This window comes from Misgurnus anguillicaudatus, chromosome 24, assembly GCF_027580225.2.
Source record: "Misgurnus anguillicaudatus chromosome 24, ASM2758022v2, whole genome shotgun sequence".
Taxonomy (NCBI): domain Eukaryota; kingdom Metazoa; phylum Chordata; class Actinopteri; order Cypriniformes; family Cobitidae; genus Misgurnus; species Misgurnus anguillicaudatus.
In genome coordinates, this window is record NC_073360.2 from 2,025,591 (window position 1) to 2,097,679 (window position 72,089).

The following is a 72,089-nucleotide window of genomic DNA, read 5'->3' on the forward strand; positions in this document are numbered from 1 at the left end:
GTGAGTAGTACAGTTTTGAAAATTAACGTTAAGTGTTGTTTTAATGACATGTTTGTGCATGGTCATTGACTTCCATTCTGAAGCAGCCAAGAGACGCTTCTAAATGAGTCGAAAAGTCAAGACACACGACCCATTGTCAAAATTTCTGTGTCCATCACTGTAGTTCATCCAAAACAAACCAGAAATGAGACTCAAAGTGTTAAATACCGGAATTATCCTTTAATAGTTGTATGGAAACAGACAAACAATCTTCCATGTTTACTGAAAATCATGAAAGTTTCAAGATAATGAGGTTCATTGTCAGAAATAAGCATGAACCAATTATCACTGTACTGTATAGATGCAGGCCCTTGTAATTGCTTGTCCAATTCTGCCAACTTGTTTCTGATGATTGAGTGCAGATTGTGAAATGATGTGACCTATGTTGTGATTGTACTGTAGTGTTTTCATCAATACATTACAAACTTTGTTCAATGATTCCAATGTGTCTGTCGTATTCTCTCTACTACTGCAGAACTTTTACAGATATGTATTTGCTCTACATGTACCATAATGAAATCTGTATCACCAATTTTGTTCTACAATACTTAATGATTGTACAAACAATGACTTAGTGAAACTATCAGTTGCTTGTGTGTGGGTGATCTATAGTTATGTTTCCATGGTATTTCACAGTAAATTTGTGTTTTGAAACAATGATTGTTTTGAAACAAGATGTCTTTAAAGATGTGAATGCACAATGCAATGTTTTGAACACTAGACAGCCTGTGTTACAAGTGATAACCGTTTTGAGTTGTGTATCTAAAGTTGTAAAAAAATGACATCAATGTTCTGAAAATAATAGCAAAGTGATTGTAAAAAACTGTAATATGGAATTGTATGATTTTATTTTAATCATTTTACCTACACTGCACTATGCTGATTTATCAAATTTTCTTCTAAAACACTTCATCCAGAAATCACTAAAATATCATGTGTAAGCATTATTAGATCTCCATGTGTTTATGTCAGATTCATGTTCATTACTGTAATAATCCTCAAAATGATATTCAGCTCTTTTTAAACAGACATAATGTAGGTTTGTTATATAATTCAGATATCTGGAAATTAAATCAAATAAGAAACAGAACCTTAAAAGTTTTGAAAACTTTCTTTATAATTTAAAAGAAGTAAAAAGTCATTTTCAGTCAACCTTGCCTTTTTACAGTGCACGCAAAAAACATTAGTGCTTAAAGCATAACTAAACCCCTGTTCAGAGCCCGACTCCACCCACTGGCAATATTTGAAAAATGCGAGAAAAGTGGGCAGATCCCAACGGAGATAGAGGGGACGAACTAAGCTTGTATCAAGTGTGTGGTGAGATCGTAACAAGGGCGTGGTGAGCTTGAACCTTCTTACGTCACGAGTTATTCTTTGGACCCAACATCCAATAGGAAAATTCAACTGCAGTAGCCACCGTTCAACCTGAAGAGGGCAGCACTTAGACGTTTTTACACCATATATTGTAGTACTGAAACACTTTATATCCAAATGTCAAAAAACTTACTAAAATCAATGAACAGCACTAATAAAGCATCATTCTTACAGATCATTAACTAAAAAAAGTTGGTTTAGGGTTTAGTTACTCTTTAAATACCTTAAATATCTGAAATATTTCAAACTATTTGAAAAATGCATTTTTCTTCAATTGAAGTTGATGAATGAATGAATGTTACATCTGATAACATTTATCTGCTATAACATTAATAAATAAGCTTTCCATTGTATGGTTTGTTAGGATAGGTAAATATATTTGGCCGAGATAGAATTTACATAAAATGTATTTTAGTATTAGCCTGGTAATACCATCCTCTGCTATTTTGCTTCGCTTCATAGACAGAGTCTGGCTGGGCATAATTGACAATCGTTTTCCTTCTCGTGGGAGGGGCTTGTCTGAAGTTTAAAATCATTGGTCTAAACGTAAGCCAATCACACATAACATTTGGATATGATGTGCTTTATGCGCCGGATCAGCCGCATCGAATCTCTGCTGTAAAATACACGTATGATGTGAAAACAAACCCATCGAGCGAAATACCAGAGTTAACATGGCTATGAACGACTTTTGCAGATTATGTAAAGTAAATCGGGCCAGAGCTAGTTGAACACTATCCTTACGGTGGCTTTCCACTCACGTCTAACGGGAGGAAAGCCCCTCTCTCCTCTCAAACTCTTCCACCAGACAACCAACCATAACCATATGTAAATTAAATCTTCCTACCTTATTTTCTGGTTAATCAGGAATGTCACCAAAGAATGCTTGCCCACGCGTCCTCCACCATTAACTGTGAACAATATAATTCCCTTCCATGATTTCTCGATCGTTGTGCACGTCAAGCTGTGCTGCACACAGTTTCTCGCTGACGATCGGTAAAGTTGATAAATTAAACTTTTCCAAAAACTTGTCGGGAGCAGGGCACCAACATAATCTCCATTCAAATGTTTAACAAACACTTTTCTTGTTCGGGTTTAAGTTGGCAAGTGCCGGTTCTCCACAACAGAGCTTTCTGTGTCTCCATGTCCACAACAGACTACAACCGTGATTCGGCATTTAGCGTCTACGTCACGGCTCTCAGCCCGCCCTCTGTTCGTTGATTGGACGGTCGTTTTGAGACCGGTGGAAAACGGTTTGAATGGGAGGTATCTCAGACTGAGTACAGAAGCGTAATGAAATTTAGCGGAAGTACGAAGTCTGACGTAGTCAGGCTATTTTAGTATTGGCACAGTATGTAATTATAAGCCTACTCATGATATTACTTCTATGGCTCGATTGTATACATGATTCTAATACATTCCCAGGTCCTTTGAAATCCAGTAAGATTGTAAACACAGATCACAGTTTTGTAACTGCACGGATGATTTTCAACAGACCTTTTAAGAGTAACAATAATACCAGGGTTTCTCTCTTAACAGAAAGCTTGCCCTAATATATACAGCTTTAGGACACATTACTGTATGTAATCAGTACTTCTCATGTTGGATGACGATGACATGAATTAGTGACGTCAAACAGTGGTGACCCACTGGATTGTCTTTATTTTCTTACTCTACACCTTAATTTATCTGATTCTGAGAGGTATAAATTACAGCGTCAAGAGCAAGCCAAACTTTATTTCCTATACTTTGCTCAACAGGATATGAATGAATCTAAACAGAGTTGAAAAGAATCCAGATGCACACTGGAAATGTATCCAAAACATAAAAAAGGTATCTGTACATATTCAACAGATACTTTACTAGTTTTTGCTTGTTTGTTTCAGAATGATTCACTTCAGTGTCCTTTATCGTACCCCAGAGACTGCTACAAATATATAATGTAAAATAGGTTTTTACTAAAATATAAAAAAAGTTACACTTAAATTTAATTGTTTTCCATCACAGCACCAGCCAGTCCCTAATTATCACCTTTCAATGTATTATAATGTATAAGATAATTAATTAATATATGAAGGTTATGACCCTGGTAATTTGGCCCTGTAGTGGGAAGATTATTTGAATGTTCCTTCATATTATGATGAAAATTCCTTGACATAGTAATAAAGAAATAAGCAGTTTACCCAGTTTTGTGGTGACTATGAGATGAGGTGTCAGAAATGGCACAGCTAAGAGTTTTGAATTATGCAGAGGTCTCTATGTCAGTCTCTATTTTTACCCATGGAGGTCTAGTGATGTTTATCATGCTGTCAGCTCTGTTCAAAAGGTCATTATGTCCTAAATCTGTGGGGTGAGAGACATCTGTCTATACTTCCAACATGTGTCAAATAAAACTATGATAATGTAATTAACATTGCAGCCACTGGCAATAACTAACAAACGTTATTAACTAATTAGTTAATGTACTAACGTATGGGTTACCTCAGAGTTGATTAATTGATAACTTCTGAATCTTGTATATTTACTAAAGAATTACCAGTCGCTGTAAAAAATAAATAGTTGGTATATATGTGTGTGTGTGTGTGTGTGTGTGTGTGTGTGTGTGTGTGTGTGTGTGTGTGTGTGTGTGTGTGTGTGTGTGTGTGTGTGTGTGTGTGCGTGCGTGCGTGCGTGTGTGTAGAGAGCACTTAATGTTTACCATTTAATGTAGTGATCTTCGCACAGGCAATTAGATAGTATGCCATACACAGGCACTAGAGGGGATGCAAGTTTCACCTCAAGGGTGTGTGTGCATGTGTGTCAGATGACCACTCTTTATTACCTCGGGGCACCAGCTAAAGAATTTCACCTTAACAATAAAAAAGGATCATTTATGGATCATTTAACAAAAAAAGGAAGTTGAATGGAGTTTGTCATCTAATTTATCTAAAGGATTTTGTGAGATTCTGGCTAACTTGTAGAGCCAATAACTTATTATCAACACAAGGAAGACATAGTTAAAATGAAATGGAATGTATTAACAAAAGATAAACAAGAATAACTAAAAACAATACTTAATGGTACTAAAATACTAAAGAATATTAAGCAGTTCCCAGAAGATTTGTGGCCACTCTCCAACCGTATTTCTACCCCAATGTGCCACAAATCACAGTGAGAGATGCTGACTGCTAAAGTAACTGCAAAAGGCACGATGCCCAATTAATTTAAAAGCTCCCCTTAAAGTGATACTCCAGCAAATAAGGATAATTACCCCATGAATTACTCACCATCAAGCCATCCTCAATGTACTGTACATTATTATCTTTTTTAGACGAACACAATCAAAGTTGTTTAAAAATGTCCCTGCTCCTTCAAGCTTTATAATGGTAGTAAACAGAGACCAGGAAACAACTTCTCTTCCAGGCCAGAGAAGTCTCCATATGGGAGAATTAGTGCTCTAACCCCTAGACTACAGAAGATGTGTTGAAGCCAGCTGCCAAAATCTGGTCCTGTGTATTGCTGCCTATGTTCAAACTGTTGGCTGGCAGTTTCAGTTTTAGTTTATTTATTTCACACACATCATCATTCTAAAGACAAAATTCAGTAATTATAGAAGGCTTGTGTGCGAAAAGGGGAAACCCCAAAGAAGCTATTGAAAGCTTTTAGAAGGGGACCCTATAGCACCATACAACATATAACATACAGTAACATATAAATACATCAAAACACAATCACTACAACAACAGACGATCCCAGCACAAATATAACACTTTTAAATGATCAAGAAGTATACGTTAAAAGCAGTTTTTCCTTAAGATTTTCCTTGAAAACGGAGACGAAGAGACTTGAAATCTGCGGGCCTCTACGGACTACACTCAGGCTCGTACATTTCAATCGTCTTATCGTCCAGTAATTAAATGTTTATCCCTTGTGTGATAAATACGCTGGAGTTGGCTGATTGGAACAAGTTCATACAATCTATAATTTAACTTATGTACAACCTGGAAAATCATACAGGCATTCTGAAAAAATTTGTATTCGGCAAGTCTTAATAGATCAAGGCGATGAAGCCAGTGTAGAATTTTCAAATTCATTTATATATATTAAAAAAGAAGAGGGCCCAAAATAGATCCCTGAGGGACTCCACAATTAATAGGTTTACTAATTGAGATTTGTTAATTAACACTTACATACTGGTGTCTACCAAATAAATAATTTCTAAATCAGCTAAGGGCTAATCCTCTAACTCCATAATGGTGTAATTTTTCCAATAGGATGTCAAAATCAATAGTATCAAACGCCTTAAATAAAAAATGCCAATACCGCTATCGCCTTTATCAATAGCATCATTGATCTTTTCAATCAGATCGAGTACCGCCATGCATGTGGTTCTTTTTTTCCAAAAGCCATATTGAGAGGAACCAATAATATTTAATTTATCAAGGTAGCCATATAGCCTATTGTACACTACTCTCTCTAAAACCTTTGAAATTGTGGGCAAGATTGATATCGGACGATAATTGCACATATCATTTTTATCACCAGACTTGAATACTGGTATAATTCTGGCAATTTTTATCCTTTTACAATTTCAGTAAACAAAGAGAGATTAATACAATAAGGCAATGGCTCAATGATATCAAATGCTATGGCTTTCAGAATTTTACCACAAATTTCATCCTCACCAGCAGTATAAAAACTTCGTAAATTTGTAATCATTTTATAGACTTCATCACAATTAGTTGGTTTCATAAAAAAACAATTTACATACGAGGCCCGTAAATAATGATCAAATGTGATACCCTGGGGTGGGACTACTTTGTTAGAGAGTTTTCCCCCAATAGAGTTAAAATAATTATTAAAGTTATTTGCTAAGTTAATGTCATGCGTATGTTTATTACACAAATCTGAGGGTAAGCCCACAGCATTTGGAAGCACAATGTTGTTTTTGCTCTTGTTAAGGACTTCATTTAGCACTTTTAAGGACCTCTTAGAGTCACCCTGTGAGGTTTATATGAGGTTTGTGTAGTAGTTATTTTTACTTTTCCTTATTATATTAGTAAGTTTATTCTTGTAACTAATATATTTATATATATATCCTTGTTCATAGCACTAGGCAGTGGCGGAGTGGAAATCGGGTGGGCCGGTAGTGTTTTGAGGCCGCAAGGGCTGAAAATAGCCAGACTTTCAGTCTTTTGTCATGCATATAATTTAATATGCCGCTTATCAGCCAATCAAAAAAAAAGAAAGATACTACACAATAGCCAATCAGAAAATAGCACTGTTGTATCTGGGTAAGATTTAACGCAACAACAAATAAAAAAAGCTTATTCTCGTTCACCCACAGAGAAGACAAAACACCAGAAATCAACAGGTGATAATGATGCTCATTAAAGATAATTTAAAATATTTTCAGTAGAACATATCTGAACATTGGTACATCACTGATAGGGATAATTTACACATGTGTTCGACTTGCTATGCTATAACATAGGAACCAACAAGCGGATGACATCAACGTGCCGCGAGAGCGGTTCGAAAGCAAACTCTTCCGATGATCTCTCGACTCACCCTTGCGGTACTTTGATGTCATCAGCCTGTCGTTCCTGCAGCGCAGCTTGAAGTTGAACAGTGGGGTTCCCATTCCCAAACCTTTCCCTGCAGGAGGTCTCATGATGACCGCTGCTGTTGTAATCTTTATTTTCGCAAATAAATTCCTTTTTTGTTTTAAAATTCAAACAGACTCGTTTCTCCCCCACACTCGCGCTATGCATATTGCATACATTATTCCAGAAGTAATATGATTTGTGCTCTGTGAATAAATATACATGTTCTCTTTCACTGGGAAATTGTAGCACAGTCGAAGTCAATTGTGTTGAATTGGTTAACTACGTGTGCTTTATCACATCATTCACATCAAGTCTTTATTGTGTGTTTATTAAGTGTTTATTGGCGTTTGGCATGACAAGATTTGTGAAGGGATGTCACAGAATGTTTTGTTTTGATATTATCTTGTTTTAGTTTATCTGTAGCTGGAGTTGCACTTAAGAATTACAACATTTGAAAAGCATTTTAAACAACCATGATTTCTATTTTTGTTTTTCATTTGTATTGCTTCGGTATTGTTGTCAGTAAGTGTACATCCGTCCAATCAGTATAATTTTGTACAGGTTGATAGAGTATGTACACATGTGGTTTCATAGATTCGTTATTTGAGAATGGCCTTCTTGTATGAAGAATTTTTGTCATACCCTAGGTTTTCGTGAAACGCTGCCACTGACTGTTTTAATGTTACAACAAATGCACAACTTGTTTGACACAAACAATGACAACTTGACTGCTGTTAGAGAATGTTTCCCAGATAATCAGCAACAGTTTTTGTTACAGAGTGTCTGTAACTTAGCCAACATACAGCCTGTTCACTGACAACTCACTCAGAACAGGTAGTCTAGGCCTCGTTATATTTTCGTTATCACACGATGACAGACATTTTGTCACATTAAACATCCCTCTCTCCAGCTAATAGGCTTAATCATTTTATAAGCAACTGCTTGGCAACCAAATTAAGCTTAAGCTTACCTGAAACTAGGGAACTGTTGTTAACTTAAAGATCTTTTAAAAAATAATAATTATTACAGTTAGTATTTCCTATTGTTGTGCAGTCATTTCTTTCTTTCTTTTTTTACCACGGAGGGCTGGTGGTCTACGAAATTTCCCGGTAGATATTTTGGTCCCATACCTTGCATTTATCTTCTTTCTTTTGTACTATAAACTTGAGGACTGTCATCTTTGTAGACATCAATATTGAAGTCCTCAAGTTTATAGTACAAAATAGTAAATCAGAGTGATTGTCATCTAAGATAATGTCATCACAAACATTACAGTCAGAGTCAAACCCACAAATACATGAAAACTATCAGATCTAAAGAAGATTTGTTCGCTTCTTTCAAAACCCAAAGACACTGTTGGCATCTGCTGTATTATTTGCTGATTTTATGTCCAGGAATCTTTATTAAATTTGATCTCAAATGTCGAGCAAAAACCTTAAGCCCACATCAGCTATGAAGACGCAACCAAAATCTGGTCCTGTGTATTGCTGCCTATGCTCAAACTGTTGGCTGGCTGGTACCAGGGCCGTGCACAGACCTTTTGAGGGGCATGTGCTGAAACTGAAAAAGGGCACCCCCCTCCAAATAAATAGCACATAATAATCGTCTTAAAAAGTTTATATTTATTTACTATTAATGACTTAAAAATTCCCTATTAATGAATGAAAAATGACATTTTATGATAGCTTGGCATTATAAGGAGATCTGGCCTTCTAAGTTGGCTTTAACAATTTGCCACCTGGGTGTTTGCCTGTATTAGGCCTATTTGCTGTAATGTGTTTGTGAACTGCTCTTGTGTACTCCCTCTTATTTAATTGTGCAATATATTAATTTTCACTTTTTTTTCCTCTGCTTTGCATACATAAAGTTAAATAAAAATATGTTTGAGGAAAAAAAGCTATTCTTTTTGGGTTTATGAGCTAATTTTTATTATTTGGTTAACATGTTTATGTATGTCATTGAGAAGAGGGGAAATGTGAGATTTAAGATCAAAATAATATAGTAAAATACTATTCTATTAGCCATACCATTAGCATATCCAGTGTTGAGGCTAGTTACTTAAAAAAGTAATATATTACGTATTACATATTACTCTCAAAAATAGTAATGCCTTACTTTACTTTATTACTCCCTGGAGAAAGTAACTATTTATATTACTAGTTATATTACTAGTTACATTTTTTTTCTGGACAAGAATGTTTATTTGGGCAAGCCACGGCCAAGAAAATATCCAGACACAAAACCCCCAAATCAATAAAAAGTTAAAATTTTATTAGATTAAAGGCACAGCCTTCGTCAATTATTGTAAAATTGATATACAAAATTGATGGAATAAACAACCTGCATGCAACCCCTGTTTACATACAAACAAACAATAATCTCACATTCAGCAAGGTCTCCACGGCAAGAAAACCCACCGTAAATACACCACCTTTTAATACAACATAAAAATTACTGCTGGGTTCCTAACCCGCTACCGGACACGGGGCACAGCGTTCGGAGAAACATTAAAGAGTGTGCAATTCACCGTCAAGTTATTTTCCTTCCGTTGAACATAATTAAAAAATTACCCGTCGAAACTAGCAAACCTTCCTCTGAAAAAGAGCTTGCCGTTGTTGACGCTTCCATTTTCCCGATCTGTCTTTGAGTGTGCCGCTCTGTGCTGCTGGCTGCCGGGTGTCGACCAATCGGTGATGGTAAATGATACCTCGTGCCAAACTTAGACCAATCACTGTTCCATTCACGCCCTCCTCCCCTTCCCTTTTGCTCTCTGTGTTGTGTGCCTTGTGTGATGAAGGTGCTACTGGCGAATGTAACGCAAGTAACTAGCTCGGGAAAACTGTAATAATATTACCATTTTCAGACGGGTAATGCCTTACACTACTAGTTAACACAGTTGCCAACTCTCGCGAGACAAATAAGCAACTGCAGCTTCAAAAACAAGCCCAAAACAAGCCCAATATTATAATACTATATAGTTTCAGCATTATACTTTATTATTTATTATGTATTACCAATAAATGAGCCAGCAACGTGTTAAACTGAAACCTCTCCAAAAGGATAAACAAGTTATTTAGCAAAATTTCTAAACAGGAGGAAAAGATAATAGCATTAATGGGAGCTGTAACATATTTAGCTTAATAAAATACATTTGAACCATATGTATCTACTTTTAGTATTAGTAGACAACTTGTTTTATACATTACATATGCATTCATACATCACAAAAACATTGTAAAAATTACATATTTACCTTACAAAAGATGTCCATCCACTGTCCATCATCTCCTCAGCTGTCTCCTTCTGACTATAATAACAGGCTAACGTTAGTTTAATTACAGTTTTGAAGAGTTATTAGCTCTCGCGAGCGCGCTGCCTGCGCAGTGAAGGTGACTTTTCTCCAATGAGTGGGAGAAGGGGCGAATTCGGTGGGATATTTTTACGAATTACTCCACAGCACTTACTGTATATTAGCTGTGAGCAGACAGTGTTAATCAATGTATTGGATAGTGAGAAAACGCCAACCATAAATGTAAAGAAAACAGATTTTCCTAACAAGCAAACTTATTTCTTTAAATAAGCCCAAAAAAAAAACGCAACCCGTGATTTTTTAACGCAACTTGCAAAAATAAGAAGCCCAAAGTCACGTATTATAAGCGGACTTGGCAACTATGCTAGTTACTGAAAAAAGTAATATTATTACAGTAACGCGTTACACCCAACACTGAGCATATCTAACATGTATCTGCCTACCTGGCAAAAACTGTGCCGAGGACCAGGAACGTTGGTCTCTTGAAGGTGCACTTAGGTTGGTTGTTCTCTCTCGTGAACTACACTTTCCTTAAAATAAGCCAGCAATGAAAATTTATAAAAAATTTAGTCTAGTCATTCAGGGCTAACTTTTTGGTGATTTGGAGCACTGTAGCCCCTGACAGAAAATGTTAGAAGCGCAAGCAGAAAATTTTGAGCACACCTTAAATCAGCCTGCAATTATTCACACTTTCCCAAAATAACTGCATTACTGAAAAATACTAAACAGACTTAACTTTGTGCAGTTGATTTCAGAATAAAAAGTTATGAACTAAAGAATCATACAGCCCTCTTGGCTATTTCTAGGCATAAGATACATACATATCCAGATAGCATATAATTGTAATGAGATGAGTGGCAGGGCAATATACATACTTGTATCCTTTACAAGTTTCTTGTCTTCTATGATATCCACAGTTTTCCTTAACTGTGCGTTTGTAATCTGTAATGTTTTTGGTGTTAATGTATAGGCTAGAAGTTTTCTCTATCTGTCATCTCTGCGATGTTTAATTTTAAACCCGCGCGGGTGCATCTTCTCGCGGTTCACCCGGGCTGCGTAGACCCATTGGTAAACGATTGAGACGCGTCATGCAAATAAGCGGTAAAACCTGCAGTATTGGCACCTGCGATCCTGCAGTATTGTTGTCACAGGTGCCTAACAGCAGTGAAAACTCATTTTGGTCACAGTTTGGAGCCCTTGGTGCCTTCCTGATTGCCCTCTCGCCCAATCTCGTCTAAACCGGCCCTGCTCAAATTTATAAAACATGCGCCGTTATAGACATACTAGTGTTTCTTTCGTAATGAGACGGCATTGTACTCAAACAACAAGATATTTATTTACTGTTGCAAGACGTTCAACTGCTATACTGTGGAACTTCAGCTCATCGCAATCAGGGGGCGGAGTTAAGAGCTTTGACTGACAGTTTGAGCGGAACCAAGGAGATTTTGTTTTTTAATAACTTTTATTTGATAAATATGTTTGTAAAACAGACAGACATACGTAAAGGGTTACCAATAGCATTGATTTAAGAAAATAAAAAAAATCTAATCAAACTCTCTAGAAAAAAAGGACACTTCGGAGTGTAAGGACAAAAAGGGCATGTGTTCTGCACAGGTTGAGCCCTATCTGTGCACGTGCCTGGCTGGTTCCTTTGGGAAGGGAAAATAGAATTGCAGGCTGTAAGATGCCCATAAACTCTATCAGAGCTAAAGAAGTGACTACTGGTCAATGGAAATTTTAACTTAAACCTTGTGGAATTTGAACCTGGGTCTCCCATATGGGAGAATCAGTGCTCTAACAACTACACTACAGAGCATGAGTCAAAGCTGGGCCAGCAAAATCTGGTCCTGTGTATTGCTGCCTATGCTCAGACTGTTGGCTGGCTGGTAAAGTCAGAGTCAAACCCACAAATACATGAAAACTATCAGATCTAAAGAAGATTTGTTTGCTTCTTTCAAAACCCAAAGACACTGTTGGCATCTGATGTATTTTTTGCTAATTGTATGTCTTGGACTCTTTCTGAAATTGAAACTTACATGGGTATATTTTGCTTGAAAGCACTAAATGTTATGTCCAGTACTCTATCTTAAATTTGATCTCAAATGTCCAGCAGAAACCTTAAGCCCACATCAACTATGAAGACTGCTTTAGGAGACTTAGGAACAGTAATAAAATGTGTAAGGAACCACCCACTGGTCCAACGAAGGTATCCAATGATCTGGCGAAGGGATTTTGTGTTGTCGCTTTCCGCAGTGCTTCTGAAAGAAATTATCTTCATTTATTAGAATTTAGTTTAATTTACTAGAATTTGGGTTTAAGTCTTCGACTCTGTTAATAATTATAATCTGACTCCAATTGTAATTAATTAATATTTACTGATCATAATTTAACAATAATTATTTTGTTATTGTAATAATATAAATATAGAATGTGGATACATTACTATAAACTTAAATTGAGGATATCCAGTCTAATTTAAGTTTATACTTATTCAGCCTTAAGAAGCGGTTTCTCCAATTTAGTTATAAGTTGAGGTTTCTCCATTCAAGTCTAAGTTGAGGAAGATCCAGTCTAACTTAAACCAAGGCATTCTCCAGTCTAACTTTAACTAAGGTTTCTCCATTTCAGTTATAAAAAGTTGAGGTTTCTCCATTCAAGTCTAAGTTGAGGAGATCCAATCTAACTTAAACCAAGGCATTCTCCAGTCTAACTTTAACTGAGACAACTTAAGTGTAAGCATACACATTTACTTTCAGTGATACAGATAATGTTTGTATTAAGAATTACTGACAACTCAGAATTATTTCAAGCGTAACAATTTATTTTGCCAGGTAGGTTATACTTAAATCAACCAATCAAAGTCATCAAGTAGAATTAAAACAAACACATCATTAAATCAAATAATAAAAATGATCAGCATAATATAAAACACAAGTCACAGAATCAAAGTCATACCTGGCAATATAGACACACAGTAGTGTGGGAAGTTCTGATTGCAGAATCGTCCTTGAGTCCTTTACCAATGTTCCTTATATACACCAATGAAATGAGAGTTATGGTCAATCTGGTATTCTAGTTTAGTTTCTCGTGCCCCTAAAGATCACCAAATGGGATCGCCCTCCATCTGTACTTAAGATTACCTATAAAAGACACGCCTCTTATAGGAGCAGAGAATATGTCTTAAAGTTAAATCTCCAATATACTCTTATCTTAGACTTAAAGAAATTAGACCTCTTTTTACCCATCGCACCCTGACCTTTACAAAGATATCAAACATGCTATACAGGCGCGGAGCTATGGGCAGGCCTGGGCGGACAGCTGGCCCGCCCAATCAGAAATGTAAAAAATACTACTCTGTATAGTTAGACATGTAAACTACTTTATGTGGTGTATTTTATCTATTGCATGTTATGTTAAAAACAGTAAAATTATAAGTAAGCCTGATAACTAAAAACTATTATAAAGCAGTTGAATGTTGCATTACATTATGGTTAATGAGAAAAATATTCCCGAGCAGCTTTCAGCCATGATCACTTTGAGAACTTTTTTTGCAAGCAAGTGGAAAAGGTATTTTGAATAACAACACGTTATAAATATGTGCTGCGCGCTTTCCTCTCAATAACATAAACACACAACAAATATGACAGCGGGGTAAAAAATAGAAAGAAAACATCTGATCACAGTGATGTTGTTTGATAGCCTATACCGAGAGCCATACCAGCTCTCTAACTTAGCACTATAAGTCACGCCACGTTTTTTGCTACACTTTATACAATATAGCCTATTGATTTTAAGCAACAAATAGTCTATCATAACAACCTATAAGCCTACTGTGTCATTGAGACATTAATTTAAGAAATGCATTAAAAGCAGAAAGACGTGTAGGCTGCGGAATTATAGTGGGTTCACTTCAATCCACACCACAGACGTTCTTGGTTTGCTTCTTATTTATTAAATCGAGGCAATTGTTTGATTAAACATTGATTAATATTAAGATACAATTTATACAAAACGAAATTCACTTTAAAGTCTTTCAACAAAACAAACCTATGCAGGACTCGCAAAATTGCTACCCCGAAGTCCCGGGGCTATGGCGAATTCCTGTCGGGCTAAAAAAATGTATGCGCCCTGCCCGTCGGGCGGAGGAAAAAATATTGTAATGTGTTTGCATTCTCTCAGATTTAGTTAGGTAATTATATTGTATGTAATTCGGCGTCATCTTGTTAGTCATTAATATCCTCACTAACAAGTGAAACTGTCAGGAAATGAAGTGAACTCATAATTAAACCCATTATTCCTTTCATTCACGTCTGATATGCGCGCTCCTCGGCTCCGCTCTTCACGAGTATGCTTGCTCTTGTGCTCATCAAAAAGTATATTAAATGTTTATTTATTTGTCATTTCTTTTAACCTCAGAGTCTAACATTATTCTAGCAATTCCCTTTTTCTTTCTTTATTTAGTAAGTTAACTTAAATATGTGAGAACGAAAATATATTTTTAGTGATTTGCATGAAGAGAATATGATGTTAGAAGCTTCATTTTAAGCATTTAGTAGCCGTATTTATTTAAACACTTTAATAGGCTATTTAAAAAAGTATAAGGTTTTTTTGGGGTTCATTTATATTTCTTGTCACTGTGTGCAGGTTCTTTTTTGTAGGCTTTTTACCAAAAAGGCTTAATTAATGTCACGTTGCATTACAATTTAAAATATCAATAATGTCAAAAATGTGACGTGCAGTTCGGGTCTGTGTGTATGCTGTTTAAATTAGTGTTCTGAAGTCTTGACGAATTTTATAGACTTGTTATAGTTTCTTATTCAAAAGTGACACCCATAGATTCAGGCCCACCCGGACTTAATCCATGCCCACCCATATGTCACGTTCTGCATCCGCCACTGATGCTATAACAGTATTTCCATCATCACAACATATGATATACCGAATCTTACATGTGTTTAGTATATTTTCAGCCACAAGACCTTTAAGAGAGAGGGGAGAGGGGGAGATTTACAGTTCAGTTCCTGGGTATCAGTGACCCCTGTGGAGAGGGACAACAGCATCTCTCGGGAACAGGCAGAGAATGTGGTTTTATTGTTTTATGGTTCAGCTCCAAAAATATATATATTATATTATATAATATTGCAGGCTATGAGATCCCCACAAACTCTATCAGAGCTAAACAAGTTACTACTGGTCAATGGAGAATTCCCCTTAAACCTTGTGGGATTTGAAACTGGGTCTCCCATATGGGAGAATCAGTGCTCTAATCACTAGACTACAGAGGAAGTGTTGAAGCTGAACCAGCAAAACCTGGTCCTGTGTATTGCTTCCTATGCTCAGACTGTTGGCTGGCTGGTAAAGTCAGAGTTAAACCCACAAATACATGAAAACTATCAGATCTAAAGAAGATTTGTTTGTTTCTTTCAAAACCCAAAGACACTGTTGGCATCTGATGTATTTTTTGCTAATTGTATGTCCAGAAGTCTTTCTTAAATTGAAACTTACATGAATACATTTTGCTAGAAAGCACTAAATATTATGTCCAGTACTCTATGTTAATTTTGATCTCAAATGTCCAGCAGAAACCTTAAGCCACATCAACTATGAAGACTGCTTTAGGAGACTTAGGAACAGTAATAAAATGAACAACCTACTGGCTTTGGGAAGGGAAAATAGAACTGCAGGCTAAAAGATGCCCACAAACTCTATCAGAGCTAAAGAAGTGCCTACTGGTCAATGGAGATTTCCACTTAAACCTTTGAGGATTTGAACCTGGGTCTCCCATATGGGAGAATCAGTGCTCTAACCACTAGACGACAGAGGATGAGTCGAAGCTGGGCCAGCAAAATCTTGTCCTGTGTATTGCTGCCTATGCTCAGACTGTTGGCTGGCTGGTAAAGTCAGAGTCAAACCCACAAATACATGAAATCTATCAGATCTAAAGAAGATTTGTTTGCTTCTTTCAAATCCCAAAGACACTGTTGGCATCTGCTGTATTTTTTGCTAATTGTATGTCCAGGACTCTTTCTTAAATTGAAACTTACATGGATACATTTTGCTTGAAAGCACTAAATGTTATGTCCAGTACTCTATGTTAAATTTGATCTCAAATGTCCAGCAGAAACATTAAGCCCACATCAACTATGAAGACTGCTTTAGGAGACTTAAGAACAGTATTGAATTGAACAACCTACTGGCTTTGGGAAGGGAAAAACGAATTGCAGGCTGTAAGATGCCCACAAACTCTATCAGACTTAAAGAAGTGACTACTGGTCAACGGAGATTTTCATTTAGGCCTTGTGGAATTTGAACCTGGGTTTCCCATATGGGAGAATCAGTGCTCTAACCACTAGACTAGAGAGGATGAGTTGAAGCTGGGCCAGCAAAACCTGGTCCTGTGTATTGCTGCCTATGCTAAGACTGTTGGCTGGCTGGCAGGTACAGTCAGAGTCAAACCCACAAATACATGAAAACTATCAGATCTAAAGAAGATTTGTTTGCTTCTATCAAAACCCAAAGACACTGTTGGCATCTGATGTATTTTTTGCTAATTGTATGTCTTGGTCTCTTTCTTAAATTGAAACTTACATGGATATATTTTGCTTGAAAGCACTAAATGCTATGTCCAGTACTCTATGTTAAATTTGATCTCAAATGTCCAGCAGAAACCTTAAGCCCACATCAACTATGAAGACTGCTTTAGGAGACTTAGGAACAGTAATAAAATGAACAACCTACTGACTTTGGGAAGGGAAAAACGAATTGCAGGCTGTAAGATGCATATAAACTCTATCAGAGCTAAAGAACTGACTATTGGTCAATGGAGATTTCAACTTAAACCTCGTGGAATTTGAACCTGGGTCTCCCATATGGGAGAATCAGTGCTCTAACCACTAGACTACAGAGGATGATTTGAAGCTGGGCCAGCAAAACCTGGTCCTGTGTATTGCTGCCTATGCTAAGACTGTTGGCTGGCTGGTACAGTCAGAGTCAAACCCACAAATACATGAAAACTATCAGATCTAAAGAAGATTTGTTTGCTTCTATCAAAACCCAAAGACACTGTTGGCATCTGATGTATGTTTTGCTAATTGTATGTCTTGGTCTCTTTCTTAAATTGAAACTTACATGGATATATTTTGCTTGAAAGCACTAAATGCTATGTCCAGTACTCTATGTTAAATTTGATCTCAAATGTCCAGCAGAAACCTTAAGCCCACATCAACTATGAAGACTGCTTTAGGAGACTTAGGAACAGTAATAAAATGAACAACCTACTGGCTTCGGGAAGGGAAAAACGAATTGCAGGCTGTAAGATGCCCACAAACTCTATCAGAGCTAAAGAAGTGCCTACTGGTCAATGGAGATTTCCACTTAAACCTTTGAGGATTTGAACCTGGGTCTCCCATATGGGAGAATGAGTGCTCTAACCACTAGACTACAGAGGATGAGTCTAAACTGGGCCAGCAAAATCTGGTCCTGTGTATTGCTGCCTATGCTCAGACTGTTGGCTGGCTGGTAAAGTCAGAGTCAAACCCACAAATACATGAAATCTATCAGATCTAAAGAAGATTTGCTTGCTTCTTTCAAAACCCAAAGACACTGTTGGCATCTGCTGTATTTTTTGCTAATTGTATGTCCAGGACTCTTTCTTAAATTGAAACTTACATGGATACATTTTGCTTGAAAGCACTAAATGTTATGTCCAGTACTCTATGTTAAATTTGATCTCAAGTGTCCAGCAGAAACGTTAAGCCCACATCAACTATGAAGACTGCTTTAGGAGACTTAGGAACAGTATTAAATTGAACAACCTACTGGCTTTGGGAAGGGAAAAACGAATTGCAGGCTGTAAGATGCCCACAAACTCTATCAGACTTAAAGAAGTGACTACTGGTCAACGGAGATTTTCATTTAGGCCTTGTGGAATTTGAACCTGGGTTTCCCATAGGGGAGAATCAGTGCTCTAACTACTAGACTACAGAGGATGAGCTAAAGCTGGGCCAGCAAAATCTGGTCCTGTGTATTGCTGCCTATGCTCAGACTGTTGGCTGGCTGGTAAAGTCAGAGTAAAACCCACAAATACATGAAAACTATCAGATCTAAAGAAGATTTGTTTGCTTCTTTCAAAACCCAAAAGACACTGTTGGCATCTGATGTATTTTTTGCTAATTGTATGTCTTGGACTCTTTCTTAAATTAAAACTTACAGGGATACATTTTGCTTGAAAGCACTAAATGCTATGTCCAGTACTCTATGTTAAATTTGATCTCAAATGTCCATCAGAAACCTTAAGCCCACATCAACTATGAAGACTGCTTTAGGAGACATAGGAACAGTAATAAAATGAACAACCTACTGGCTTTGGGAAGCGAAAATAGAATTTGCAGGCTATAAGATGCCCACAAACTCTATCAGAGCTAAAGAAGTGACTACTGGTCAATGGAGATTTCCACTTAAACCTTGTGGGATTTGAACCTGGGTCGCCCATATGGGAGAATCAGTGCTCTAACCACTAGACTACAAGGATGAGTTGAAGCTGGCCCAGCAAAACCTGGTCCTGTGTATTGCTGCCTATGCTCAGACTGTTGGCTGGCTGGTACAGTCAGAGTCAATCCCACAAATACATGAAAACTATCAGATCTAAAGATTTGTTTGCTTCTTTCAAATCCCAAAGACACTGTTGGCATCTGCTGTATTTTTTGCTAATTTTATGTCCAGGACTCTTTCTTAAATGGAAACTTACATGAATACATTTAGCTTGAAAGCATTAATGTTATGTCCAGTACTCTATCTTTAATTTGATCTCAAATGACCAGCAGAAACCTTAAGCCCACATCAACTATGAAGACTGCTTTAGGATACTTAGGAACAGTAATAAAATGAACAGCCTATTGGCTTTGGGAAGGGAAAATAGAATTTGCAGGCTATAAGATGCCCACAAACTCTATCAGAGCTAAAGAAGTGACTACTGGTCAATGGAGATTTCCACTTAAACCTTGTGGGATTTGAACCTGGGTCTCCCATATGGGAGAATCAGTGCTCTAACCACTAGACTACAAGGATGAGTTGAAGCTGGGCCAGCAAAACCTGGTCCTGTGTATTGCTGCCTATGCTCAGACTGTTGGCTGGCTGGTACAGTCAGAGTCAATCCCACAAATACATGAAAACTATCAGATCTAAAGATTTGTTTGCTTCTTTCAAAACCCAAAGACACTGTTGGCAACTGCTGTATTCTTTGCTAATTGTATGTCCAGGACTCTTTCTTAAATGGAAACTTAAATGAATACATTTAGCTTGAAAGCACTAAATGTTATGTCCAGTACTCTATCTTAAATTTGATCTCAAATGTCCAGCAGAAACCTTAAGCCCACATCAACTATGAAGACTGCTTTAGGAGACTTAGGAACAGTAATAAAATGAACAGCCTATTGGCTTTGGGAAGGGAAAATAGAATTTGCAGGCTCTAAGATGCCCACAAACTCTATCAGAGCTAAAGAAGTGATTACTGGTCATTGGAGATTTCCACTTAAACCTTGTGGGATTTGAACCTGGGTCTCCCATATGGGAGAATCAGTGCTCTAACCACTAGACTACAAGGATGAGTTGAAGCTGTGCCAGCAAAACCTGGTCCTGTGTATTGATGCCTATGCTCAGACTGTTGGCTGGCTGGTACAGTCAGAGTCAATCCCACAAATACATGAAAACTATCAGATCTAAAGAAGACTTGTTTGCTTCTTTCAAAACCCAAAGACACTGTTGGCATCTGCTGTATTTTTTGCTAATTGTATGTCCAGGACTCTTTCTTAAATTGAAACTTACATGAATACATTTTGCTTGAAAACACTAAATGTTATGTCCAGTACTCTATCTTTAATTTGATCTCAAATGTCCAGCAGAAACCTTAAGCCCACATCAACTATGAAGACTGCTTTAGGAGACTTAGGAACAGTAATAAAATGAACAGCCTACTGGCTTTGGGAAGGGAAAACTGAATTTGCAGGCTATAAGATGCCCACAAACTCTATCAGGGCTAAAGAAGTGACTACTGGTCAATGGAGATTTCCACTTAAACCTTGTGGGATTTGAACCTGGGTCTCCCATATGGGAGAATCAGTGCTCTAACCACTAGACTACAAGGATGAGTTGAAGCTGGGCCAGCAAAACCTTGTCTTGTGTTTTGCTGCCTATGCTCAGACTGTTGGCTGGCTTGTACAGTCAGAGTCAATCCCACAAATACATGAAAACTATCAGATCTAAAGAAGACTTGTTTGCTTCTTTCAAAACCCAAAGACACTGTTGGCATCTGCTGTATTTTTTGCTAATTTTATGTCCAGGACTCTTTCTTAAATGGAAACTTACATGAATACATTTAGCTTGAAAGCATTAATGTTATGTCCAGTACTCTATCTTAAATTTGATCTCAAATGTCCAGCAGAAACCTTAAGCCCACATCAACTATGAAGACTGCTTTAGGAGACTTAGGAACAGTAGTAAAATTAACAACCTACAGGCTTTGGGAAGGGAAAATAGAATTTGCAGGCTCTAAGATGCCCACAAAGTCTATCAGAGCTAAAGAAGTGACTACTGGTCAATGGAGATTTCCACTTAAACCTTGTGGGATTTGAACCTGGGTCTCCCATATGGGAGAATCAGTGCTCTAACCACTAGACTACAAGGATGAGTTGAAGCTGGGCCAGCAAAACCTGGTCCTGTGTATTGCTGCCTATGCTCAGACTGTTGGCTGGCTGGTACAGTCAGAGTCAATCCCACAAATACATGAAAACTATCAGATCTAAAGAAGACTTGTTTGCTTCTTTCAAAACCCAAAGACACTGTTGGCATCTGCTGTATTTTTTGCTAATTGTATGTCCAGGACTCTTTCTTAAATGGAAACTTAAATGAATACATTTAGCTTGAAAGCACTAAATGTTATGTCCAGTACTCTATCTTAAATTTGATCTCAAATGTCCAGCAGAAACCTTAAGCCCACATCAACTATGAAGACTGCTTTAGGAGACTTAGGAACAGTAATAAAATGAACAGCCTATTGGCTTTGGGAAGGGAAAATAGAATTTGCAGGCTATAAGATGCCCACAAACTCTATCAGAGCTAAAGAAGTGACTACTGGTCATTGGAGATTTCCACTTAAACCTTGGGGGATTTGAACCTGGGTCTCCCATATGGGAGAATCAGTGCTCTAACCACTAGACTACAAGGATGAGTTGAAGCTGGGCCAGCAAAACCTGGTCCTGTGTATTGCTGCCTATGCTCAGACTGTTGGCTGGCTGGTACAGTCAGAGTCAATCCCACAAATACATGAAAACTATCAGATCTAAAGATTTGTTTGCTTCTTTCAAAACCCAAAGACACTGTTGGCAACTGCTGTATTTTTTGCTAATTGTATGTCCAGGACTCTTTCTTAAATGAAAACTTAAATGAATACATTTAGCTTGAAAGCACTAAATGTTATGTCCAGTACTCTATCTTAAATTTGATCTCAAATGTCCAGCAGAAACCTTAAGCCCACATCAACTATGAAGACTGCTTTAGGAGACTTAGGAACAGTAATAAAATGAACAGCCTATTGGCTTTGGGAAGGGAAGACTGAATTTGCAGGCTATAAGATGCCCACAAACTCTATCAGAGCTAAAGAAGTGACTACTGGTCAATGGAGATTTCCACTTAAACCTTGTGGGATTTAAAACTGGGTCTCCCATATGGGAGAATCAGTGCTCTAACCACTAGACTACAAGGATGAGTTGAAGCTGGGCCAGCAAAACCTGGTCCTGTGTATTGCTGCCTATGCTCAGACTGTTGGCTGGCTGGTACAGTCAGAGTCAATCCCACAAATACATGAAAACTATCAGATCTAAAGATTTGTTTGCTTCTTTCAAAACCCAAAGACACTGTTGGCAACTGCTATATTTTTTGCTAATTGTATGTCCAGGACTCTTTCTTAAATGGAAACTTACATGAATACATTTAGCTTGAAAGCATTAATGTTATGTCCAGTACTCTATCTTAAATTTGATCTCAAATGTCCAGCAGAAACCTTAAGCCCACATCAACTATGAAGACTGCTTTAGGAGACTTAGGAACAGTAGTAAAATGAACAACCTACTGGCTTTGGGAAGGGAAAATAGAATTTGCAGGCTCTAAGATGCCCACAAAGTCTATCAGAGCTAAAGAAGTGACTACTGGTCAATGGAGATTTCCACTTAAACCTTGTGGGATTTGAACCTGGGTCTCCCATATGGGAGAATCAGTGCTCTAACCACTAGACTACAAGGATGAGTTGAAGCTGGGCCAGCAAAACTTGTTCCTGTGTATTGCTGCCTATGCTCAGACTGTTGGCTGGCTGGTACAGTCAGAGTCAATCCCACAAATACATGAAAACTATCAGATCTAAAGAAGACTTGTTTGCTTCTTTCAAAACCCAAAGACACTGTTGGCATCTGCTGTATTTTTTGCTAATTGTATGTCCTGGACTCTTTCTTAAATTGAAACTTACATGAATACATTTTGCTTGAAAACACTAAATGTTATGTCCAGTACTCTATCTTAAATTTTATCTCAAACGTCCAGCAGAAACCTTAAGCCCACATCAACTATGAAGACTGCTTTAGGAGACTTAGGAACAGTAGTAAAATGAACAACCTACTGGCTTTGGGAAGGGAAAATACAATTTGCAGGCTCTAAGATGCCCACAAACTCTATCAGAGCTAAAGAAGTGACAACTGGTCAATGGAGATTTCCACTTAAACCTTGTGGGATTTGAACCTGGGTCTCCCATATGGGAGAATCAGTGCTCTAACCACTAGACTACAAGGATGAGTTGAATCTGGGCCAGCAAAACCTGGTCCTGTGTATTGCTGCCTATGCTCAGACTGTTGGCTGGCTGGTACAGTCAGAGTCAATCCCACAAATACATGAAACTATCAGATCTAAAGAAGATTTGTTTGTTTCTTTCAAAACCCAAAAACACTGTTGGCATCTGATGTATTTTTTGTTAATTGTATGTCCAGGACATTTTCTTCAATTGAAACGTACATGAACATTTAACTTGAAAGCACTAAATGTTATGTCCAGTACTCTATCTTAAATTTTATCTCAAACGTCCAGCAGAAAACTTAAGCCCACATCAACTATGAAGACTGCTTTAGGAGACTTAGGAACAGTAGTAAAATGAACAACCTACTGGCTTTGGGAAGCGAAAATAGAATTTGCAGGCTATAAGATGCCCACAAACTCTATCAGAGCTAAAGAAGTGACTACTGGTCAATGGAGATTTCCACTTAAACCTTGTGGGATTTGAACCTGGGTCTCCCATATGGGAGAATCAGTGCTCTAACCACTAGACTACAAGGATGAGTTGAAGCTGGGCCAGCAAAACCTGGTCCTGTGTATTGCTGCCTATGCTCAGACTGTTGGCTGGCTGGTACAGTCAGAGTCAATCCCACAAATACATGAAAACTATCAGATCTAAAGATTTGTATGCTTCTTTCAAATCCCAAAGACACTGTTGGCATCTGCTGTATTTTTTGCTAATTTTATGTCCAGGACTCTTTCTTAAATGGAAACTTACATGAATACATTTAGCTTGAAAGCATTAATGTTATGTCCAGTACTCTATCTTTAATTTGATCTCAAATGACCAGCAGAAACCTTAAGCCCACATCAACTATGAAGACTGCTTTAGGATACTTAGGAACAGTAATAAAATGAACAGCCTATTGGCTTTGGGAAGGGAAAATAGAATTTGCAGGCTATAAGATGCCCACAAACTCTATCAGAGCTAAAGAAGTGATTACTGGTCATTGGAGATTTCCACTTAAACCTTGTGGGATTTGAACCTGGGTCTCCCATATGGGAGAATCAGTGCTCTAACCACTAGACTACAAGGATGAGTTGAAGCTGTGCCAGCAAAACCTGGTCCTGTGTATTGATGCCTATGCTCAGACTGTTGGCTGGCTGGTACAGTCAGAGTCAATCCCACAAATACATGAAAACTATCAGATCTAAAGAAGACTTGTTTGCTTCTTTCAAAACCCAAAGACACTGTTGGCATCTGCTGTATTTTTTGCTAATTGTATGTCCAGGACTCTTTCTTAAATTGAAACTTACATGAATACATTTTGCTTGAAAACACTAAATGTTATGTCCAGTACTCTATCTTTAATTTGATCTCAAATGTCCAGCAGAAACCTTAAGCCCACATCAACTATGAAGACTGCTTTAGGAGACTTAGGAACAGTAATAAAATGAACAGCCTACTGGCTTTGGGAAGGGAAAACTGAATTTGCAGGCTATAAGATGCCCACAAACTCTATCAGGGCTAAAGAAGTGACTACTGGTCAATGGAGATTTCCACTTAAACCTTGTGGGATTTGAACCTGGGTCTCCCATATGGGAGAATCAGTGCTCTAACCACTAGACTACAAGGATGAGTTGAAGCTGGGCCAGCAAAACCTTGTCTTGTGTTTTGCTGCCTATGCTCAGACTGTTGGCTGGCTTGTACAGTCAGAGTCAATCCCACAAATACATGAAAACTATCAGATCTAAAGAAGACTTGTTTGCTTCTTTCAAAACCCAAAGACACTGTTGGCATCTGCTGTATTTTTTGCTAATTTTATGTCCAGGACTCTTTCTTAAATGGAAACTTACATGAATACATTTAGCTTGAAAGCATTAATGTTATGTCCAGTACTCTATCTTAAATTTGATCTCAAATGTCCAGCAGAAACCTTAAGCCCACATCAACTATGAAGACTGCTTTAGGAGACTTAGGAACAGTAGTAAAATTAACAACCTACTGGCTTTGGGAAGGGAAAATAGAATTTGCAGGCTCTAAGATGCCCACAAAGTCTATCAGAGCTAAAGAAGTGACTACTGGTCATTGGAGATTTCCACTTAAACCTTGGGGGATTTGAACCTGGGTCTCCCATATGGGAGAATCAGTGCTCTAACCACTAGACTACAAGGATGAGTTGAAGCTGGGCCAGCAAAACCTGGTCCTGTGTATTGCTGCCTATGCTCAGACTGTTGGCTGGCTGGTACAGTCAGAGTCAATCCCACAAATACATGAAAACTATCAGATCTAAAGATTTGTTTGCTTCTTTCAAAACCCAAAGACACTGTTGGCAACTGCTGTATTTTTTGCTAATTGTATGTCCAGGACTCTTTCTTAAATGAAAACTTAAATGAATACATTTAGCTTGAAAGCACTAAATGTTATGTCCAGTACTCTATCTTAAATTTGATCTCAAATGTCCAGCAGAAACCTTAAGCCCACATCAACTATGAAGACTGCTTTAGGAGACTTAGGAACAGTAATAAAATGAACAGCCTATTGGCTTTGGGAAGGGAAGACCGAATTTGCAGGCTATAAGATGCCCACAAACTCTATCAGAGCTAAAGAAGTGACTACTGGTCAATGGAGATTTCCACTTAAACCTTGTGGGATTTGAACCTGGGTCTCCCATATGGGAGAATCAGTGCTCTAACCACTAGACTACAAGGATGAGTTGAAGCTGGGCCAGCAAAACCTGGTCCTGTGTATTGCTGCCTATGCTCAGACTGTTGGCTGGCTGGTACAGTCAGAGTCAATCCCACAAATACATGAAAACTATCAGATCTAAAGATTTGTTTGCTTCTTTCAAAACCCAAAGACACTGTTGGCAACTGCTATATTTTTTGCTAATTGTATGTCCAGGACTCTTTCTTAAATGGAAACTTACATGAATACATTTAGCTTGAAAGCATTAATGTTATGTCCAGTACTCTATCTTAAATTTGATCTCAAATGTCCAGCAGAAACCTTAAGCCCACATCAACTATGAAGACTGCTTTAGGAGACTTAGGAACAGTAGTAAAATGAACAACCTACTGGCTTTGGGAAGGGAAAATAGAATTTGCAGGCTCTAAGATGCCCACAAAGTCTATCAGAGCTAAAGAAGTGACTACTGGTCAATGGAGATTTCCACTTAAACCTTGTGGGATTTGAACCTGGGTCTCCCATATGGGAGAATCAGTGCTCTAACCACTAGACTACAAGGATGAGTTGAAGCTGGGCCAGCAAAACTTGTTCCTGTGTATTGCTGCCTATGCTCAGACTGTTGGCTGGCTGGTACAGTCAGAGTCAATCCCACAAATACATGAAAACTATCAGATCTAAAGAAGACTTGTTTGCTTCTTTCAAAACCCAAAGACACTGTTGGCATCTGCTGTATTTTTTGCTAATTGTATGTCCTGGACTCTTTCTTAAATTGAAACTTACATGAATACATTTTGCTTGAAAACACTAAATGTTATGTCCAGTACTCTATCTTAAATTTTATCTCAAACGTCCAGCAGAAACCTTAAGCCCACATCAACTATGAAGACTGCTTTAGGAGACTTAGGAACAGTAGTAAAATGAACAACCTACTGGCTTTGGGAAGGGAAAATACAATTTGCAGGCTCTAAGATGCCCACAAAGTCTATCAGAGCTAAAGAAGAGACTACTTGTCAATGGAGATTTCCACTTAAACCTTGTGGAATTTGAACCTGGGTCTCCCATATGGGAGAATCAGTGCTCTAACCACTAGACTACAAGGATGAGTTGAATCTGGGCCAGCAAAACCTGGTCCTGTGTATTGCTGCCTATGCTCAGACTGTTGGCTGGCTGGTACAGTCAGAGTCAATCCCACAAATACATGAAACTATCAGATCTAAAGAAGATTTGTTTGTTTCTTTCAAAACCCAAAAACACTGTTGGCATCTGATGTATTTTTTGTTAATTGTATGTCCAGGACATTTTCTTCAATTGAAACGTACATGAACATTTAACTTGAAAGCACTAAATGTTATGTCCAGTACTCTATCTTAAATTTTATCTCAAACGTCCAGCAGAAAACTTAAGCCCACATCAACTATGAAGACTGCTTTAGGAGACTTAGGAACAGTAGTAAAATGAACAACCTACTGGCTTTGGGAAGGGAAAATAGAATTTGCAGGCTCTAAGATGCCCACAAAGTCTATCAGAGCTAAAGAAGTGACTACTGGTCAATGGAGATTTCCACTTAAACCTTGTGGGATTTGAACCTGGGTCTCCCATATGGGAGAATCAGTGCTCTAACCACTAGACTACAAGGATGAGTTGAAGCTGGGCCAGCAAAACTTGTTCCTGTGTATTGCTGCCTATGCTAAGACTGTTGGCTGGCTGGTACAGTCAGAGTCAAACCCACAAATACATGAAAACTATCAGATCTAAAGAAGATTTGTTTGCTTCTATCAAAACCCAAAGACACTGTTGGCATCTGATGTATGTTTTGCTAATTGTATGTCTTGGTCTCTTTCTTAAATTGAAACTTACATGGATATATTTTGCTTGAAAGCACTAAATGCTATGTCCAGTACTCTATGTTAAATTTGATCTCAAATGTCCAGCAGAAACCTTAAGCCCACATCAACTATGAAGACTGCTTTAGGAGACTTAGGAACAGTAATAAAATGAACAACCTACTGGCTTCGGGAAGGGAAAAACGAATTGCAGGCTGTAAGATGCCCACAAACTCTATCAGAGCTAAAGAAGTGCCTACTGGTCAATGGAGATTTCCACTTAAACCTTTGAGGATTTGAACCTGGGTCTCCCATATGGGAGAATCAGTGCTCTAACCACTAGACTACAGAGGATGAGTCTAAACTGGGCCAGCAAAATCTGGTCCTGTGTATTGCTGCCTATGCTCAGACTGTTGGCTGGCTGGTAAAGTCAGAGTCAAACCCACAAATACATGAAATCTATCAGATCTAAAGAAGATTTGCTTGCTTCTTTCAAAACCCAAAGACACTGTTGGCATCTGCTGTATTTTTTGCTAATTGTATGTCCAGGACTCTTTCTTAAATTGAAACTTACATGGATACATTTTGCTTGAAAGCACTAAATGTTATGTCCAGTACTCTATGTTAAATTTGATCTCAAGTGTCCAGCAGAAACGTTAAGCCCACATCAACTATGAAGACTGCTTTAGGAGACTTAGGAACAGTATTAAATTGAACAACCTACTGGCTTTGGGAAGGGAAAAACGAATTGCAGGCTGTGAGATGCCCACAAACTCTATCAGACTTAAAGAAGTGACTACTGGTCAAAGGAGATTTTCATTTAGGCCTTGTGGAATTTGAACCTGGGTTTCCCATAGGGGAGAATCAGTGCTCTAACTACTAGACTACAGAGGATGAGCTAAAGCTGGGCCAGCAAAATCTGGTCCTGTGTATTGCTGCCTATGCTCAGACTGTTGGCTGGCTGGTAAAGTCAGAGTAAAACCCACAAATACATGAAAACTATCAGATCTAAAGAAGATTTGTTTGCTTCTTTCAAAACCCAAAAGACACTGTTGGCATCTGATGTATTTTTTGCTAATTGTATGTCTTGGACTCTTTCTTAAATTAAAACTTACAGGGATACATTTTGCTTGAAAGCACTAAATGCTATGTCCAGTACTCTATGTTAAATTTGATCTCAAATGTCCATCAGAAACCTTAAGCCCACATCAACTATGAAGACTGCTTTAGGAGACATAGGAACAGTAATAAAATGAACAACCTACTGGCTTTGGGAAGCGAAAATAGAATTTGCAGGCTATAAGATGCCCACAAACTCTATCAGAGCTAAAGAAGTGACTACTGGTCAATGGAGATTTCCACTTAAACCTTGTGGGATTTGAACCTGGGTCGCCCATATGGGAGAATCAGTGCTCTAACCACTAGACTACAAGGATGAGTTGAAGCTGGCCCAGCAAAACCTGGTCCTGTGTATTGCTGCCTATGCTCAGACTGTTGGCTGGCTGGTACAGTCAGAGTCAATCCCACAAATACATGAAAACTATCAGATCTAAAGATTTGTTTGCTTCTTTCAAATCCCAAAGACACTGTTGGCATCTGCTGTATTTTTTGCTAATTTTATGTCCAGGACTCTTTCTTAAATGGAAACTTACATGAATACATTTAGCTTGAAAGCATTAATGTTATGTCCAGTACTCTATCTTTAATTTGATCTCAAATGACCAGCAGAAACCTTAAGCCCACATCAACTATGAAGACTGCTTTAGGATACTTAGGAACAGTAATAAAATGAACAGCCTATTGGCTTTGGGAAGGGAAAATAGAATTTGCAGGCTATAAGATGCCCACAAACTCTATCAGAGCTAAAGAAGTGACTACTGGTCAATGGAGATTTCCACTTAAACCTTGTGGGATTTGAACCTGGGTCTCCCATATGGGAGAATCAGTGCTCTAACCACTAGACTACAAGGATGAGTTGAAGCTGGGCCAGCAAAACCTGGTCCTGTGTATTGCTGCCTATGCTCAGACTGTTGGCTGGCTGGTACAGTCAGAGTCAATCCCACAAATACATGAAAACTATCAGATCTAAAGATTTGTTTGCTTCTTTCAAAACCCAAAGACACTGTTGGCAACTGCTGTATTCTTTGCTAATTGTATGTCCAGGACTCTTTCTTAAATGGAAACTTAAATGAATACATTTAGCTTGAAAGCACTAAATGTTATGTCCAGTACTCTATCTTAAATTTGATCTCAAATGTCCAGCAGAAACCTTAAGCCCACATCAACTATGAAGACTGCTTTAGGAGACTTAGGAACAGTAATAAAATGAACAGCCTATTGGCTTTGGGAAGGGAAAATAGAATTTGCAGGCTCTAAGATGCCCACAAACTCTATCAGAGCTAAAGAAGTGATTACTGGTCATTGGAGATTTCCACTTAAACCTTGTGGGATTTGAACCTGGGTCTCCCATATGGGAGAATCAGTGCTCTAACCACTAGACTACAAGGATGAGTTGAAGCTGTGCCAGCAAAACCTGGTCCTGTGTATTGATGCCTATGCTCAGACTGTTGGCTGGCTGGTACAGTCAGAGTCAATCCCACAAATACATGAAAACTATCAGATCTAAAGAAGACTTGTTTGCTTCTTTCAAAACCCAAAGACACTGTTGGCATCTGCTGTATTTTTTGCTAATTGTATGTCCAGGACTCTTTCTTAAATTGAAACTTACATGAATACATTTTGCTTGAAAACACTAAATGTTATGTCCAGTACTCTATCTTTAATTTGATCTCAAATGTCCAGCAGAAACCTTAAGCCCACATCAACTATGAAGACTGCTTTAGGAGACTTAGGAACAGTAATAAAATGAACAGCCTACTGGCTTTGGGAAGGGAAAACTGAATTTGCAGGCTATAAGATGCCCACAAACTCTATCAGGGCTAAAGAAGTGACTACTGGTCAATGGAGATTTCCACTTAAACCTTGTGGGATTTGAACCTGGGTCTCCCATATGGGAGAATCAGTGCTCTAACCACTAGACTACAAGGATGAGTTGAAGCTGGGCCAGCAAAACCTTGTCTTGTGTTTTGCTGCCTATGCTCAGACTGTTGGCTGGCTTGTACAGTCAGAGTCAATCCCACAAATACATGAAAACTATCAGATCTAAAGAAGACTTGTTTGCTTCTTTCAAAACCCAAAGACACTGTTGGCATCTGCTGTATTTTTTGCTAATTTTATGTCCAGGACTCTTTCTTAAATGGAAACTTACATGAATACATTTAGCTTGAAAGCATTAATGTTATGTCCAGTACTCTATCTTAAATTTGATCTCAGATGTCCAGCAGAAACCTTAAGCCCACATCAACTATGAAGACTGCTTTAGGAGACTTAGGAACAGTAGTAAAATTAACAACCTACTGGCTTTGGGAAGGGAAAATAGAATTTGCAGGCTCTAAGATGCCCACAAAGTCTATCAGAGCTAAAGAAGTGACTACTGGTCAATGGAGATTTCCACTTAAACCTTGTGGGATTTGAACCTGGGTCTCCCATATGGGAGAATCAGTGCTCTAACCACTAGACTACAAGGATGAGTTGAAGCTGGGCCAGCAAAACCTGGTCCTGTGTATTGCTGCCTATGCTCAGACTGTTGGCTGGCTGGTACAGTCAGAGTCAATCCCACAAATACATGAAAACTATCAGATCTAAAGAAGACTTGTTTGCTTCTTTCAAAACCCAAAGACACTGTTGGCATCTGCTGTATTTTTTGCTAATTGTATGTCCAGGACTCTTTCTTAAATGGAAACTTAAATGAATACATTTAGCTTGAAAGCACTAAATGTTATGTCCAGTACTCTATCTTAAATTTGATCTCAAATGTCCAGCAGAAACCTTAAGCCCACATCAACTATGAAGACTGCTTTAGGAGACTTAGGAACAGTAATAAAATGAACAGCCTATTGGCTTTGGGAAGGGAAAATAGAATTTGCAGGCTATAAGATGCCCACAAACTCTATCAGAGCTAAAGAAGTGACTACTGGTCATTGGAGATTTCCACTTAAACCTTGGGGGATTTGAACCTGGGTCTCCCATATGGGAGAATCAGTGCTCTAACCACTAGACTACAAGGATGAGTTGAAGCTGGGCCAGCAAAACCTGGTCCTGTGTATTGCTGCCTATGCTCAGACTGTTGGCTGGCTGGTACAGTCAGAGTCAATCCCACAAATACATGAAAACTATCAGATCTAAAGATTTGTTTGCTTCTTTCAAAACCCAAAGACACTGTTGGCAACTGCTGTATTTTTTGCTAATTGTATGTCCAGGACTCTTTCTTAAATGAAAACTTAAATGAATACATTTAGCTTGAAAGCACTAAATGTTATGTCCAGTACTCTATCTTAAATTTGATCTCAAATGTCCAGCAGAAACCTTAAGCCCACATCAACTATGAAGACTGCTTTAGGAGACTTAGGAACAGTAATAAAATGAACAGCCTATTGGCTTTGGGAAGGGAAGACTGAATTTGCAGGCTATAAGATGCCCACAAACTCTATCAGAGCTAAAGAAGTGACTACTGGTCAATGGAGATTTCCACTTAAACCTTGTGGGATTTGAACCTGGGTCTCCCATATGGGAGAATCAGTGCTCTAACCACTAGACTACAAGGATGAGTTGAAGCTGGGCCAGCAAAACCTGGTCCTGTGTATTGCTGCCTATGCTCAGACTGTTGGCTGGCTGGTACAGTCAGAGTCAATCCCACAAATACATGAAAACTATCAGATCTAAAGATTTGTTTGCTTCTTTCAAAACTCAAAGACACTGTTGGCAACTGCTGTATTTTTTGCTAATTGTATGTCCAGGACTCTTTCTTAAATGGAAACTTAAATGAATACATTTAGCTTGAAAGCATTAATGTTATGTCCAGTACTCTATCTTTAATTTGATCTCAAATGACCAGCAGAAACCTTAAGCCCACATCAACTATGAAGACTGCTTTAGGATACTTAGGAACAGTAATAAAATGAACAGCCTATTGGCTTTGGGAAGGGAAAATAGAATTTGCAGGCTATAAGATGCCCACAAACTCTATCAGAGCTAAAGAAGTGACTACTGGTCAATGGAGATTTCCACTTAAACCTTCTGGGATTTAAACCTGGGTCTCCCATATGGGAGAATCAGTGCTCTAACCACTAGACTACAAGGATGAGATGAAGCTGGGCCAGCAAAACCTGGTCCTGTGTATTGCTGCCTATGCTCAGACTGTTGGCTGGCTGGTACAGTCAGAGTCAATCCCACAAATACATGAAAACTATCAGATCTAAAGATTTGTTTGCTTCTTTCAAAACTCAAAGACACTGTTGGCAACTGCTGTATTTTTTGCTAATTGTATGTCCAGGACTCTTTCTTAAATGGAAACTTAAATGAATACATTTAGCTTGAAAGCACTGAATGTTATGTCCAGTACTCTATCTTAAATTTGATCTCAAATGTCCAGCAGAAACCTTAAGCCCACATCAACTATGAAGATTGCTTTAGGAGACTTAGGAACAGTAATAAAATGAACAGCCTATTGGCTTTGGGACGGGAAAACTGAATTTGCAGGCTATAAGATGCCCACAAACTCTATCAGAGCTAAAGAAGTGACTACTGGTCAATGGAGATTTCCACTTAAACCTTGTGGGATTTGAACCTGGGTCTCCCATATGGGAGAATCAGTGCTCTAACCACTAGACTACAAGGATCAGTTGAAGCTGGGCCAGCAAAACCTGGTCCTGTGTATTTCTGCCTATGCTCAGACTGTTGGCTGGCTGGTACAGTCAGAGTCAATCCCACAAATACATGAAAACTATCAGATCTAAAGATTTGTTTGCTTCTTTCAAATCCCAAAGACACTGTTGGCATCTGCTGTATTTTTTGCTAATTTTATGTCCAGGACTCTTTCTTAAATGGAAACTTACATGAATACATTTAGCTTGAAAGCATTAATGTTATGTCCAGTACTCTATCTTTAATTTGATCTCAAATGACCAGCAGAAACCTTAAGCCCACATCAACTATGAAGACTGCTTTAGGAGACTTAGGAACAGTAGTAAAATGAACAACCTACTGGCTTTGGGAAGCGAAAATAGAATTTGCAGGCTATAAGATGCCCACAAACTCTATCAGAGCTAAAGAAGTGACTACTGGTCAGTGGAGATTTCCACTTAAACCTTGTGGGATTTGAACCTGGGTCTCCCATATGGGAGAATCAGTGCTCTAACCACTAGACTACAAGGATGAGTTGAAGCTGGGCCAGCAAAACCTGGTCCTGTGTATTGCTGTCTATGCTCAGACTGTTGGCTGGCTGGTACAGTCAGAGTCAATCCCACAAATACATGAAAACTATCAGATCTAAAGATTTGTTTGCTTCTTTCAAATCCCAAAGACACTGTTGGCATCTGCTGTATTTTTTGCTAATTTTATGTCCAGGACTCTTTCTTAAATGGAAACTTACACAAACTCTATCAGAGCTAAAGAAGTGACTACTGGTCAATGGAGATTTCCACTTTAACCTTGTGGGATTTGAACCTGGGTCTCCCATATGGGAGAATCAGTGGTCTAACCACTAGACTACAAGGATGAGATGAAGCTGGGCCAGCAAAACCTGGTCCTGTGTATTGCTGCCTATGCTCAGACTGTTGGCTGGCTGTTACAGTCAGAGTCAATCCCACAAATACATGAAAACTATCAGATCTAAAGATTTGTTTGCTTCTTTCAAAACCCAAAGACACTGTTGGCAACTGCTGTATTTTTTGCTAATTGTATGTCCAGGACTCTTTCTTAAATGGAAACTTAAATGAATACATTTAGCTTGAAAGCACTAAATGTTATGTCCAGTAATTTGATCTCAAATGTCCAGCAGAAACCTTAAGCCCACATCAACTATGAAGACTGCTTTAGGAGACTTAGGAACAGTAATAAAATGAACAGCCTATTGGCTTTGGGAAGGGAAAATACAATTTGCAGGCTCTAAGATGCCCACAAACTCTATCAGAGCTAAAGAAGTGACTACTGGTCATTGGAGATTTCCACTTAAACCTTGTGGGATTTGAACCTGGGTCTCCCATATGGGAGAATCAGTGCTCTAACCACTAGACTACAAGGATGAGTTGAAGCTGGGCCAGCAAAACCTGGTCCTGTGTATTGCTGCCTATGCTCAGACTGTTGGCTGGCTGGTACAGTCAGAGTCAATCCCACAAATACATGAAAACTATCAGATCTAAAGATTTGTTTGCTTCTTTCAAAACCCAAAGACACTGTTGGCAACTGCTGTATTTTTTGCTAATTGTATGTCCAGGACCCTTTCTTAAATGGAAACTTAAATGAATACATTTAGCTTGAAAGCACTAAATGTTATGTCCAGTACTCTATCTTAAATTTGATCTCAAATGTCCAGCAGAAACCTTAAGCCCACATCAACTATGAAGACTGCTTTAGGAGACTTAGGAACAGTAGTAAAATGAACAACCTACTGGCTTTGGGAAGGGAAAATACAATTTGCAGGCTCTAAGATGCCCACAAAGTCTATCAGAGCTAAAGAAGAGACTACTTGTCAATGGAGATTTCCACTTAAACCTTGTGGAATTTGAACCTGGGTCTCCCATATGGGAGAATCAGTGCTCTAACCACTAGACTACAAGGATGAGTTGAATCTGGGCCAGCAAAACCTGGTCCTGTGTATTGCTGCCTATGCTCAGACTGTTGGCTGGCTGGTACGGTCAGAGTCAATCCCACAAATACATGAAACTATCAGATCTAAAGAAGATTTGTTTGTTTCTTTCAAAACCCAAAAACACGGTTGGCATCTGATGTATTTTTTGTTAATTGTATGTCCAGGACATTTTCTTCAATTGAAACGTACATGAACATTTAACTTGAAAGCACTAAATGTTATGTCCAATACTCTATGTTAAATTTTATCTCAAACGTCCAGCAGAAACCTTAAGCCCACATCAACTATGAAGACTGCTTTAGGAGACTTAGGAACAGTAGTAAAATGAACAACCTACTGGCTTTGGGAAGCGAAAATAGAATTTGCAGGCTAAAGATGCCCACAAACTCTATCAGAGCTAAAGAAGTGACTACTGGTCAATGGAGATTTCCACTTAAACCTTGTGGGATTTGAACCTGGGTCTCCCATATGGGAGAATCAGTGCTCTAACCACTAGACTACAAGGATGAGTTGAAGCTGGGCCAGCAAAACCTGGTCCTGTGTATTGCTGCCTATGCTCAGACTGTTGGCTGGCTGCTTTAGGAGACTTAGGAACAGTAATAAAATGAACAGCCTATTGGCTTTGGGAAGGGAAAATAGAATTTGCAGGCTATAAGATGCCCACACACTCTATCAGAGCAAAATAAGTGTCTACTGGTCAATGGAGATTTCCGCTTAAACCTTGTGGGATTTGAACCTGGGTTTCCCATATGGGAGAATCAGTGCTCTAACCACTAGACTACAAGGATGAGTTGAAGCTGGGCCAGCAAAACCTGGTCCTGTGTATTGCTGCCTATGCTCAGACTGTTGGCTGGCTGGTACAGTCAGAGTCAATCCCACAAATACATGAAAACTATCAGATCTAAAGATTTGTTTGCTTCTTTCAAATCCCAAAGACACTGTTGGCATCTGCTGTATTTTTGCTAATTTTATGTCCAGGACTCTTTCTTAAATGGAAACTTACATGAATACATTTAGCTTGAAAGCATTAATGTTATGTCCAGTACTCTATCTTTAATTTGATCTCAAATGACCAGCAGAAACCTTAAGCCCACATCAACTATGAAGACTGCTTTAGGATACTTAGGAACAGTAATAAAATGAACAGCCTATTGGCTTTGGGTAGGGAAAATAGAATTTGCAGGCTATAAGATGCCCACAAACTCTATCAGAGCTAAAGAAGTGACTACTGGTCATTGGAGATTTCCACTTAAACCTTGTGGGATTTGAACCTGGGTCTCCCATATGGGAGAATCAGTGCTCTAACCACTAGACTACAAGGATGAGATGAAGCTGGGCCAGCAAAACCTGGTCCTGTGTATTGCTGTCTATGCTCAGACTGTTGGCTGGCTGGTACAGTCAGAGTCAATCCCACAAATACATGAAAACTATCAGATCTAAAGATTTGTTTGCTTCTTTCAAAACTCAAAGACACTGTTGGCAACTGCTGTATTTTTTGCTAATTGTATGTCCAGGACTCTTTCTTAAATGGAAACTTAAATGAATACATTTAGCTTGAAAGCACTAAATGTTATGTCCAGTACTCTATCTTAAATTTGATCTCAAATGTCCAGCAGAAACCTTAAGCCCACATCAACTATGAAGATTGCTTTAGGAGACTTAGGAACAGTAATAAAATGAACAGCCTATTGGCTTTGGGACGGGAAAACTGAATTTGCAGGCTATAAGATGCCCACAAACTCTATCAGAGCTAAAGAAGTGACTACTGGTCAATGGAGATTTCCACTTAAACCTTGTGGGATTTGAACCTGGGTCTCCCATATGGGAGAATCAGTGCTCTAACCACTAGACTACAAGGATCAGTTGAAGCTGGGCCAGCAAAACCTGGTCCTGTGTATTTCTGCCTATGCTCAGACTGTTGGCTGGCTGGTACAGTCAGAGTCAATCCCACAAATACATGAAAACTATCAGATCTAAAGATTTGTTTGCTTCTTTCAAATCCCAAAGACACTGTTGGCATCTGCTGTATTTTTTGCTAATTTTATGTCCAGGACTCTTTCTTAAATGGAAACTTACATGAATACATTTAGCTTGAAAGCATTAATGTTATGTCCAGTACTCTATCTTTAATTTGATCTCAAATGTCCAGCAGAAACCTTAAGCCCACATCAACTATGAAGACTGCTTTAGGATACTTAGGAACAGTAATAAAATGAACAGCCTATTGGCTTTGGGAAGGGAAAATAGAATTTGCAGGCTATAAGATGCCCACAAACTCTATCAGAGCTAAAGAAGTGACTACTGGTCAACGGAGATTTCCACTTAAACCTTGTGGGATTTGAACCTGGGTCTCCCATATGGGAGAATCAGTGCTCTAACCACTAGACTACAAGGATGAGTTGAAGCTGGGCCAGCAAAACCTGGTCCTGTGTATTGATGCCTATGCTCAGACTGTTGGCTGGCTGGTACAGTCAGAGTCAATCCCACAAATACATGAAAACTATCAGATCTAAAGAAGACTTGTTTGCTTCTTTCAAAACCCAAAGACACTGTTGGCATCTGCTGTATTTTTTGCTAATTTTATGTTCAGGACTCTTTCTTAAATGGAAACTTACATGAATACATTTAGCTTGAAAGCATTAATGTTATGTCCAGTACTCTTTCTTAAATTTGATCTCAAATGTCCAGCAGAAACCTTAAGCCCACATCAACTATGAAGACTGCTTTAGGAGACTTAGGAACAGTAGTAAAATGAACAACCTACTGGCTTTGGGAAGGGAAAATAGAATTTGCAGGCTCTAAGATGCCCACAAAGTCTATCAGAGCTAAAGAAGTGACTACTGGTCAATGGAGATTTCCACTTAAACCTTGTGGGATTTGAACCTGGGTCTCCCATATGGGAGAATCAGTGCTCTAACCACTAGACTACAAGGATGAGTTGAACTGTTGGCTGACTGGTACAGTCAGAGTCAATCCCACAAATACATGAAAACTATCAGATCTAAAGAAGACTTGGTTGCTTCTTTCAAAACCCAAAGACACTGTTGGCATCTGCTGTATTTTTTGCTAATTGTATGTCCTGGACTCTTTCTTAAATTGAAACTTACATGAATACATTTTGCTTGAAAACACTAAATGTTATGTCCAGTACTCTATCTTAAATTTGATCTCAAATGTCCAGCAGAAACCTTAAGCCCAAATCAACTATGAAGACTGCTTTAGGAGACTTAGGAACAGTAATAAAATGAACAGCCTATTGGATTTGGGAAGGGAAAACTGAATTTGCAGGCTATAAGATGCCCACAAACTCTATCAGAGCTAAAGAAGTGACTACTGGTCAATGGAGATTTCCACTTAAACCTTGTGGGATTTGAACCTGGGTCTCCCATATGGGAGAATCAGTGCTCTAACCACTAGACTACAAGGATGAGTTGAAGCTGGGCAAGCAAAACCTGGTCCTGTGTATTGATGCCTATGCTCAGACTGTTGGCTGGCTGGTACAGTCAGAGTCAATCCCACAAATACATGAAAACTATCAGATCTAAAGATTTGTTTGCTTCTTTCAAATCCCAAAGACACTGTTGGCATCTGCTGTATTTTTTGCTAGATTTATGTCCAGGACTCTTTCTTAAATGGAAACTTACATGAATACATTTAGCTTGAAAGCATTAATGTTATGTCCAGTACTCTATCTTTAATTTGATCTCAAATGTCCAGCAGAAACCTTAAGCCCACATCAACTATGAAGACTGCTTTAGGATACTTAGGAACAGTAATAAAATGAACAGCCTATTGGCTTTGGGAAGGGAAAATAGAATTTGCAGGCTATAAGATGCCCACAAACTCTATCAGAGCTAAATAAGTGACTACTGGTCAACGGAGATTTCCACTTAAACCTTGTGGGATTTGAACCTGGGTCTCCCATATGGGAGAATCAGTGCTCTAACCACTAGACTACAAGGATGAGTTGAAGCTGGGCAAGCAAAACCTGGTCCTGTGTATTGATGCCTATGCTCAGACTGTTGGCTGGCTGGTACAGTCAGAGTCAATCCCACAAATACATGAAAACTATCAGATCTAAAGATTTGTTTGCTTCTTTCAAAACCCAAAGACACTGTTGGCAACTGCTATATTTTTTGCTAATTGTATGTCCAGGACTCTTTCTTAAATGGAAACTTACATGAATACATTTAGCTTGAAAGCATTAATGTTATGTCCAGTACTCTATCTTAAATTTGATCTCAAATGTCCAGCAGAAACCTTAAGCCCACATCAACTATGAAGACTGCTTTAGGAGACTTAGGAACAGTAGTAAAATGAACAACCTACTGGCTTTGGGAAGGGAAAATAGAATTTGCAGGCTCTAAGATGCCCACAAAGTCTATCAGAGCTAAAGAAGTGACTACTGGTCAATGGAGATTTCCACTTAAACCTTGAGGGATTTGAACCTGGGTCTCCCATATGGGAGCATCAGTGCTCTAACCACTAGACTACAAGGATGAGTTGAAGCTGGGCCAGCAAAACCTGGTCCTGTGTATTGCTGCCTATGCTCAGACTGTTGGCTGGCTGGTACAGTCAGAGTCAATCCCACAAATACATGAAAACTATCAGATCTAAAGAAGACTTGTTTGCTTCTTTCAAAACCCAAAGACACTGTTGGCATCTGCTGTATTTTTTGCTAATTGTATGTCCTGGACTCTTTCTTAAATTGAAACTTACATGAATACATTTTGCTTGAAAACACTAAATGTTATGTCCAGTACTCTATCTTAAATTTTATCTCAAACGTCCAGCAGAAACCTTAAGCCCACATCAACTATGAAGACTGCTTTAGGAGACTTAGGAACAGTAGTAAAATGAACAACCTACTGGCTTTGGGAAGGGAAAATAGAATTTGCAGGCTCTAAGATGCCCACAAAGTCTATCAGAGCTAAAGAAGAGACTGCTTGTCAATGGAGATTTCCACTTAAACCTTGTGGGATTTGAACCTGGGTCTCCCATATGGGAGATTCAGTGCTCTTACCACTAGACTACAAGGATGAGTTGAATCTGGGCCAGCAAAACCTGGTCCTGTGTATTGCTGCCTATGCTCAGACTGTTGGCTGGCTGGTACAGCCAGAGTCAATCCCACAAATACATGAAACTATCAGATCTAAAGAAGATTTGTTTGTTTCTTTCAAAACCCAAAAACACTGTTGGCATCTGATGTATTTTTTGTTAATTGTATGTCCAGGACATTTTCTTCAATTGAAACGTACATGAACATTTAACTTGAAAGCACTAAATGTTATGTCCAGTACTCTATGTTAAATTTTATCTCAAACGTCCAGCAGAAACCTTAAGCCCACATCAACTATGAAGACTGCTTTAGGAGACTTAGGAACAGTAGTAAAATGAACAACCTACTGGCTTTGGGAAGCGAAAATAGAATTTGCAGGCTATAAGATGCCCACAAACTCTATCAGAGCTAAAGAAGTGACTACTGGTCAATGGAGATTTCCACTTAAACCTTGTGGGATTTGAACCTGGGTCTCCCATATGGGAGAATCAGTGCTCTAACCACTAGACTACAAGGATGAGTTTAAGCTGGGCCAGCAAAACCTGGTCCTGTGTATTTCTGCCTATGCTCAGACTGTTGGCTGGCTGCTTTAGGAGACTTAGGAACAGTAATAAAATGAACAGCCTATTGGCTTTGGGAAGGGAAAATAGAATTTGCAGGCTATAAGATGCCCAAAAACTCTATCAGAGCTAAAGAAGTGACTACTGGTCAATGGAGATTTCCACTTAAACCTTGTGGGATTTGAACCTGGGTCTCCCATATGGGAGAATCAGTGCTCTAACCACTAGACTACAAGGATGAGTTGAAGCTGGGCCAGCAAAACCTGGTCCTGTGTATTGCTGCCTATGCTCAGACTGTTGGCTGGCTGGTACAGTCAGAGTCAATCCCACAAATACATGAAAACTATCAGATCTAAAGATTTGTTTGCTTCTTTCAAAACCCAAAGACACTGTTGGCAACTGCTGTATTTTTTGCTAATTTTATGTCCAGGACTCTTTCTTAAATGGAAACTTAAATGAATACATTTAGCTTGAAAGCACTAAATGTTATGTCCAGTACTCTATCTTTAATTTGTTCTCAAATGTCCAGCAGAAACCTTAAGCCCACATCAACTATGAAGACTGCTTTAGGAGACTTAGGAACAGTAATAAAATGAACAGCCTATTGGCTTTGGGAAGGGAAAATAGAATTTGCAGGATATAAGATGCCCACAAACTCTATCAGAGCTAAAGAAGTAACTACTGGTCAACGGAGATTTCCACTTAAACCTTGTGGGATTTGAACCTGGGTCTCCCATATGGGAGAATCAGTGCTCTAACCACTAGACTACAAGGATGAGTTGAAGCTGGGCCAGCAAAACCTGGTCCTGTGTATTGATGCCTATGCTCAGACTGTTGGCTGGCTGGTACAGTCAGAGTCAATCCCACAAATACATGAAAACTATCAGATCTAAAGATTTGTTTGCTTCTTTCAAAACCCAAAGACACTGTTGGCAACTGCTATATTTTTTGCTAATTGTATGTCCAGGACTCTTTCTTAAATGAAAACTTAGATGAATACATTTAGCTTGAAAGCATTAATGTTATGTCCAGTACTCTATCTTAAATTTTATCTCAAACGTCCAGCAGAAACCTTAAGCCCACATCAACTATGAAGACTGCTTTAGGAGACTTAGGAACAGTAGTAAAATGAACAACCTACTGGCTTTGGGAAGGGAAAATAGAATTTGCAGGCTCTAAGATGCCCACAAAGTCTATCAGAGCTAAAGAAGAGACTACTTGTCAATGGAGATTTCCACTTAAACCTTGTGGGATTTGAACCTGGGTCTCCCATATGGGAGAATCAGTGCTCTAACCACTAGACTACAAGGATGAGTTGAATCTGGGCCAGCAAAACCTGGTCCTGTGTATTGCTGCCTATGCTCAGACTGTTGGCTGGCTGGTACAGTCAGAGTCAATCCCACAAATACATGAAACTATCAGATCTAAAGAAGATTTGTTTGTTTCTTTCAAAACCCAAAAACACTGTTGGCATCTGATGTATTTTTTGTTAATTGTATGTCCAGGACATTTTCTTCAATTGAAACGTACATGAACATTTAACTTGAAAGCACTAAATGTTATGTCCAGTACTCTATCTTAAATTTTATCTCAAACGTCCAGCAGAAACCTTAAGCCCACATCAACTATGAAGACTGCTTTAGGAGACTTAGGAACAGTAGTAAAATGAACAACCTACTGGCTTTGGGAAGCGAAAATAGAATTTGCAGGCTATAAGATGCCCACAAACTCTATCAGAGCTAAAGAAGTGACTACTGGTCAGTGGAGATTTCCACTTAAACCTTGTGGGATTTGAACCTGGGTCTCCCATATGGGAGAATCAGTGCTCTAACCACTAGACTACAAGGATCAGTTGAAGCTGGGCCAGCAAAACCTGGTCCTGTGTATTGCTGCCTATGCTCAGACTGTTGGCTGGCTGGTACAGTCAGAGTCAATCCCACAAATACATGAAAACTATCAGATCTAAAGATTTGTTTGCTTCTTTCAAATCCCAAAGACACTGTTGGCATCTGCTGTATTTTTTGCTAATTTTATGTCCAGGACTCTTTCTTAAATGGAAACTTACATGAATACATTTAGCTTGAAAGCATTAATGTTATGTCCAGTACTCTATCTTTAATTTGATCTCAAATGTCCAGCAGAAACCTTAAGCCCACATCAACTATGAAGACTGCTTTAGGATACTTAGGAACAGTAATAAAATGAACAGCCTATTGGCTTTGGGAAGGGAAAATAGAATTTGCAGGCTATAAGATGCCCACAAACTCTATCAGAGCTAAAGAAGTGACTACTGGTCAACGGAGATTTCCACTTAAACCTTGTGGGATTTGAACCTGGGTCTCCCATATGGGAGAATCAGTGCTCTAACCACTAGACTACAAGGATGAGTTGAAGCTGGGCCAGCAAAACCTGGTCCTGTGTATTGATGCCTATGCTCAGACTGTTGGCTGGCTGGTACAGTCAGAGTCAATCCCACAAATACATGAAAACTATCAGATCTAAAGAAGACTTGTTTGCTTCTTTCAAAACCCAAAGACACTGTTGGCATCTGCTGTATTTTTTGCTAATTTTATGTTCAGGACTCTTTCTTAAATGGAAACTTACATGAATACATTTAGCTTGAAAGCATTAATGTTATGTCCAGTACTCTTTCTTAAATTTGATCTCAAATGTCCAGCAGAAACCTTAAGCCCACATCAACTATGAAGACTGCTTTAGGAGACTTAGGAACAGTAGTAAAATGAACAACCTACTGGCTTTGGGAAGGGAAAATAGAATTTGCAGGCTCTAAGATGCCCACAAAGTCTATCAGAGCTAAAGAAGTGACTACTGGTCAATGGAGATTTCCACTTAAACTTTGTGGGATTTGAACCTGGGTCTCCCATATGGGAGAATCAGTGCTCTAACCACTAGACTACAAGGATGAGTTGAACTGTTGGCTGGCTGGTACAGTCAGAGTCAATCCCACAAATACATGAAAACTATCAGATCTAAAGAAGACTTGTTTGCTTCTTTCAAAACCCAAAGACACTGTTGGCATCTGCTGTATTTTTTGCTAATTGTATGTCCTGGACTCTTTCTTAAATTGAAACTTACATGAATACATTTTGCTTGAAAACACTAAATGTTATGTCCAGTACTCTATCTTAAATTTGATCTCAAATGTCCAGCAGAAACCTTAAGCCCAAATCAACTATGAAGACTGCTTTAGGAGACTTAGGAACAGTAATAAAATGAACAGCCTATTGGATTTGGGAAGGGAAAACTGAATTTGCAGGCTATAAGATGCCCACAAACTCTATCAGAGCTAAAGAAGTGACTACTGGTCAATGGAGATTTCCACTTAAACCTTGTGGGATTTGAACCTGGGTCTCCCATATGGGAGAATCAGTGCTCTAACCACTAGACTACAAGGATGAGTTTAAGCTGGGCCAGCAAAACCTGGTCCTGTGTATTGCTGCCTATGCTCAGACTGTTGGCTGGCTGGTACAGTCAGAGTCAATCCCACAAATACATGAAAACTATCAGATCTAAAGATTTGTTTGCTTCTTTCAAATCCCAAAGACACTGTTGGCATCTGCTGTATTTTTTGCTAGATTTATGTCCAGGACTCTTTCTTAAATGGAAACTTACATGAATACATTTAGCTTGAAAGCATTAATGTTATGTCCAGTACTCTATCTTTAATTTGATCTCAAATGTCCAGCAGAAACCTTAAGCCCACATCAACTATGAAGACTGCTTTAGGATACTTAGGAACAGTAATAAAATGAACAGCCTATTGGCTTTGGGAAGGGAAAATAGAATTTGCAGGCTATAAGATGCCCACAAACTCTATCAGAGCTAAAGAAGTGACTACTGGTCAACGGAGATTTCCACTTAAACCTTGTGGGATTTGAACCTGGGTCTCCCATATGGGAGAATCAGTGCTCTAACCACTAGACTACAAGGATGAGTTGAAGCTGGGCAAGCAAAACCTGGTCCTGTGTATTGATGCCTATGCTCAGACTGTTGGCTGGCTGGTACAGTCAGAGTCAATCCCACAAATACATGAAAACTATCAGATCTAAAGATTTGTTTGCTTCTTTCAAAACCCAAAGACACTGTTGGCAACTGCTATATTTTTTGCTAATTGTATGTCCAGGACTCTTTCTTAAATGGAAACTTACATGAATACATTTAGCTTGAAAGCATTAATGTTATGTCCAGTACTCTATCTTAAATTTGATCTCAAATGTCCAGCAGAAACCTTAAGCCCACATCAACTATGAAGACTGCTTTAGGAGACTTAGGAACAGTAGTAAAATGAACAACCTACTGGCTTTGGGAAGGGAAAATAGAATTTGCAGGCTCTAAGATGCCCACAAAGTCTATCAGAGCTAAAGAAGTGACTACTGGTCAATGGAGATTTCCACTTAAACCTTGTGGGATTTGAACCTGGGTCTCCCATATGGGAGCATCAGTGCTCTAACCACTAGACTACAAGGATGAGTTGAAGCTGGGCCAGCAAAACCTGGTCCTGTGTATTGCTGCCTATGCTCAGACTGTTGGCTGGCTGGTACAGTCAGAGTCAATCCCACAAATACATGAAAACTATCAGATCTAAAGAAGACTTGTTTGCTTCTTTCAAAACCCAAAGACACTGTTGGCATCTGCTGTATTTTTTGCTAATTGTATGTCCTGGACTCTTTCTTAAATTGAAACTTACATGAATACATTTTGCTTGAAAACACTAAATGTTATGTCCAGTACTCTATCTTAAATTTTATCTCAAACGTCCAGCAGAAACCTTAAGCCCACATCAACTATGAAGACTGCTTTAGGAGACTTAGGAACAGTAGTAAAATGAACAACCTACTGGCTTTGGGAAGGGAAAATAGAATTTGCAGGCTCTAAGATGCCCACAAAGTCTATCAGAGCTAAAGAAGAGACTGCTTGTCAATGGAGATTTCCACTTAAACCTTGTGGGATTTGAACCTGGGTCTCCCATATGGGAGATTCAGTGCTCTTACCACTAGACTACAAGGATGAGTTGAATCTGGGCCAGCAAAACCTGGTCCTGTGTATTGCTGCATATGCTCAGACTGTTGGCTGGCTGGTACAGTCAGAGTCAATCCCACAAATACATGAAACTATCAGATCTAAAGAAGATTTGTTTGTTTCTTTCAAAACCCAAAAACACTGTTGGCATCTGATGTATTTTTTGTTAATTGTATGTCCAGGACATTTTCTTCAATTGAAACGTACATGAACATTTAACTTGAAAGCACTAAATGTTATGTCCAGTACTCTATGTTAAATTTTATCTCAAACGTCCAGCAGAAACCTTAAGCCCACATCAACTATGAAGACTGCTTTAGGAGACTTAGGAACAGTAGTAAAATGAACAACCTACTGGCTTTGGGAAGCGAAAATAGAATTTGCAGGCTATAAGATGCCCACAAACTCTATCAGAGCTAAAGAAGTGACTACTGGTCAATGGAGATTTCCACTTAAACCTTGTGGGATTTGAACCTGGGTCTCCCATATGGGAGAATCAGTTCTCTAACCACTAGACTACAAGGATGAGTTTAAGCTGGGCCAGCAACACCTGGTCCTGTGTATTGCTGCCTATGCTCAGACTGTTGGCTGGCTGCTTTAGGAGACTTAGGAACAGTAATAAAATGAACAGCCTATTGGCTTTGGGAAGGGAAAATAGAATTTGCAGGCTATAAGATGCCCAAAAACTCTATCAGAGCTAAAGAAGTGACTACTGGTCAATGGAGATTTCCACTTAAACCTTGTGGGATTTGAACCTGGGTCTCCCATATGGGAGAATCAGTGCTCTAACCACTAGACTACAAGGATGAGTTGAAGCTGGGCCAGCAAAACCTGGTCCTGTGTATTGCTGCCTATGCTCAGACTGTTGGCTGGCTGGTACATTCAGAGTCAATCCCACAAATACATGAAAACTATCAGATCTAAAGATTTGTTTGCTTCTTTCAAAACCCAAAGACACTGTTGGCAACTGCTGTATTTTTTGCTAATTTTATGTCCAGGACTCTTTCTTAAATGGAAACTTAAATGAATACATTTAGCTTGAAAGCACTAAATGTTATGTCCAGTACTCTATCTTTAATTTGATCTCAAATGTCCAGCAGAAACCTTAAGCCCACATCAACTATGAAGACTGCTTTAGGAGACTTAGGAACAGTAATAAAATGAACAGCCTATTGGCTTTGGGAAGGGAAAATAGAATTTGCAGGATATAAGATGCCCACAAACTCTATCAGAGCTAAAGAAGTGACTACTGGTCAACGGAGATTTCCACTTAAACCTTGTGGGATTTGAACCTGGGTCTCCCATATGGGAGAATCAGTGCTCTAACCACTAGACTACAAGGATGAGTTGAAGCTGGGCCAGCAAAACCTGGTCCTGTGTATTGATGCCTATGCTCAGACTGTTGGCTGGCTGGTACAGTCAGAGTCAATCCCACAAATACATGAAAACTATCAGATCTAAAGATTTGTTTGCTTCTTTCAAAACCCAAAGACACTGTTGGCAACTGCTATATTTTTTGCTAATTGTATGTCCAGGACTCTTTCTTAAATGAAAACTTAGATTAATACATTTAGCTTGAAAGCATTAATGTTATGTCCAGTACTCTATCTTAAATTTTATCTCAAACGTCCAGCAGAAACCTTAAGCCCACATCAACTATGAAGACTGCTTTAGGAGACTTAGGAACAGTAGTAAAATGAACAACCTACTGGCTTTGGGAAGGGAAAATAGAATTTGCAGGCTCTAAGATGCCCACAAAGTCTATCAGAGCTAAAGAAGAGACTACTTGTCAATGGAGATTTCCACTTAAACCTTGTGGGATTTGAACGTGGGTCTCCCATATGGGAGAATCAGTGCTCTAACCACTAGACTACAAGGATGAGTTGAATCTGGGCCAGCAAAACCTGGTCCTGTGTATTGCTGCCTATGCTCAGACTGTTGGCTGGCTGGTACAGTCAGAGTCAATCCCACAAATACATGAAACTATCAGATCTAAAGAAGATTTGTTTGTTTCTTTCAAAACCCAAAAACACTGTTGGCATCTGATGTATTTTTTGTTAATTGTATGTCCAGGACATTTTCTTCAATTGAAACGTACATGAACATTTAACTTGAAAGCACTAAATGTTATGTCCAGTACTCTATCTTAAATTTTATCTCAAACGTCCAGCAGAAACCTTAAGCCCACATCAACTATGAAGACTGCTTTAGGAGACTTAGGAACAGTAGTAAAATGAACAACCTACTGGCTTTGGGAAGCGAAAATAGAATTTGCAGGATATAAGATGCCCACAAACTCTATCAGAGCTAAAGAAGTGACTACTGGTCAGTGGAGATTTCCACTTAAACCTTGTGGGATTTGAACCTGGGTCTCCCATATGGGAGAATCAGTGCTCTAACCACTAGACTACAAGGATGAGTTGAAGCTGGGCCAGCAAAACCTGGTCCTGTGTATTGCTGCCTATGCTCAGACTGTTGGCTGGCTGGTACAGTCAGAGTCAATCCCACAAATACATGAAAACTATCAGATCTAAAGATTTGTTTGCTTCTTTCAAATCCCAAAGACACTGTTGGCATCTGCTGTATTTTTTGCTAATTTTATGTCCAGGACTCTTTCTTAAATGGAAACTTACACAAACTCTATCAGAGCTAAAGAAGTGACTACTGGTCAATGGAGATTTCCACTTTAACCTTGTGGGATTTGATCCTGGGTCTCCCATATGGGAGAATCAGTGCTCTAACCACTAGACTACAAGGATGAGATGAAGCTGGGCCAGCAAAACCTGGTCCTGTGTATTGCTGCCTATGCTCAGACTGTTGGCTGGCTGTTACAGTCAGAGTCAATCCCACAAATACATGAAAACTATCAGATCTAAAGATTTGTTTGCTTCTTTCAAAACCCAAAGACACTGTTGGCAACTGCTGTATTTTTTGCTAATTGTATGTCCAGGACTCTTTCTTAAATGGAAACTTAAATGAATACATTTAGCTTGAAAGCACTAAATGTTATGTCCAGTACTCTATCTTAAATTTGATCTCAAATGTCCAGCAGAAACCTTAAGCCCACATCAACTATGTAGACTGCTTTAGGAGACTTAGGAACAGTAATAAAATGAACAGCCTATTGGCTTTGGGAAGGGAAAACTGAATTTGCAGGCTATAAGATGCCCACAAACTCTATCAGAGCTAAAGAAGTGACTACTGGTCAATGGAGATTTCCACTTAAACCTTGTGGGATTTTAACCTGGGTCTCCCATATGGGAGAATCAGTGCTCTAACCACTAGACTACAAGGATCAGTTGAAGCTGGGCCAGCAAAACCTGGTCCTGTGTATTGCTGCCTATGCTCAGACTGTTGGCTGGCTGGTACAGTCAGAGTCAATCCCACAAATACATGAAAACTATCAGATCTAAAGATTTGTTTGCTTCTTTCAAATCCCAAAGACACTGTTGGCATCTGCTGTATTTTTTGCTAATTTTATGTCCAGGACTCTTTCTTAAATGGAAACTTACATGAATACATTTAGCTTGAAAGCATTAATGTTATGTCCAGTACTCTATCTTTAATTTGATCTCAAATGTCCAGCAGAAACCTTAAGCCCACATCAACTATGAAGACTGCTTTAGGATACTTAGGAACAGTAATAAAATGAACAGCCTATTGGCTTTGGGAAGGGAAAATAGAATTTGCAGGCTATAAGATGCCCACAAACTCTATCAGAGCTAAAGAAGTGACTACTGGTCAACGGAGATTTCCACTTAAACCTTGTGGGATTTGAACCTGGGTCTCCCATATGGGAGAATCAGTGCTCTAACCACTAGACTACAAGGATGAGTTGAAGCTGGGCCAGCAAAACCTGGTCCTGTGTATTGATGCCTATGCTCAGACTGTTGGCTGGCTGGTACAGTCAGAGTCAATCCCACAAATACATGAAAACTATCAGATCTAAAGAAGACTTGTTTGCTTCTTTCAAAACCCAAAGACACTGTTGGCATCTGCTGTATTTTTTGCTAATTTTATGTTCAGGACTCTTTCTTAAATGGAAACTTACATGAATACATTTAGCTTGAAAGCATTAATGTTATGTCCAGTACTCTTTCTTAAATTTGATCTCAAATGTCCAGCAGAAACCTTAAGCCCACATCAACTATGAAGACTGCTTTAGGAGACTTAGGAACAGTAGTAAAATGAACAACCTACTGGCTTTGGGAAGGGAAAATAGAATTTGCAGGCTCTAAGATGCCCACAAAGTCTATCAGAGCTAAAGAAGTGACTACTGGTCAATGGAGATTTCCACTTAAACCTTGTGGGATTTGAACCTGGGTCTCCCATATGGGAGAATCAGTGCTGTAACCACTAGACTACAAGGATGAGTTGAACTGTTGGCTGGCTGGTACAGTCAGAGTCAATCCCACAAATACATGAAAACTATCAGATCTAAAGAAGACTTGTTTGCTTCTTTCAAAACCCAAAGACACTGTTGGCATCTGCTGTATTTTTTGCTAATTGTATGTCCAGGACTCTTTCTTAAATTGAAACTTACATGAATACATTTTGCTTGAAAACACTAAATGTTATGTCCAGTACTCTATCTTAAATTTGATCTCAAATGTCCAGCAGAAACCTTAAGCCCAAATCAACTATGAAGACTGCTTTAGGAGACTTAGGAACAGTAATAAAATGAACAGCCTATTGGATTTGGGAAGGGAAAACTGAATTTGCAGGCTATAAGATGCCCACAAACTCTATCAGAGCTAAAGAAGTGACTACTGGTCAATGGAGATTTCCACTTAAACCTTGTGGGATTTGAACCTGGGTCTCCCATATGGGAGAATCAGTGCTCTAACCACTAGACTACAAGGATGACTTGAAGCTGGGCCAGCAAAACCTGGTCCTGTGTATTGCTGCCTATGCTCAGACTGTTGGCTGGCTGGTACAGTCAGAGTCAATCCCACAAATACATGAAAACTATCAGATCTAAAGATTTGTTTGCTTCTTTCAAATCCCAAAGACACTGTTGGCATCTGCTGTATTTTTTGCTAGATTTATGTCCAGGACTCTTTCTTAAATGGAAACTTACATGAATACATTTAGCTTGAAAGCATTAATGTTATGTCCAGTACTCTATCTTTAATTTGATCTCAAATGTCCAGCAGAAACCTTAAGCCCACATCAACTATGAAGACTGCTTTAAGATACTTAGGAACAGTAATAAAATGAACAGCCTATTGGCTTTGGGAAGGGAAAATAGAATTTGCAGGCTATAAGATGCCCAAAAACTCTATCAGAGCTAAAGAAGTGACTACTGGTCAATGGAGATTTCCACTTAAACCTTGTGGGATTTGAACCTGGGTCTCCCATATGGGAGAATCAGTGCTCTAACCACTAGACTACAAGGATGAGTTGAAGCTGGGCCAGCAAAACCTGGTCCTGTGTATTGCTGCCTATGCTCAGACTGTTGGCTGGCTGGTACAGTCAGAGTCAATCCCACAAATACATGAAAACTATCAGATCTAAAGATTTGTTTGCTTCTTTCAAAACCCAAAGACACTGTTGGCAACTGCTGTATTTTTTGCTAATTTTATGTCCAGGACTCTTTCTTAAATGGAAACTTAAATGAATACATTTAGCTTGAAAGCACTAAATGTTATGTCCAGTACTCTATCTTTAATTTGATCTCAAATGTCCAGCAGAAACCTTAAGCCCACATCAACTATGAAGACTGCTTTAGGAGACTTAGGAACAGTAATAAAATGAACAGCCTATTGGCTTTGGGAAGGGAAAATAGAATTTGCAGGATATAAGATGCCCACAAACTCTATCAGAGCTAAAGAAGTGACTACTGGTCAACGGAGATTTCCACTTAAACCTTGTGGGATTTGAACCTGGGTCTCCCATATGGGAGAATCAGTGCTCTAACCACTAGACTACAAGGATGAGTTGAAGCTGGGCCAGCAAAACCTGGTCCTGTGTATTGATGCCTATGCTCAGACTGTTGGCTGGCTGGTACAGTCAGAGTCAATCCCACAAATACATGAAAACTATCAGATCTAAAGATTTGTTTGCTTCTTTCAAAACCCAAAGACACTGTTGGCAACTGCTATATTTTTTGCTAATTGTATGTCCAGGACTCTTTCTTAAATGAAAACTTAGATGAATACATTTAGCTTGAAAGCATTAATGTTATGTCCAGTACTCTATCTTAAATTTTATCTCAAACGTCCAGCAGAAACCTTAAGCCCACATCAACTATGAAGACTGCTTTAGGAGACTTAGGAACAGTAGTAAAATGAACAACCTACTGGCTTTGGGAAGGGAAAATACAATTTGCAGGCTCTAAGATGCCCACAAAGTCTATCAGAGCTAAAGAAGAGACTACTTGTCAATGGAGATTTCCACTTAAACCTTGTGGGATTTGAACCTGGGTCTCCCATATGGGAGAATCAGTGCTCTAACCACTAGACTATAAGGATGAGTTGAATCTGGGCCAGCAAAACCTGGTCCTGTGTATTGCTGCCTATGCTCAGACTGTTGGCTGGCTGGTACAGTCAGAGTCAATCCCACAAATACATGAAACTATCAGATCTAAAGAAGATTTGTTTGTTTCTTTCAAAACCCAAAAACACTGTTGGCATCTGATGTATTTTTTGTTAATTGTATGTCCAGGACATTTTCTTCAATTGAAACGTACATGAACATTTAACTTGAAAGCACTAAATGTTATGTCCAGTACTCTATCTTAAATTTTATCTCAAACGTCCAGCAGAAACCTTAAGCCCACATCAACTATGAAGACTGCTTTAGGAGACTTAGGAACAGTAGTAAAATGAACAACCTACTGGCTTTGGGAAGCGAAAATAGAATTTGCAGGCTATAAGATGCCCACAAACTCTATCAGAGCTAAAGAAGTGACTACTGGTCAGTGGAGATTTCCACTTAAACCTTGTGGGATTTGAACCTGGGTCTCCCATATGGGAGAATCAGTGCTCTAACCACTAGACTACAAGGATGAGTTGAAGCTGGGCCAGCAAAACCTGGTCCTGTGTATTGCTGCCTATGCTCAGACTGTTGGCTGGCTGGTACAGTCAGAGTCAATCCCACAAATACATGAAAACTATCAGATCTAAAGATTTGTTTGCTTCTTTCAAATCCCAAAGACACTGTTGGCATCTGCTGTATTTTTTGCTAATTGTATGTCCAGGACTCTTTCTTAAATGGAAACTTAAATGAATACATTTAGCTTGAAAGCACTAAATGTTATGTCCAGTACTCTATCTTAAATTTGATCTCAAATGTCCAGCAGAAACCTTAAGCCCACATCAACTATGTAGACTGCTTTAGGAGACTTAGGAGCAGTAATTAAATGAACAGCCTATTGGCTTTGGGAAGGGAAAACTGAATTTGCAGGCTATAAGATGCCCACAAACTCTATCAGAGCTAAAGAAGTGACTACTGGTCAATGGAGATTTCCACTTAAACCTTGTGGGATTTGAACCTGGGTCTCCCATATGGGAGAATCAGTGCTCTAACCACTAGACTACAAGGATGAGTTGAAGCTGGGCCAGCAAAACCTGGTCCTGTGTATTGCTGCCTATGCTCAGACTGTTGGCTGGCTGGTACAGTCAGAGTCAATCCCACAAATACATGAAAACTATCAGATCTAAAGATTTGTTTGCTTCTTTCAAATCCCAAAGACACTGTTGGCAACTGCTATATTTTTTGCTAATTGTATGTCCAGGACTCTTTCTTAAATGAAAACTTAGATGAATACATTTAGCTTGAAAGCATTAATGTTATGTCCAGTACTCTATCTTAAATTTTATCTCAAACGTCCAGCAGAAACCTTAAGCCCACATCAGCTATGAAGACTGCTTTAGGAGACTTAGGAACAGTAGTAAAATGAACAACCTACTGGCTTTGGCAAGGGAAAATAGAATTTGCAGGCTCTAAGATGCCCACAAAGTCTATCAGAGCTAAAGAAGAGACTACTTGTCAATGGAGATTTCCACTTAAACCTTGTGGGATTTGAACCTGGGTCTCCCATATGGGAGAATCAGTGCTCTAACCACTAGACTACAAGGATGAGTTGAATCTGGGCCAGCAAAACCTGGTCCTGTGTATTGCTGCCTATGCTCAGACTGTTGGCTGGCTGGTACAGTCAGAGTCAATCCCACAAATACATGAAACTATCAGATCTAAAGAAGATTTGTTTGTTTCTTTCAAAACCCAAAAACACTGTTGGCATCTGATGTATTTTTTGTTAATTGTATGTCCAGGACATTTTCTTCAATTGAAACGTACATGAACATTTAACTTGAAAGCACTAAATGTTATGTCCAGTACTCTATCTTAAATTTTATCTCAAACGTCCAGCAGAAACCTTAAGCCCACATCAACTATGAAGACTGCTTTAGGAGACTTAGGAACAGTAGTAAAATGAACAACCTACTGGCTTTGGGAAGCGAAAATAGAATTTGCAGGCTATAAGATGCCCACAAACTCTATCAGAGCTAAAGAAGTGACTACTGGTCAGTGGAGATTTCCACTTAAACCTTGTGGGATTTGAACCTGGGTCTCCCATATGGGAGAATCAGTGCTCTAACCACTAGACTACAAGGATGAGTTGAAGCTGGGCCAGCAAAACCTGGTCCTGTGTATTTCTGCCTATGCTCAGACTGTTGGCTGGCTGGTACAGTCAGAGTCAATCCCACAAATACATGAAAACTATCAGATCTAAAGATTTGTTTGCTTCTTTCAAATCCCAAAGACACTGTTGGCATCTGCTGTATTTTTTGCTAATTTTATGTCCAGGACTCTTTCTTAAATGGAAACTTACACAAACTCTATCAGAGCTAAAGAAGTGACTACTGGTCAATGGAGATTTCCACTTTAACCTTGTGGGATTTGAACCTGGGTCTCCCATATGGGAGAATCAGTGCTCTAACCACTAGACTACAAGGATGAGATGAAGCTGGGCCAGCAAAACCTGGTCCTGTGTATTGCTGCCTATGCTCAGACTGTTGGGTGGCTGTTACAGTCAGAGTCAATCCCACAAATACATGAAAACTATCAGATCTAAAGATTTGTTTGCTTTTTTCAAAACCCAAAGACACTGTTGGCAACTGCTGTATTTTTTGCTAATTGTATGTCCAGGACTCTTTCTTAAATGGAAACTTAAATGAATACATTTAGCTTGAAAGCACTAAATGTTATGTCCAGTACTCTATCTTAAATTTGATCTCAAATGTCCAGCAGAAACCTTAAGCCCACATCAACTATGTAGACTGCTTTAGGAGACTTAGGAACAGTAATAAAATGAACAGCCTTTTGGCTTTGGGAAGGGAAAACTGAATTTGCAGGCTATAAGATGCCCACAAACTCTATCAGAGCTAAAGAAGTGACTACTGGTCAATGGAGATTTCCACTTAAACCTTGTGGGATTTGAACCTGGGTCTCCCATATGGGAGAATCAGTGCTCTAACCACTAGACTACAAGGATGAGTTGAAGCTGGGCCAGCAAAACCTGGTCCTGTGTATTGCTGCCTATGCTCAGACTGTTGGCTGGCTGGTACAGTCAGAGTCAATCCCACAAATACATGAAAACTATCAGATCTAAAGATTTGTTTGCTTCTTTCAAATCCCAAAGACACTGTTGGCAACTGCTATATTTTTTGCTAATTGTATGTCCAGGACTCTTTCTTAAATGAAAACTTAGATGAATACATTTAGCTTGAAAGCATTAATGTTATGTCCAGTACTCTATCTTAAATTTTATCTCAAACGTCCAGCAGAAACCTTAAGCCCACATCAACTATGAAGACTGCTTTAGGAGACTTAGGAACAGTAGTAAAATGAACAACCTACTGGCTTTGGGAAGGGAAAATAGAATTTGCAGGCTCTAAGATGCCCACAAAGTCTATCAGAGCTAAAGAAGAGACTACTTGTCAATGGAGATTTCCACTTAAACCTTGTGGGATTTGAACCTGGGTCTCCCATATGGGAGAATCAGTGCTCTAACCACTAGACTACAAGGATGAGTTGAAGCTGGGCCAGCAAAACCTGGTCCTGTGTATTGCTGCCTATGCTCAGACTGTTGGCTGGCTGGTACAGTCAGAGTCAATCCCACAAATACATGAAAACTATCAGATCTAAAGATTTGTTTGCTTCTTTCAAATCCCAAAGACACTGTTGGCATCTGCTGTATTTTTTGCTAATTTTATGTCCAGGACTCTTTCTTAAATGGAAACTTACACAAACTCTATCAGAGCTAAAGAAGTGACTACTGGTCAATGGAGATTTCCACTTTAACCTTGTGGGATTTGAACCTGGGTCTCCCATATGGGAGAATCAGTGCTCTAACCACTAGACTACAAGGATGAGATGAAGCTGGGCCAGCAAAACCTGGTCCTGTGTATTGCTGCCTATGCTCAGACTGTTGGCTGGCTGTTACAGTCAGAGTCAATCCCACAAATACATGAAAACTATCAGATCTAAAGATTTGTTTGCTTCTTTCAAAACCCAAAGACACTGTTGGCAACTGCTGTATTTTTTGCTAATTGTATGTCCAGGACTCTTTCTTAAATGGAAACTTAAATGAATACATTTAGCTTGAAAGCACTAAATGTTATGTCCAGTACTCTATCTTAAATTTGATCTCAAATGTCCAGCAGAAACCTTAAGCCCACATCAACTATGTAGACTGCTTTAGGAGACTTAGGAACAGTAATAAAATGAACAGCCTATTGGCTTTGGGAAGGGAAAATAGAATTTGCAGGCTATAAGATGCCCACAAACTCTATCAGAGCTAAAGAAGTGACTACTGGTCAATGGAGATTTCCACTTAAACCTTGTGGGATTTGAACCTGGGTCTCCCATATGGGAGAATCAGTGCTCTAACCACTAGACTACAAGGATGAGTTGAAGCTGGGCCAGCAAAACCTGGTCCTGTGTATTGCTGCCTATGCTCAGACTGTTGGCTGGCTGGTACAGTCAGAGTCAATCCCACAAATACATGAAAACTATCAGATCTAAAGATTTGTTTGCTTCTTTCAAAACCCAAAGACACTGTTGGCAACTGCTGTATTTTTTGCTAATTGTATGTCCAGGACTCTTTCTTAAATGGAAACTTAAATGAATACATTTAGCTTGAAAGCACTAAATGTTATGTCCAGTACTCTATCTTAAATTTGATCTCAAATGTCCAGCAGAAACCTTAAGCCCACATCAACTATGAAGACTGCTTTAGGAGACTTAGGAACAGTAATAAAATGAACAGCCTATTGGCTTTGGGAAGGGAAAACTGAATTTGAAGGCTATAAGAGGCCCACAAACTCTATCAGAGCTAAAGAAGTGACTACTGGTCAATGGAGATTTCCACTTAAACCTTGTGGGATTTGAACCTGGTTCTCCCATTTGGGAGAATCAGTGCTCTAACCACTAGACTACAAGTATGAGATGAAGCTGGGCCAGCAAAACCTGGTCCTGTGTATTGCTGCCTATGCTCAGACTGTTGGCTGGCTGGTACAGTCAGAGTCAATCCCACAAATACATGAAAACTATCAGATCTAAAGATTTGTTTGCTTCTTTCAAATCCCAAAGACACTGTTGGCATCTGCTGTATTTTTTGCTAATTTTATGTCCAGGACTCTTTCTTAAATGGAAACTTACATGAATACATTTAGCTGGAAAGCATTAATGTTATGTCCAGTACTCTATCTTTAATTTGATCTCAAATGTCCAGCAGAAACCTTAAGCCCACATCAACTATGAAGACTGCTTTAGGATACTTAGGAACAGTAATAAAATGAACAGCCTATTGGCTTTGGGAAGGGAAAATAGAATTTGCAGGCTATAAGATGCCCACAAACTCTATCAGAGCTAAAGAAGTGACTACTGGTCAACGGAGATTTCCACCTAAACCTTGTGGGATTTGAACCTGGGTCTCGCATATGGGAGAATCAGTGCTCTAACTACTAGACTACAAGGATGAGTTGAAGCTGGGCCAGCAAAACCTGGTCCTGTGTATTGATGCCTATGCTCAGACTGTTGGCTGGCTGGTACAGTCAGAGTCAATCCCACAAATACATGAAAACTGTCAGATCTAAAGATTTGTTTGCTTCTTTCAAAACCCAAAGACACTGTTGGCATCTGCTGTAATTTTTGCTAATTGTATGTCCAGGACTCTTTCTTAAATTGAAACTTACATGAATACATTTTGCTTGAAAACACTAAATGTTATGTCCAGTACTCTATCTTTAATTTGATCTCAAATGTCCAGCAGAAACCTTAAGCCCACATCAACTATGAAGACTGCTTTAGGAGACTTAGGAACAGTAATAAAATGGACAGCCTACTGGCTTTGGGAAGGGAAAACTGAATTTGCAGGCTATAAGATGCCCACAAACTCTATCAGGGCTAAAGAAGTGACTACTGGTCAATGGAGATTTCCACTTAAACCTTGTGGGATTTGAACCTGGGTCTCCCATATGGGAGAATAAGTGCTCTAACCACTAGACTACAAGGATGAGTTGAAGCTGGGCCAGCAAAACCTTGTCCTGTGTTTTGCTGCCTATGCTCAGACTGTTGGCTGGCTTGTACAGTCAGAGTCAATCCCACAAATACATGAAAACTATCAGATCTAAAGAAGACTTGTTTGCTTCTTTCAAAACCCAAAGACACTGTTGGCATCTGCTGTAATTTTTGCTAATTGTATGTCCAGGACTCTTTCTTAAATTGAAACTTACATGAATACATTTTGCTTGAAAACACTAAATGTTATGTCCAGTACTCTATCTTTAATTTGATCTCAAATGTCCAGCAGAAACCTTAAGCCCACATCAACTATGAAGACTGCTTTAGGAGACTTAGGAACAGTAATAAAATGAACAGCCTACTGGCTTTGGGAAGGGAAAACTGAATTTGCAGGCTATAAGATGCCCACAAACTCTATCAGGGCTAAAGAAGTGACTACTGGTCAATGGAGATTTCCACTTAAACCTTGTGGGATTTGAACCTGGGTCTCCCATATGGGAGAATCAGTGCTCTAACCACTAGACTACAAGGATGAGTTGAAGCTGGGCCAGCAAAACCTGGTCCTGTGTATTGCTGCCTATGCTCAGACTGTTGGCTGGCTGGTACAGTCAGAGTCAATCCCACAAATACATGAAAACTATCAGATCTAAAGATTTGTTTGCTTCTTTCAAAACCCAAAGACACTGTTGGCAACTGCTGTATTTTTTGCTAATTGTATGTCCAGGACTCTTTCTTAAATGGAAACTTAAATGAATACATTTAGCTTGAAAGCACTAAATGTTATGTCCAGTACTCTATCTTAAATTTGATCTCAAATGTCCAGCAGAAACCTTAAGCCCACATCAACTATGAAGACTGCTTTAGGAGACTTAGGAACAGTAATAAAATGAACAGCCTATTGGCTTTGGGAAGGGAAAACTGAATTTGAAGGCTATAAGATGCCCACAAACTCTATCAGAGCTAAAGAAGTGACTACTGGTCAACGGAGATTTCCACTTAAACCTTGTGGGATTTGAACCTGGGTCTCCCATATGGGAGAATCAGTGCTCTAACCACTAGACTACAAGGATGAGTTGAAGCTGGGCCAGCAAAACCTGGTCCTGTGTATTGCTGCCTATGCTCAGACTGTTGGCTGGCTGGTACAGTCAGAGTCAATCCCACAAATACATGAAAACTATCAGATCTAAAGAAGACTTGTTTGCTTCTTTCAAAACCCAAAGACACTGTTGGCATCTGCTGTATTTTTTGCTAATTGTATGTCCTGGACTCTTTCTTAAATTGAAACTTACATGAATACATTTTGCTTGAAAACACTAAATGTTATGTCCAGTACTCTATCTTAAATTTTATCTCAAACGTCCAGCAGAAACCTTAAGCCCACATCAACTATGAAGACTGCTTTAGGAGACTTAGGAACAGTAGTAAAATGAACAACCTACTGGCTTTGGGAAGGGAAAATAGAATTTGCAGGCTCTAAGATGCCCACAAAGTCTATCAGAGCTAAAGAAGAGACTACTTGTCAATGGAGATTTCCACTTAAACCTTGTGGGATTTGAACCTGGGTCTCCCATATGGGAGAATCAGTGCTCTAACCACTAGACTACAAGGATGAGTTGAATCTGGGCCAGCAAAACCTGGTCCTGTGTATTGCTGCCTATGTTCAGACTGTTGTCTGGCTGGTACAGTCAGAGTCAATCCCACAAATACATGAAACTATCAGATCTAAAGAAGATTTGTTTGTTTCTTTCAAAACCCAAAAACACTGTTGGCATCTGATGTATTTTTTGTTAATTGTATGTCCAGGACATTTTTTTTAATTGAAACGTACATGAACATTTAACTTGAAAGCCCTAAATGTTATGTCCAGTACTCTATCTTAAATTTTATCTCAAACGTCCAGCAGAAACCTTAAGCCCACATCAACTATGAAGACTGCTTTAGGAGACTTAGGAACAGTAGTAAAATGAACAACCTACTGGCTTTGGGAAGCGAAAATAGAATTTGCAGGCTATAAGATGCCCACAAACTCTATCAGAGCTAAAGAAGTGACTACTGGTCAATGGAGATTTCCACTTAAACCTTGTGGGATTTGAACCTGGGTCTCCCATATGGGAGAATCAGTGCTCTAACCACTAGACTACAAGGATGAGTTGAAGCTGGGCCAGCAAAACCTGGTCCTGTGTATTGCTGCCTATGCTCAGACTGTTGGCTGGCTGGTACAGTCAGAGTCAATCCCACAAATACATGAAAACTATCAGATCTAAAGATTTGTTTGCTTCTTTCAAAACCCAAAGACACTGTTGGCAACTGCTGTATTTTTTGCTAATTGTATGTCCAGGACTCTTTCTTAAATGGAAACTTAAATGAATACATTTAGCTTGAAAGCACTAAATGTTATGTCCAGTACTCTATCTTAAATTTGATCTCAAATGTCCAGCAGAAACCTTAAGCCCACATCAACTATGAAGACTGCTTTAGGAGACTTAGGAACAGTAATAAAATGAACAGCCTATTGGCTTTGGGAAGGGAAAACTGATTTTGCAGGCTATAAGATGCCCACAAACTCTATCAGAGCTAAAGAAGTGACTATTGGCCAATGGAGATTTCCACTTAAACCTTGTGGGATTTGAACCTGGGTCTCCCATATGGGAGAATCAGTGCTCTAACCACTAGACTACAAGGATGAGTTGAAGCTGGGCCAGCAAAACCTGGTCCTGTGTATTGCTGCCTATGCTCAGACTGTTGGCTGGCTGGTACAGTCAGAGTCAATCCCACAAATACATGAAAACTATCAGATCTAAAGATTTGTTTGCTTCTTTCAAATCCCAAAGACACTGTTGGCATCTGCTGTATTTTTTGCTAATTTTATGTCCAGGACTCTTTCTTAAATGGAAACTTACATGAATACATTTAGCTTGAAAACATTAATGTTATGTCCAGTACTCTATCTTTAATTTGATCTCAAATGTCCAGCAGAAACCTTAAGACCACATCAACTATGAAGACTGCTTTAGGATACTTAGGAACAGTAATAAAATGAACAGCCTATTGGCTTTGGGAAGGGAAAATAGAAGTTGCAGGCTATAAGATGCCCACAAACTCTATCAGAGCTAAAGAAGTGACTACTGGTCATTGGAGATTTCCACTTAAACCTTGTGGGATTTGAACCTGGGTCTCCCATGTGGGAGAATCAGTGCTCTAACCACTAGACTACAAGGATGAGCTGAAGCTGTGCCAGCAAAACCTGGTCCTGTGTATTGATGCCTATGCTCAGACTGATGGCTGGCTGGTTCAGTCAGAGTCAATCCCACAAATACATGAAAACTATCAGATCTAAAGATTTGTTTGCTTCTTTCAAAACCCAAAGACACTGTTGGCAACTGCTGTATTTTTTGCTAATTGTATGTCCAGGACTCTTTCTTAAATGGAAACTTAAATGAATACATTTAGCTTGAAAGCACTAAATGTTATGTCCAGTACTCTATCTTAAATTTGATCTCAAATGTCCAGCAGAAACCTTAAGCCCACATCAACTATGAAGACTGCTTTAGGAGACTTAGGAACAGTAATAAAATGAACAGCCTATTGGCTTTGGGAAGGGAAAATAGAATTTGCAGGCTATAAGATGCCCACAAACTCTATCAGAGCTAAAGAAGTGACTACTGGTCATTGGAGATTTCCACTTAAACCTTGTGGGATTTGAACCTGGGTCTCCCATATGGGAGAATCAGTGCTCTAATAACTAGACTACAAGGATGAGTTGAAGCTGGGCCAGCAAAACCTGGTCCTGTGTATTGCTGCATATGCTCAGACTGTTGGCTGGCTGGTACAGTCAGAGTCAATCCCACAAATACATGAAAACTATCAGATCTAAAGAAGAGTTGTTTGCTTCTTTCAAAACCCAAAGACACTGTTGGCATCTGCTGTATTTTTTGCTAATTGTATGTCCAGGACTCTTTCTTAAATTGAAACTTACATGAATACATTTTGCTTGAAAACACTAAATGTTATGTCCAGTACTCTATCTTTAATTTGATCTCAAATGTCCAGCAGAAAGCTTAAGCCCACATCAACTATGAAGACTGCTTTAGGAGACTTAGGAACAGTAATAAAATGAACAGCCTACTGGCTTTGGGAAGGGAAAACTGAATTTGCAGGCCTTAAGATGCCCACAAACTCTATCAGGGCTAAAGAAGTGACTACTGGTCAATGGAGATTTCCACTTAAACCTTGTGGGATTTGAACCTGGGTCTCCCATATGGGAGAATCAGTGCTCTAACCACTAGACTACAAGGATGAGATGAAGCTGGGCCAGCAAAACCTGGTCCTGTGTATTGCTGCCTATGCTCAGACTGTTGGCTGGCTGGTACAGTCAGAGTCAATCCCACAAATACATGAAAACTATCAGATCTAAAGATTTGTTTGCTTCTTTCAAAACCCAAAGACACTGTTGGCAACTGCTGTATTTTTTGCTAATTGTATGTCCAGGACTCTTTCTTAAATGGAAACTTAAATGAATACATTTAGCTTGAAAGCACTAAATGTTATGTCCAGTACTCTATCTTTAATTTGATCTCAAATGTCCAGCAGAAACCTTAAGCCCACATCAACTATGAAGACTGCTTTAGGATACTTAGGAACAGTAATAAAATGAACAGCCTATTGGCTTTGGGAAGGGAAAATAGAATTTGCAGGCTATAAGATGCCCACAAACTCTATCAGAGCTAAAGAAGTGACTTTTGGTCAATGGAGATTTCCACTTAAACCTTGTGGGATTTGAACCTGGGTCTCCCATATGGGAGAATCAGTGCTCTAACCACTAGACTACAAGGATGAGTTGAAGCTGGGCCAGCAAAACCTGGTCCTGTGTATTGCTGCCTATGCTCAGACTGTTGGCTGGCTGGTACAGTCAGAGTCAATCCCACAAATACATGAAAACTATCAGATCTAAAGATTTGTTTGCTTCTTTCAAATCCCAAAGACACTGTTGGCATCTGCTGTATTTTTTGCTAATTTTATGTCCAGGACTCTTTCTTAAATGGAAACTTACATGAATACATTTAGCTTGAAAGCATTAATGTTATGTCCAGTACTCTATCTTTAATTTGATCTCAAATGTCCAGCAGAAACCTTAAGACCACATCAACTATGAAGACTGCTTTAGGATACTTAGGAACAGTAATAAAATGAACAGCCTATTGGCTTTGGGAAGGGAAAATAGAAGTTGCAGGCTATAAGATGCCCACAAACTCTATCAGAGCTAAAGAAGTGACTACTGGTCATTGGAGATTTCCACTTAAACCTTGTGGGATTTGAACCTGGGTCTCCCATGTGGGAGAATCAGTGCTCTAACCACTAGACTACAAGGATGAGCTGAAGCTGTGCCAGCAAAACCTGGTCCTGTGTATTGATGCCTATGCTCAGACTGATGGCTGGCTGGTACAGTCAGAGTCAATCCCACAAATACATGAAAACTATCAGATCTAAAGATTTGTTTGCTTCTTTCAAAACCCAAAGACACTGTTGGCAACTGCTGTATTTTTTGCTAATTGTATGTCCAGGACTCTTTCTTAAATGGAAACTTAAATGAATACATTTAGCTTGAAAGCACTAAATGTTATGTCCAGTACTCTATCTTAAATTTGATCTCAAATGTCCAGCAGAAACCTTAAGCCCACATCAACTATGAAGACTGCTTTAGGAGACTTAGGAACAGTAATAAAATGAACAGCCTATTGGCTTTGGGAAGGGAAAATAGAATTTGCAGGCTATAAGATGCCCACAAACTCTATCAGAGCTAAAGAAGTGACTACTGGTCATTGGAGATTTCCACTTAAACCTTGTGGGATTTGAACCTGGGTCTCCCATATGGGAGAATCAGTGCTCTAATAACTAGACTACAAGGATGAGTTGAAGCTGGGCCAGCAAAACCTGGTCCTGTGTATTGCTGCATATGCTCAGGCTGTTGGCTGGCTGGTACAGTCAGAGTCAATCCCACAAATACATGAAAACTATCAGATCTAAAGATTTGTTTGCTTCTTTCAAAACCCAAAGACACTGTTGGCAACTGCTGTATTTTTTGCTAATTGTATGTCCAGGACTCTTTCTTAAATGGAAACTTAAATGAATACATTTAGCTTGAAAGCACTAAATGTTATGTCCAGTACTCTATCTTAAATTTGATCTCAAATGTCCAGCAGAAACCTTAAGCCCACATCAACTATGAAGACTGCTTTAGGAGACTTAGGAACAGTAATAAAATGAACAGCCTATTGGCTTTGGGAAGGGAAAACTGATTTTGCAGGCTATAAGATGCCCACAAACTCTATCAGAGCTAAAGAAGTGACTACTGGTCAATGGAGATTTCCACTTAAACCTTGTGGGATTTGAACCTGGGTCTCCCATATGGGAGAATCAGTGCTCTAACCACTAGACTACAAGGATGAGTTGAAGCTGGGCCAGCAAAACCTGGTCCTGTGTATTGCTGCCTATGCTCAGACTGTTGGCTGGCTGGTACAGTCAGAGTCAATCCCACAAATACATGAAAACTATCAGATCTAAAGATTTGTTTGCTTCTTTCAAATCCCAAAGACACTGTTGGCATCTGCTGTATTTTTTGCTAATTTTATGTCCAGGACTCTTTCTTAAATGGAAACTTACATGAATACATTTAGCTTGAAAGCATTAATGTTATGTCCAGTACTCTATCTTTAATTTGATCTCAAATGTCCAGCAGAAACCTTAAGCCCACATCAACTATGAAGACTGCTTTAGGATACTTAGGAACAGTAATAAAATGAACAGCCTATTGGCTTTGGGAAGGGAAAATAGAATTTGCAGGCTATAAGATGCCCACAAACTCTATCAGAGCTAAATAAGTGACTACTGGTCAATGGAGATTTCCACTTAAACCTTGTGGGATTTGAACCTGGGTCTCCCATATGGGAGAATCAGTGCTCTAACCACTAGACTACAAGGATGAGTTGAAGCTGGGCCAGCAAAACCTGGTCCTGTGTATTGCTGCCTATGCTCAGACTGTTGGCTGGCTGGTACAGTCAGAGTCAATCCCACAAATACATGAAAACTATCAGATCTAAAGATTTGTTTGCTTCTTTCAAATCCCAAAGACACTGTTGGCATCTGCTGTATTTTTTGCTAATTTTATGTCCAGGACTCTTTCTTAAATGGAAACTTACATGAATACATTTAGCTTGAAAGCATTAATGTTATGTCCAGTACTCTATCTTTAATTTGATCTCAAATGACCAGCAGAAACCTTAAGCCCACATCAACTATGAAGACTGCTTTAGGATACTTAGGAACAGTAATAAAATGAACAGCCTATTGGCTTTGGGAAGGGAAAATAGAATTTGCAGGCTATAAGATGCCCACAAACTCTATCAGAGCTAAAGAAGTGACTACTGGTCAATGGAGATTTCCACTTAAACCTTGTGGGATTTGAACCTGGGTCTCCCATATGGGAGAATCAGTGCTCTAACCACTAGACTACAAGGATGAGTTGAAGCTGGGCCAGCAAAACCTGGTCCTGTGTATTGCTGCCTATGCTCAGACTGTTGGCTGGCTGGTACAGTCAGAGTCAATCCCACAAATACATGAAAACTATCAGATCTAAAGATTTGTTTGCTTCTTTCAAAACCCAAAGACACTGTTGGCAACTGCTGTATTTTTTGCTAATTGTATGTCCAGGACTCTTTCTTAAATGGAAACTTAAATGAATACATTTAGCTTGAAAGCACTAAATGTTATGTCCAGTACTCTATCTTAAATTTGATCTCAAATGTCCAGCAGAAACCTTAAGCCCACATCAACTATGAAGACTGCTTTAGGAGACTTAGGAACAGTAATAAAATGAACAGCCTATTGGCTTTGGGAAGGGAAAACTGAATTTGAAGGCTATAAGAGGCCCACAAACTCTATCAGAGCTAAAGAAGTGACTACTGGTCAATGGAGATTTCCACTTAAACCTTGTGGGATTTGAACCTGGTTCTCCCATTTGGGAGAATCAGTGCTCTAACCACTAGACTACAAGGATGAGATGAAGCTGGGCCAGCAAAACCTGGTCCTGTGTATTGCTGCCTATGCTCAGACTGTTGGCTGGCTGGTACAGTCAGAGTCAATCCCACAAATACATGAAAACTATCAGATCTAAAGATTTGTTTGCTTCTTTCAAATCCCAAAGACACTGTTGGCATCTGCTGTATTTTTTGCTAATTTTATGTCCAGGACTCTTTCTTAAATGGAAACTTACATGAATACATTTAGCTTGAAAGCATTAATGTTATGTCCAGTACTCTATCTTTAATTTGATCTCAAATGTCCAGCAGAAACCTTAAGCCCACATCAACTATGAAGACTGCTTTAGGATACTTAGGAACAGTAATAAAATGAACAGCCTATTGGCTTTGGGAAGGGAAAATAGAATTTGCAGGCTATAAGATGCCCACAAACTCTATCAGAGCTAAAGAAGTGACTACTGGTCAACGGAGATTTCCACCTAAACCTTGTGGGATTTGAACCTGGGTCTCGCATATGGGAGAATCAGTGCTCTAACTACTAGACTACAAGGATGAGTTGAAGCTGGGCCAGCAAAACCTGGTCCTGTGTATTGATGCCTATGCTCAGACTGTTGGCTGGCTGGTACAGTCAGAGTCAATCCCACAAATACATGAAAACTGTCAGATCTAAAGATTTGTTTGCTTCTTTCAAAACCCAAAGACACTGTTGGCATCTGCTGTAATTTTTGCTAATTGTATGTCCAGGACTCTTTCTTAAATTGAAACTTACATGAATACATTTTGCTTGAAAACACTAAATGTTATGTCCAGTACTCTATCTTTAATTTGATCTCAAATGTCCAGCAGAAACCTTAAGCCCACATCAACTATGAAGACTGCTTTAGGAGACTTAGGAACAGTAATAAAATGGACAGCCTACTGGCTTTGGGAAGGGAAAACTGAATTTGCAGGCTATAAGATGCCCACAAACTCTATCAGGGCTAAAGAAGTGACTACTGGTCAATGGAGATTTCCACTTAAACCTTGTGGGATTTGAACCTGGGTCTCCCATATGGGAGAATAAGTGCTCTAACCACTAGACTACAAGGATGAGTTGAAGCTGGGCCAGCAAAACCTTGTCCTGTGTTTTGCTGCCTATGCTCAGACTGTTGGCTGGCTTGTACAGTCAGAGTCAATCCCACAAATACATGAAAACTATCAGATCTAAAGAAGACTTGTTTGCTTCTTTCAAAACCCAAAGACACTGTTGGCATCTGCTGTAATTTTTGCTAATTGTATGTCCAGGACTCTTTCTTAAATTGAAACTTACATGAATACATTTTGCTTGAAAACACTAAATGTTATGTCCAGTACTCTATCTTTAATTTGATCTCAAATGTCCAGCAGAAACCTTAAGCCCACATCAACTATGAAGACTGCTTTAGGAGACTTAGGAACAGTAATAAAATGAACAGCCTATTGGCTTTGGGAAGGGAAAATAGAATTTGCAGGCTATAAGATGCCCACAAACTCTATCAGAGCTAAAGAAGTGACTATTGGTCAATGGAGATTTCCACTTAAACCTTGTGGGATTTGAACCTGGGTCTCCCATATGGGAGAATCAGTGCTCTAACCACTAGACTACAAGGATGAGTTGAAGCTGGGCCAGCAAAACCTGGTCCTGTGTATTGCTGCCTATGCTCAGACTGTTGGCTGGCTGGTACAGTCAGAGTCAATCCCACAAATACATGAAAACTATCAGATCTAAAGATTTGTTTGCTTCTTTCAAATCCCAAAGACACTGTTGGCATCTGCTGTATTTTTTGCTAATTTTATGTCCAGGACTCTTTCTTAAATGGAAACTTACATGAATACATTTAGCTTGAAAGCATTAATGTTATGTCCAGTACTCTATCTTTAATTTGATCTCAAATGTCCAGCAGAAACCTTAAGACCACATCAACTATGAAGACTGCTTTAGGATACTTAGGAACAGTAATAAAATGAACAGCCTATTGGCTTTGGGAAGGGAAAATAGAAGTTGCAGGCTATAAGATGCCCACAAACTCTATCAGAGCTAAAGAAGTGACTACTGGTCATTGGAGATTTCCACTTAAACCTTGTGGGATTTGAACCTGGGTCTCCCATGTGGGAGAATCAGTGCTCTAACCACTAGACTACAAGGATGAGCTGAAGCTGTGCCAGCAAAACCTGGTCCTGTGTATTGATGCCTATGCTCAGACTGATGGCTGGCTGGTTCAGTCAGAGTCAATCCCACAAATACATGAAAACTATCAGATCTAAAGATTTGTTTGCTTCTTTCAAAACCCAAAGACACTGTTGGCAACTGCTGTATTTTTTGCTAATTGTATGTCCAGGACTCTTTCTTAAATGGAAACTTAAATGAATACATTTAGCTTGAAAGCACTAAATGTTATGTCCAGTACTCTATCTTAAATTTGATCTCAAATGTCCAGCAGAAACCTTAAGCCCACATCAACTATGAAGACTGCTTTAGGAGACTTAGGAACAGTAATAAAATGAACAGCCTATTGGCTTTGGGAAGGGAAAATAGAATTTGCAGGCTATAAGATGCCCACAAACTCTATCAGAGCTAAAGAAGTGACTACTGGTCATTGGAGATTTCCACTTAAACCTTGTGGGATTTGAACCTGGGTCTCCCATATGGGAGAATCAGTGCTCTAATAACTAGACTACAAGGATGAGTTGAAGCTGGGCCAGCAAAACCTGGTCCTGTGTATTGCTGCATATGCTCAGACTGTTGGCTGGCTGGTACAGTCAGAGTCAATCCCACAAATACATGAAAACTATCAGATCTAAAGAAGAGTTGTTTGCTTCTTTCAAAACCCAAAGACACTGTTGGCATCTGCTGTATTTTTTGCTAATTGTATGTCCAGGACTCTTTCTTAAATTGAAACTTACATGAATACATTTTGCTTGAAAACACTAAATGTTATGTCCAGTACTCTATCTTTAATTTGATCTCAAATGTCCAGCAGAAAGCTTAAGCCCACATCAACTATGAAGACTGCTTTAGGAGACTTAGGAACAGTAATAAAATGAACAGCCTACTGGCTTTGGGAAGGGAAAACTGAATTTGCAGGCCTTAAGATGCCCACAAACTCTATCAGGGCTAAAGAAGTGACTACTGGTCAATGGAGATTTCCACTTAAACCTTGTGGGATTTGAACCTGGGTCTCCCATGTGGGAGAATCAGTGCTCTAACCACTAGACTACAAGGATGAGCTGAAGCTGTGCCAGCAAAACCTGGTCCTGTGTATTGATGCCTATGCTCAGACTGATGGCTGGCTGGTACAGTCAGAGTCAATCCCACAAATACATGAAAACTATCAGATCTAAAGATTTGTTTGCTTCTTTCAAAACCCAAAGACACTGTTGGCAACTGCTGTATTTTTTGCTAATTGTATGTCCAGGACTCTTTCTTAAATGGAAACTTAAATGAATACATTTAGCTTGAAAGCACTAAATGTTATGTCCAGTACTCTATCTTAAATTTGATCTCAAATGTCCAGCAGAAACCTTAAGCCCACATCAACTATGAAGACTGCTTTAGGAGACTTAGGAACAGTAATAAAATGAACAGCCTATTGGCTTTGGGAAGGGAAAATAGAATTTGCAGGCTATAAGATGCCCACAAACTCTATCAGAGCTAAAGAAGTGACTACTGGTCATTGGAGATTTCCACTTAAACCTTGTGGGATTTGAACCTGGGTCTCCCATATGGGAGAATCAGTGCTCTAATAACTAGACTACAAGGATGAGTTGAAGCTGGGCCAGCAAAACCTGGTCCTGTGTATTGCTGCATATGCTCAGGCTGTTGGCTGGCTGGTACAGTCAGAGTCAATCCCACAAATACATGAAAACTATCAGATCTAAAGATTTGTTTGCTTCTTTCAAAACCCAAAGACACTGTTGGCAACTGCTGTATTTTTTGCTAATTGTATGTCCAGGACTCTTTCTTAAATGGAAACTTAAATGAATACATTTAGCTTGAAAGCACTAAATGTTATGTCCAGTACTCTATCTTAAATTTGATCTCAAATGTCCAGCAGAAACCTTAAGCCCACATCAACTATGAAGACTGCTTTAGGAGACTTAGGAACAGTAATAAAATGAACAGCCTATTGGCTTTGGGAAGGGAAAACTGATTTTGCAGGCTATAAGATGCCCACAAACTCTATCAGAGCTAAAGAAGTGACTACTGGTCAATGGAGATTTCCACTTAAACCTTGTGGGATTTGAACCTGGGTCTCCCATATGGGAGAATCAGTGCTCTAACCACTAGACTACAAGGATGAGTTGAAGCTGGGCCAGCAAAACCTGGTCCTGTGTATTGCTGCCTATGCTCAGACTGTTGGCTGGCTGGTACAGTCAGAGTCAATCCCACAAATACATGAAAACTATCAGATCTAAAGATTTGTTTGCTTCTTTCAAATCCCAAAGACACTGTTGGCATCTGCTGTATTTTTTGCTAATTTTATGTCCAGGACTCTTTCTTAAATGGAAACTTACATGAATACATTTAGCTTGAAAGCATTAATGTTATGTCCAGTACTCTATCTTTAATTTGATCTCAAATGTCCAGCAGAAACCTTAAGCCCACATCAACTATGAAGACTGCTTTAGGATACTTAGGAACAGTAATAAAATGAACAGCCTATTGGCTTTGGGAAGGGAAAATAGAATTTGCAGGCTATAAGATGCCCACAAACTCTATCAGAGCTAAAGAAGTGACTACTGGTCATTGGAGATTTCCACTTAAACCTTGTGGGATTTGAACCTGGGTCTCCCATGTGGGAGAATCAGTGCTCTAACCACTAGACTACAAGGATGAGCTGAAGCTGTGCCAGCAAAACCTGGTCCTGTGTATTGATGCCTATGCTCAGACTGTTGGCTGGCTGGTACAGTCAGAGTCAATCCCACAAATACATGAAAACTATCAGATCTAAAGATTTGTTTGCTTCTTTCAAAACCCAAAGACACTGTTGGCAACTGCTGTATTTTTTGCTAATTGTATGTCCAGGACTCTTTCTTAAATGGAAACTTAAATGAATACATTTAGCTTGAAAGCACTAAATGTTATGTCCAGTACTCTATCTTAAATTTGATCTCAAATGTCCAGCAGAAACCTTAAGCCCACATCAACTATGAAGACTGCTTTAGGAGACTTAGGAACAGTAATAAAATGAACAGCCTATTGGCTTTGGGAAGGGAAAATAGAATTTGCAGGCTATAAGATGCCCACAAACTCTATCAGAGCTAAAGAAGTGACTACTGGTCATTGGAGATTTCCACTTAAACCTTGTGGGATTTGAACCTGGGTCTCCCATATGGGAGAATCAGTGCTCTAATAACTAGACTACAAGGATGAGTTGAAGCTGAGCCAGCAAAACCTGGTCCTGTGTATTGCTGCATATGCTCAGACTGTTGGCTGGCTGGTACAGTCAGAGTCAATCCCACAAATACATGAAAACTATCAGATCTAAAGAAGACTTGTTTGC